The sequence below is a fragment of the Zingiber officinale genome, chromosome 10A, assembly GCF_018446385.1.
Source record: "Zingiber officinale cultivar Zhangliang chromosome 10A, Zo_v1.1, whole genome shotgun sequence".
Classification (NCBI taxonomy): Eukaryota; Viridiplantae; Streptophyta; class Magnoliopsida; order Zingiberales; family Zingiberaceae; genus Zingiber; species Zingiber officinale.
The window spans coordinates 26,417,070-26,489,158 of NC_056004.1; the positions used below are offsets into that span (position 1 = coordinate 26,417,070).

The 72,089-nt window shown below is 39.8% G+C and overlaps 2 protein-coding genes and 1 long non-coding RNA gene across 3 annotated transcripts; all 3 read left to right on the top strand.

Annotated features, from left to right (window-relative positions):
- The first annotated feature begins 26,944 nt into the window (after positions 1–26,944).
- LOC122027294 lies at positions 26,945–28,788 on the top strand. Its single transcript, XR_006124347.1, has 2 exons — positions 26,945–27,209; positions 27,676–28,788. It is a non-coding gene; the product is annotated as an uncharacterized LOC122027294 (long non-coding RNA).
- Positions 28,789–31,102: 2,314 nt separating this feature from the next.
- Positions 31,103–33,462, top strand: LOC122026547. Its single transcript, XM_042585285.1, has 6 exons — positions 31,103–31,763; positions 31,881–32,514; positions 32,611–32,664; positions 32,770–32,895; positions 32,968–33,007; positions 33,079–33,462. The coding sequence occupies exons 1-6, from the start codon at positions 31,103–31,105 to the stop codon at positions 33,460–33,462; spliced, it is 1,899 nt and encodes a 632-aa protein (XP_042441219.1).
- A 28,467-nt stretch (positions 33,463–61,929) lies between these two features.
- Positions 61,930–67,674, top strand: LOC122027316 (ABC transporter B family member 29, chloroplastic-like). Its single transcript, XM_042586261.1, has 8 exons — positions 61,930–62,695; positions 62,877–62,963; positions 63,048–63,155; positions 63,284–63,550; positions 64,363–64,446; positions 66,117–66,333; positions 66,474–66,559; positions 67,477–67,674. The coding sequence occupies exons 1-8, from the start codon at positions 62,039–62,041 to the stop codon at positions 67,672–67,674; spliced, it is 1,704 nt and encodes a 567-aa protein (XP_042442195.1). The 5' UTR covers positions 61,930–62,038.
- Positions 67,675–72,089: the final 4,415 nt, after the last annotated feature.

The following is a 72,089-nucleotide window of genomic DNA, read 5'->3' on the forward strand; positions in this document are numbered from 1 at the left end:
AGCAGTTGGAGTAAAATACGCATGCTCCTCTTCTTCTAGTTCCTTTCCTTTCCGATGCTCAGTAGTCGATATTGCCGGATTATGAGCTGTCAGCAGAGTAGCTCTAGTATGAGCTTGAAGTTGTTGTTGTTGCTGCTGCAAGGCTTTCTGGACGTGGGAGTTGATGAGAAAATCCAAATCCTCCCGACTAATAGTAAGTAGGTTTGATTTTCCGGCCTCTTCCATCATGTAGTCTCAGATTCAGGTGAATTTCCCACAGACGGCGCCAAATTTGATCCTGACACGACGGAGACCCGGAAGAGGGAAACCCACCGTGCTGATGAAGAATAAAGTCTGCCGAATACCAATCCGAGAAATCCAAAGCGGATCGGGAAAAAGTAGAGTCACCGGAGGCTTTCCTCGTATGAAGACCTAATAACGAAAAAGAAAACCAAATCTGAAGAGAGGAAACCCAGGTCCGAAGCTTCCAAGACCTCCTGCGCACAAGAAACCAACCAACACTATCGTCAGTGACCTAAAATCGAGGTGGGAATCCCTGGCTAGGCCCTCCGATGCTCAAGTCAGTGATCTCTTTCAGTATAGATGAAGGAAGAAGAAGATGAACAGTAGCTCAGAAAATTAGGGTTATGAGTGTGCACGATGATGTGAACTTGTCCACCCCCCTTGCCAACGGAGAGGATTCCCCTTTTTATACCACTTCATATAACCTCCGTAGTCATGAAGTAGACCCCGGTTTGTTATAGTTCGTTATAAGATGACGTCAGCTACGTACTTGTGGTAGATGATTCTTAAGGAATCTTTTTCGTACCCCAGATGTACCTTCTTTGTCGTTTAGTACCTGCAACATAATATGAAAACGCATTTCCCTCCAAAGCAATATATATTTTCTATCATATAGTTACACACTGTGGGTATCTTACCCCTCTTGCTGTAATTAATTCCATACACCAATATTCCTTATATTGATCGGAATCATTATATTCTATCAAATGTATTTCCCCATCATAGGCCAATCGACCGGTCTTATCTCCTCTTGGAAGGCATGTCCCAGCAGACATTAGACTAGCTTACCCGGGGGATATGTCCCGATCGATATTAAACCTAACTTTGCCAGGGAGGTATGTCCCAGTCGATATTAGACTAGCTTACCTGGGAGGTATGTCCCGGTTGATATTAGACTAACTTACCCGGGAGGTATGTCCCGATCGATATTATACCTAACTTTGCCCAGGAGGTACATTCCGGTCGATATTAGACTAGCTTACCCGGGAGGTATGTCCCGGTTGATATTAGACTAACTTACCCGGGAGGTATGTCCCAATCGATATTATACCTAACTTTGCCCAGGAGGTACGTTCCGGTCGATATTAGACTAGCTTACCCGGGAGGTATGTCCCGGTTGATATTAGACTAACTTACCCGGGAGGTATGTCCCGATCGATATTATATCTAACTTTGCCCAGGAGGTATGTCCCGATCGATATTAGACTAGCTTACCTGGGAGATATGTCCCGATCGATATTATACCTAACTTTGCCAGGGAGGTATGTCCCGGTCGATATTATACATAACTTTGCCCAGGAGGTATGTCCCGGTCGACATTAGACTAGCTTACCCGGGAGGTATGTCCCGATCGATATTATATCTAACTTTGCCCAGGAGGTATGTCCCGGTCTATATTAGACTAGCTTACCCGGGAGGTATGTCCCGCTCGATATTATACCTTACTTTACCAGGGAGGTATGTCCTGGTCGATATTAGACTAGCTTACCCGGGAGGTATGTCCCGATCAATATTATACCTAACTTTGCCGGGGAGGTATGTCCCGGTCGATATTAACCTATCTTTTTTGCTTTTCTTTCTTCCTTTTCTTTCCTCATCGGGAGACCCTCAAAACCTAACCCATATCAACTCCCATTGAGAGTATTTGTCTAATAATATTATGTCTATGATGTATATGCATAGACTTACCATTATACAAATGGCTCTGTGCCCTGTCAATTGCTAATAAACTATCGCAATGTATGTAAATTACTGATACTAGTTTCGGCCATATCGGAATATCTTCTAAGAATTTCCATAGTTATTCAGCCTCTTCACCACATTTGTCAAGAGATACAAACTCAAATTCCATCATGGATTTAGTTATTATTGTTTGCTTAGAAGATTTTCAGGAAATGATTGCACCTCCCAGAGTGAATATATATTCACTCGTAGATTTAGAGTCTTTTATGTTAGATAGTGCAGTCCATATTCATGAGTATACCTCAAGTACCACAATACTCTTATTATTCCTTTACAGTGCTCAACACCGGGATTACTCATGTATCAACTCAGTTTACTTACTGGGTAGGCCAAGTCTGGTTGTGTACAACTCATCAGGTACATCAGACTTCTAAACACTCGAGAATATTTTCTCTGAGAGATACTTTCACCTCGATTTTTCAATAAATATTGACTCGTATCTATCGGCATTCATGCCAACGCAGTATCACCCTTGGTGAATTTTTCAAAAATCTTGTTCACATAATGGGACTGACTAAGAACAAGTCCTTCTGTTATTCTAAGAATTTTGATTCTTAGAATCATATCAGCTAAATCCATATCTTTCAGTCGAATCTTGAGTTCAACATATCTTTAGTGGATTTAATTATTTTATCATTACTTCTAATGATAAGTATGTCATCTACGTATAGACACAAGATGATGTAGTTATTCTCTGTGGTTTTCATGTAGTCATATTTATCACATTCATTAATCTTTATATTTCGAGATTCCATAGAGCTGCAATAGCCAACAATACTCTAATGAAAGTTATTCTCAACATCAAAAAATATATATCAAAGTAATCAAGACCTTCTCGTAATCGGTATCCTTTGATTACCAATATAGCCTTATACTTATCAATTGTGCCATCTGACTTCATTTTCTTCTTGAAGATCCACTTGCAACCTAGTGATTTACTTCCCGGAGGAAGATCCACAAGTTCCTAAGTACAATTATACAAGATAAATTCTATCTCAGATGAAATTGTCTCTCTCCAGTGAAGCCCATCAGAAGAGCTTACTGCTTCTGAGTAACTTCGAGGCTCACTTTCCAACATGAAAGTGATAAAATCCAATCTATAGGATTTTCCTACTTGAGCTCTTTTGCTCCTTTTAAGCTCAACCTCGGCTGGTTCCTCATCATCATCTTCACCTTGTGTTTTATATGCATGTTTTGAGGAGCTATCTTCCTCTCGGGTCTTATACGGAAATATATGCTCGAAGAATGAGATATTTCTTGATTCTATTATCAAGTTCTTATATATATCTATTATTTGTGACTCATATACAAAAAATCAATCTACATTGATGTTATGTGCATATCCAATAAATATGCAATCAACTGCCTTTGGTCTTATCTTAATCCTTTTCAGATCATGCACCAAAACTTTGGCACGACACCCCCATATTCATAAATATTTGTAGGATGGTTGTCTTTCATTTCATAACTCATGAGGGCTTTTATCTATTTTCTTTCAAGACACCTTATTTAAAAGGTAATGAGTTGTTAACATAACTCCCCCCCCCCCCCCCCCCACACACACATATAAATTCTGGAAGTGCAGAGCTCAATAGAAGAACATTCATCATCTCCTTTAGAGTTTGATTCTTTCACTCAGCAACTCCATTTTACTAAGGAGTATAAAGAGCTGTTATTTCATGTCTGATCCCATGTTCAGCATAACTTAGCAAATAGTGATACATATTCATCGTCTCGGTCATTTTGAACCACCTTAATCTTTTTATTAAGTTGGTTTTCAATCTCATTCTTATATAGAGAAAATTTCTCTATAGCTTTATCCTTACTTTTGAGAAAATACACATAAAAATATTTAGTGTTATCATCTACAAAAGTGATAAAATATTTATTCCCACCACGTGTTGGTGTACCTTTGAGGTCGCACATGTTGGTGTAGATTAGCTCAAGTGGTTTGTTGCTTCTCTCAACATGTTGAAAGGATGACCTTGTCATTTTTTCTTCAATACAAATCTCGCACTTGTATTTTGGGTTAAGGTGGAATGTACGTATGCTTTACATATTTATTAATCTACGCAACATATTGTAGTTAACATATCCTAGTCTATCATGTTAAAAACATGAAGACTCAAACATATAAGTGGAAGAGCTTTCATCTTTTTTTATCTTAGGTCTAATGGTCATTACATTGAGCTTGAAAAACCCATCATATACAAAGTCTCTTCCTACAAACATTCCATTCTTTGACAGTAGAATTCTGTCTGACTCAAAAATAATACTAAAGTCATGCTTGCTTAACAGTGATCCGAATACTAGATTCTTCTGAATCTCCAAAACATACAACATATTGTTCAAAGTAAGGTCCTTACCCGAGATCATCTTCAGCACCATTTTCCCTGGCCCATGATGTTCGAGGTTGCTGAGTTCCCTATGAACAACTTATCTCCATTGACTTCTTCAAAGTTGTGGAGCAACTCCTTATTGCATCAGACATGTCTGGTGGCTCCAGTATCAATCCACTATTGTTGCGGGTTTGAACCGATCAAGTTCAGTTCTAAGACCACTACGTAGAGGTCGTCCATTTTTGGTCCCTCGTTTAGGTTGGCCTCTTGCTTTACTTCAGCTTTCTGCATTCTGAAGATTTGTGACCGACTCGACCATAATTAAAGTACTTCCTAGAGAATTTCTTGCTTTATGGCTCCTCCGAGTCCCATCTTAGAAGTCTTGGGGTTCTTCTATTTCGAGTTTTGACCATACTCGACCACGTTGACTTTCACAGTAGCCTGAGAGAATAGCTTTCCCTATGAACTCTTGTTGTCTTCTTCGATGTGAAGTCTAGCAATAAGTTCCTCCACATTCATCTCCTTCTGCTTGTGCTTTAGGTAATTCTAGAAGTCCTTCCACCCAGGAGGCAGCTTCTCAATGATAGAAACAACCTGGGAGGTTTCACTCAGAGCCATCCTTCTAAGTGGATCTCGTGCAAGATCACCTAAAGCTCCTGTACTTGACTGATAACCATTTTGGAGTCAACCATTTTGTAGTCTAAGAATCAGCCCATGATAAACTTCTTAGCCCCTACATCCTCCATCTTGTACTTCTTGTCCTGGGACTCTCACAGTTCTTTAGTCGTTCTCTTCATGCTATACACGAGCGTATAGTGAGTTGGCAAGGCAGTTGAGGATGTAGTTTTAGCAAAGAAACTCAAAGTGAGTCCATGCCTCCACTATACTGATGGTATGCACATCAACATCCTTAGCACACTTAAGAGGGTTCTCGGTCAAGAACCAAGCCAGATTGAGTGTGACTAAGTAGAAGAGCATTTTCTGCTGTGACCTTTTGAAGTTCAATCCAGTGAACTTCTCTGGCCTTTCCCCGTGATTAATAAGCACAGTTCCAATCAGGGTAGAGGGGGCCTTCATGGGTTAAGTCTGTTGTACTTCAATACTTTATTTTGTGGCTATCTCAACAGAATAAAATCTATATCAAGATTGTTGGATAATCTATTGTTGGAAATATTAGAAAAAATTACTGAATTGAAATTACACAAAATCAATTCTAACTTATCTATTGAGATGACCTGAGCAGATAATCTTAAGCTACCAGTGGGGTTGGTTCTGCCAAGCTTTTGGTGGTCTGAGTTATGGAGTTGATGCGGTGCATAGCAGAATCGGGAGTCGATCACCGAGTCGGGAAGGGAATTCACTGAGTAAGATACCAAGGCATGCGCTCAACGCAGTTCCCTTGAAATAGATTCACCCCATCTCTAGTTTTGCTTCGAGGTTCTCTCGGGTTGTCTATTTCCCATAATACAAAGGTAAAACCAAGCACACAACCAAGCACTGGTTGTTCATTGCAAACTGAAAATGCACCCGAGTGCTATCACGAGTAGTTCAACCGAATGAATGCACGACCGAGAGAGTTTTTGTGGGAGAACACAGGTGGACAAAGGTTCACTTCCTGTTCTTCCTCTTGCTCTCTCTTTCGCTTATCTTCCACTACCCCTCTATCCTTTGCTCAAAATCTAACCTCCTTATATATTAATCCTCACCTTGACTACAATGAATAAACAAATTATGGTCATTTAATGATGAGTTTAATATTGTCATTAATGGGTTTAATGTCTTAATTAATTTCGAGATGTTACGGAATCATTATTAATGGGTTTAATATCGCTATTAATGTCGAGATGTTAAGAAGTCACCATTAATGAGTTTAATGTTGTCATTAATGTCGAGATGTTACGGAATTACCATTAATTTCATATTAATGCTTTTGTTACCCTCTTGAGCAAGTAGAAAAAAGAGATTTGGTGGTAAAATATTGGTTTATTTACTGGGGCAAATCTTGCCTCGACCGGTCCAGCATTCGACGTGCACAGGTCGTGATCGCACACGAGTCAACATTGGTTCAGTACAATCCAGACCTTGGATTTACACCCACCCCTACGCACCCACGCGTGAAAGAGTATCTCCCCATCCATATGTTTACAACATCAATGCATGTGGCATAATTTAAACCAACAATAAATCTAAAAGATTTTTAATGTGGGGTTAACAATTCATGCATAATATAGTCTCTTCATCTCCACCTCTTTATTCCATTCATATTTCCAACACAAAATGCTATCTAATGATGGCTAATCGTTAGGAATATCTTATAAGTACCCCAGGATGGTTTTGATATGGGCAACCAAGTTCAGTTAAGTTTTGTTATGTTTGATCCTTGTGTCTAAATATGCAGGAGCTTAAGAACACAAGAAGTCGAGCAGAAGACGTAGCTAGCGAAAAGGATGGTACGGGAAGGGAGTCGACGAGCTCGGTGTATCCGAAGGATGAGATGTTGTGGAAGAGTACACCAGCGGGCGAGAAGGATGTGTGTGGCGGTCCGAGGGATGAGAAGCCAAGGAGGAAGGCTGCTCGAGGAGAAGGCCCTAGTTGGGTTCGAGTGAGCTCAATTTTGGATAGTCGGAGCATCAACCAAGCGAGCGGAGCAAAAAATGGTTAACAAGGGAAGTTAACCATTTTCATATGAACAATACGAAGGCGCCTTCAAAGGCTTGGAAGGCACCTTCCATGAGTAGCATGAAGGTGTCTTCAAAGGCTTAGAAGGCACCTTCTATGAATAGTATGAAGGCACCTTCAATGGCTTGAAGGTGCCTTCAGTGCACAGTACCAGCCTAAAGTAACTGTTTGTGCCATTGAGTTGTGGATAAAACTTTATCCACTTGAAGGCACCTTGAACTCTTTTGAAGTTGCCTTCCACCTATGGATAGGATTTTTCAGGAGCTATAAAAAGGCCCTGGAGCTAGGAAATATTCAACAACTTCTGTATTAACTTTCCTAGTCATTCTTGACCTATCAACGTGTAATGACCTATCAACGTGTATAAAAGACTTCTCCGCCTTCAACAAAGGAGATCTTCTAGTGCTTTTTAACTCTTTGGATTAACAACCACCTAGATTGTAACCAAGTAAAACTCTTGTATTTTACCTACTCTTTTTAAATTGTTATTTCTTTTATTATTGTTATTTTGCTACTAATCAAAGGATTGAGAAAGGGGTTTATTTTTTCTTGTAGGCAATTCACCCCCCCTCTTGTCGGCCCTGCAGTACCAACAATTGGTATCAAAGTCAGAACGCCTCAGAAGGATTAACCACTGACTAAAGCATCGAGACGATTGTTGGACCAAGCATCTATCCACCGAAATTCGAGGGGGAATTCACGTTATGGAAGAAACGCATGGAGGTATTTTTTAAAACTGATTTTGAAATTCTTTTTATAAGTAAATATAGTTTTTTAGCCCCCAAAGACCAACAAGGAGTATAAAAAAGAAGAGTATATGTGGACCAAGAAGGAGCAAGCGAACTTCGTAGCAAATGGACAAGCTAAATTCCATCTGCTAAGCGTGCTACCTTTGCAAGAAGTCAGCAGAATAGACGCCTACAAATCAACAAAGGAACTTTGAGAGAAGTTCCTAGAGCTACACGAAGGTACGTCCAAAGCCAAGCTCATGAAACAGGATATGCTTCGGAGCCAACTAATCAACCTCCAGCGTAAAGAAAGAGAATCCGTAGCGAAACTACATGCTAAATTTAAGGAGTTGATCACCAGACTCACGAATCTCAGAGAAAGTGTAATAAATTGAGATTCCCTAAAGTATGCATTAAATACTTTTCCAAGGACACCCGTGTTGGAATTTATACTAAAAGCCTAGCTTTTTGTATAAATATTTATTTAGAAATAAGAATCACATTGGTCAAATGCCTACATTTATGCTAAGTGTAGTTGTTCATTTAATTTATACTGTAGATAACATGGTGTGAGGAGACACACAGAAGATCATGTTATCAAATCCTTATAAATTATAAATAGTAGCTCACAACCAAGATGAAATGGGCAAACCATTGGAGTGGTTGTAGTGTAATTTGGTATTAGTTTATCTAGACTATAAAATTACACTAGTACACTCTGAGTGTATTGAGCAGGACCATTTGAAGTAGTTTCTTTTTATACTGACTATATAAGAGAACAAAACCTCTGTTATTATGGAAGTGTGTGCTCTTAATCATGATATAATAACAAGCACGTATATTTAATATTTATTTCTTTAATTTATCAAAGGGTGCGATTAAGCTCGTTAAATCAATAGATCCGATAAGTTGAGAAATGATATCATTTATATGGTGTGTTATTGATTATAGAATGAAACAGTGTCCTAGTAAACTAGGTTGATGATGTCCCCTTGAGGAGCTCATAAGGATTGTCATGTAAACCCTACAGGTGGACCTAGTCCGGCATGACAATGAAGTTGAGTGGTACTACTCTTGAAGCTAGATATTAATTAAGTGAGTCGTCAGTAACTCATTTAATTAGTGGGCATTCTATATCTTAAACACAAGAAGATTAATGCACTCATAATAAGAAGGAGCCCATAATGTAATTTGGGATTAGTGCGGTAGTTCAATAATAACTCTTTAGTGGTATGAGTTATTATTGATGAACTTGAGTTGGGTGTTCGGGGTGAACACAGGAAACTCAAGTGTTGGATCGAGACCGCGCTAGAGGGGGGGTGAATAGCGCTCGCGGCTATATTGTTTGAATTATCGGAATCGTTCGATTTAAAACGTACGAGTAAATGCAGCGGAAATAGAAAAGACAAACACAGACAGAAGAACACGGAGGATTTATTTCTTTCGGAGCCTAAGGCGACTCCTACTCGAAGGCCCGCGATCCTTGATCGCTTCCGGTGGGCAACAACTATAAGCTCGATAAAAGATTACAAGTTGAAGTACAATAAACGACAATAAATAATTATACCGACCACAAAAAAATGAAGATTCGAAGCTCCTGGTCATCGGGCACAAATAGCAACACTTCGAAACGTTGTTTTGAGCAGCACGTCGCACTGGAATCACTTGAAACTTGATATATTGAAATGCTGGTCGAAACCCCCTTATAAAGGGTGTTCAAGGCGCCTTGAAGGCTGTTCAAGGCGCCTCCATGCTGCCGAGTCTTCCGTGCGGATCAAACTTGATCTGGTCGAACTTCATCTGCTTAAGGCGCCTCAAACCCTGCTCAAGGCACCTTCCAAGGCGCCTTAAACCCCTTCAAGGCGCCTCCATTGAAGCTCCGCAGCCAGGTCAGCTTTTGCACCCGAGGCGCCTCCAAGCTCCATGGAGGCGCCTCGGACATTGTTCATCCGAGGTTAATCTTTGTACTTTGGTCCCTGCAAGATACATTAATCCCAAATATACCCTGCAGCACAAAGTTAGCACATAAAGCATAATAGAAGTGATAATGATAGTCTCCGGACTATCCGAGCCTTACTTCGGGTTTCCGTCCAGAAACCCTAGGTCGACCCGATGCCTACTGTTCCCTCTACGGGGAACGCGTCCTCACCTACTCCACTCAGGAGATTTACCTGTTGCCAGTGCGATCCTCCAGATCGACTGGACTTTTGCTCAGCACTCGACGCTTCCGAACTTTCTGCTGGACATCCGCTTCCCGGCTAGTCCAGTCTTTCACCTGGTTCGCGACACCAGGACTTTCCACCTAGGGTTACCACTCCCTAGGACTTTTGCCTGAAGACATCGACCTACCAAGACTTTCCGCATAGGGTTACCACCCCCTATGACCTAGAGTTACCACCCCCTAGGGTTTTTTCCCTTTGTCTAACCGCAGCTAGGACTTTCCTGAAATCCTCAAGTAGACTTGTTAGAAAACAAAACACCTTAACTTTGAATCCTTTGCATTATCAAAACACAAGTTCGATCGTCGGATGCTTCCCGCACCAACATCAAGCTCATCGAGAGACAAAAATCAATTTCTCCTCTCGGTCCCTGTTGTAACTGTTAGGACCTTCGGATGGCTAGAGAGGGGGTGTGTGAATAGCCTCCACTAAAACTCAGTCAATTTCCTCACAAAATCTTATTAGCACAGTGGAAATAAGTAAAAAGAAAACTGATGCAAGGAAAGAAAACACAACCCACAGATTACACAAGTATGTACGAGGTTCGGGGATAACTTGCCCCTACTCCTCGGCGTGTCCGTAAGGTGGACGATCCTTTGATCTTTCGGTAGATCACACCCCGGACAAATTTCGGCTAAGTATTTCTCCTTCTCGGTGGACTAACCTCTCCACAAAGTCACAGAAATTATTTGAAATGAAGCACAAGACTTACAGAGTTTTGTGGCTGACAGAATGAACAAATGAACTTACAGCCACGAAGCACAACGCAAAGACAGAAGGAATTCCTCAGCCAAGAGCTCAACAATACACAGCCTCTTACTTCGGTTCACAGAGAATTTCAAAAACCTTTCGTTACCAAAAATCTCTCTTCTTCCTTCTTCTTATCCCTCTGCTTTCTCACTGTCTTCAGCCAGAGCCGAATCGCTGTCACCTGTATCGAATCACTGCGATCAACTCAAGCTTCGCCAATCACTCTTCCTCCTCATCTAGTTCTCTGAACTCACACCAATACCATCCATGGTCTTCACTGGTGTCTCTGAGCTCGAACCAATAAGCAAGAATCAAGCTGTCGCAGCCAGTGAACGTTGACGCTCGAATTGCACCACTTACAGTGAAACACAGCAGAAAGGATACTTGGTCTTATTCTTCTGATGGAGCTTAATTTGAAATTAAGCACTGGCACGACACCTGCAACCTGTAACTAAAAAATCTCACAGTAGATGATTTGATCAGGTGAATCAGAAATCGCAGAGAAACAGCAGAAGATAAACGACATTGTTGTGGATCGGTCTACAGACCGATCCATAGCCTTCCGGACCGATCAAGACACACCCTGATCGGTCTGGGATGATTCTGATCGGTCTGTGGACCGATCCCCCCTATCTCTTTGAATCCCATCGCATCCTTCTGATCGGTCCAGGTCCCGATCTGATAGCCCACAGATTGCTTCTGATCGGTCACCAGACCGATCAGATAGTCCACAGATTGTTTCTGTGTGGTTACTGATCGGTCACGAGACCGATCAGATAATCCACAGATTGCTTCTGTGTGGTTACTGATCGGTCACGAGACCGATCAGTTCACTTAAGGTATCACTGGATCGGTCTGTCGACCGATCCAGTCAACCGAAGTATCACTGGATCGGTCAACAGACCGATCCAATGTCCTTATGTTAGTTTTAGAGCCTCCCAGCCCTAAACCCTAACGTCTTCCTGGTCCAGAGAACGAGCTACCAAGCCCTCTCTGACCTAGTCCGGAGAACGAGCTGCCGAGCCCTTTCCGACTTCGTCCGGTCCAGAGAACGAGCTACCGAACCCTCTCTGACCTAGTCCGGAGAACGAGCTACCGAGCCCTCTCTGACCTAGTCCGGAGAACGAGCTGCCGAGCTCTCTCCGACTTCGTCCGGTCTAGAGAACGAGCTACCGAGCCCTCTCTGACCTAGTCCGGAGAACGAGCTGCCGATCCCTCTCCGACTTTGCGAGCCAAGTATTCGTACTTAGACTTTTCCTCTCCACATGATCAACCTTGATCATTACTCAGTCTGAGTCTAATTAATATCTGATACAAACTTAAATCCGTGACAACATCAAAACAACAGCCAGGTCAGACTGTATCAACAATCTCCCCCTTTTTGTTGTTTGACAACATGATTTAAGTTTAGATCAGAAATGTTCATATTTCCCTAATTTTAGGGGAATCAAGTTCCTCCCCCTAAGACAGATACAACACCATGTAAGGATAGGGGAATCAAGATCCTCCCCCTAAGACAAACTTTCATTTATCTCTAAACTTAGTTACCTTCTCCCCCTTTGTCAAACACCGAAAAGGCGCGAATTAGGTAAGAAAACGTTAAAGGACTCCCCCTTAACCCATACTGTCTTTTTCTTAATTCACCTAGAATACCCTCTAAGTGTATTATAAGACAGTGATAAAGAAATAAGAGACATACAAGACATGGCATATGAACAGCATATTAAAAGCCAATAAGAAGTGAAACAAAAAGAAAGACAAGAAAATGAACAGCATAAATAGATGAAAGCAGCAAGTATCCAGGTCAGACATAAATATCCAACAAACAACATCCAAAACATAGATAATCAGAATGACAGCATAGAACAATGTGTATCAATCAGCCTCCTCATCATGAGGAGCATCAACATCATCAACGGGAGGAGTGGGTCCCTAAGGTGGCATGCCGCTGCTCGAGGATGGATAGCCCGGGAAATCCTGCAGAGGTGGGTATCTGGTCATCCATCCCATAATCGCCTGATGTGTCGCCAACTGCTGACTACGTAGATCATTGTAGCACTGGTCAATCCGAACGCGCGGCCCGTGGAGCTCAGCAACCAGCAGCTCATCGTGTCGATCAATGCGACTCTCCAGCTCGGCGATCTGCCAGCGTAGATCAGGATATGCCTCTCCATCGTCAGCAGCAGTAGCAGGAGGAGCAGCAACAGGCGCAGCAGCAACCTGTCGTGGAGGTCCCCGTGGCAACTCACCTAGAGCTCTCCCATCCTTCCACCGAACGTCCCTATCCTGTCCTATGATGCCAGACTTGGAAAATGCCCGTTTCCCAAGTATGCAGTCCTGCCTAACCATCTTGACTATTCTACCCTTGGAGACATCAACCTGAAGGGTCTCGAGCCAATCTGTAATGATATGCCCATAAGGCATATAAACAGTGAAGCTGTTTAGCTCACTATAGGAAATGATTGAAGAGTAGATGCTGGACATGATGTCAAAGTCGAGACGCCGACGCAATCCATAAAGCATCAGACAATGATATGGTCGGATTTCAGACAAGGGTTTAGATGTGATTGGCAGAAGGCAGTTTGTGACAATCTTAAAGAGGATGTAATCGTGGGCAGATAATCTCAAGGCTGCAAAAGTAGGAAAATCAACATCTAATTCATCTAGCCCACCTGGTCTAGGATGTCTGAAGAAATACTCATAAATAGAGTCAGATATGACATCAAAAGGTGAAGGTAAGGGGTCTGGTAAGTCAGGATATATCGAAAAGACATTTCCGGAACACCTCCGGCAACCTAGATAGTCAAAGAAGGCTGAGAAACTGAAATCAAGAGTCCGCTTAGCAACTTTTGTTTTATAACTTACATCATTAGTTTGATGAAGATTGTCATAAAACTCCGATACTAAGTCATAATTGATATCTCGTTCTAAATAGACAAGTGTATCAAGTTTGTAGTAGGCAATGATTTCTGACACAGTTGGACAAAATTCGTCCATGAATTTTCGATCCACAGACCTACAAGGGAGTAATTTAAAGGTTCTTTGTCTAAAGGCTTCCTCAAACTGGTGGTTTGGAAATCTCCCAGAGACAGATGGTTGAGGTCGAGAGGGAGCCTTAGACTTAGACTTCTCAGGTGACTTAGAGGTCCCCTCACCCACTTGTTTCTTCCTAAGGTGTAACAATGTGATCCAATAGGGCAAGTAAGTGAGCACCGGAGCCACCAACACCCGAAACAAAAAGCACAGATATGGTGAGAAATGAAACTGAAATGCCAAGTTCTAGAGAAGTATGGAGTTACCTTGGTGCCATTGAAGTATCTTTTGGCTAGGGCTTTGGCTAGGGTTCCGGCGTGCAAAGAGAAGAGAAGAAGTGAGGTGTAGGGAAGAGTCGGCTAGGGCTTGCGTGAAAAGGGAAAAGAAAGGATCGGGAAGTTTTAAGGGAGATGGGTGTCCAAGTGTCGAAATGATCGGACGGTTGTCCGATCAGGAGACATCAGGAGCCTCCTGATCGGTCCCTGGACCGATCCGGGAACCTCCTGATCGGTATGTAGATCGATCAGGAGACGATCAGTACTCGCTGATCGGTCCCTGGACCGATCAGGGAACTTCCTGATCGGTCTGGAGACCGATCAGAAAATGATCAGTAGCGGGCTCTGCGTGCCAGGCTGACCTGATCGGTCCCCGGACCGATCAGGTAACTCTTCCTGGCGTACAAAACGAACCTAATCGGTCCCTGGACCGATCATATTACAAACAGAAGGGTGGAGAGATTTTTGGATCGGTCGACAGACCGATCCACCTTCTCCTGATCGGCCTGTAGATCGATCAGTGTCTGATACTTAAATTACTCCAGTAATTTCAGTAATTGAAATTTGTAGAGATGTTCGATAATTCGTAGAAGTTTCTCCAGGAAAACTTCCAAGTTCAGTACCTAGAACCTGAAGAATCTACAAGCATACCTATTTCCTAAAGATTATGGTCTGAAATTGTTTATAACCCAAAAGTTTCAGATATTTAGAAAAGCAGACAACTCAAGGCTTGAAAACTGAAATTTTTGACCTTGTTATGTTCAGTTTCAAGTTTGTCAAAATATAACCAAATTACTATCATTATATCAAGGACTTGTCCTAGTTTCAATCAAAATCATCAAAGGTATCAAACAGTCCATCAACCAACGTTACATAATTTCTTGGTAAAGGTCCAACCAAGTTTCCTTGGTTGGAATATATGAGTAAGATCTAGGAACCAAATACACTTGAATTATGTAATGGTCTTCCCCATAGTCAATTTATGTCTCTTCAACCTAATTATTCAAGGGATGCATGATACATTTTGAATAATTCGGCTGATCCTAGCATCTCACCCCATTTCTAGCAAACAAAAATCATTTGTTAACCTTATAGTTTGTGTGAGATGTTCCCAAGTTGCCCAAATTAATTTCCCTTTTTTTTCTTATCGTTTTAATTGTCCTTATTGATCATGATGGGGTCCCAATGGCTTATTGAGCCAAACACATTCCCAATTCTCTCCTCAAATGACTAAATTCATTTTTCGGAAGAGGTTTGGTGAAAATATCGGCTAGGTTTGACTTTGACTCAACATAGGTGAGTGCAATGTCTCCCCTAGCTACGTGATCTCTAATGAAGTGGTGACGCACTTCAATATGTTTGGTCCTTGAATGATAGACTGGGTTTTTTGTTAGGTTTATTGTGCTGATGTTGTCACACAACACTTGCACTCCCTTATACGAAAGTCCATAATCTTCTAGAGTATGGATCATCCACAACAATTGTGATACACTCTCTCCCATGGCAATGTATTCAGCTTCGGTCGTGGAGAGAGCAACGCAATGTTGCTTCCGACTTGACCAACTAACCAATGATGAACCTAAAAATTGGCAACCTCCACTAGTGCTTTTCCGATCCAATTTGCACCCAGCATAATCAGAGTCGGTATAACCTATCAAGTCAAAAGACTCCGTACGAGGGTACCATAGACCTACTCTAATTGTGCCCTTAAGGTATATCAGAATTCTCTTAACTGCAATTAAATGAGATTCCTTGGCACATACTTGATATCTAGGGCACATGCCCACAGCAAAAAGTATGTCCGGTCGACTAGCTGTGAGATATAGAAGACTACCGATCATGCTTCTATATTGCGTTAGATCAACTGGTTTTCCATTCTCATCATTGTCAAGGCGAGTGTTCGTCGCCATTGGAGTGGATACTTCCTTAGAGTCACTCATTTTGAATTTCTTGAGCATCTCTTGAGTGTACTTCGTCTGATGGACATAAATGACATCTCGAGTTTGTTTGATTTCAAGTCCAAGGAAGAATGTCAATTCTCCCACCAGACTCATCTCAAACTCACTTTCCATGTGAGTGATAAATTCATTCAAGTAGCCCTTGTTATTTTAGCCACAAATTATGTCATCGACATATACCTGGGCTACAAATATGTTTTCACCATCTCTACGCAGGAATAGTGTTGGGTCTATTTGACCTCTTACAAAACCCTTTTCTAGTAAGTAGGTTGACAGCCTTTCGTACCAAGCTCGAGGTGCTTGTTTAAGCCCATACAGAGCTTTCTTGAGCTTGTACACGTGGTTTGGAACTTCGGTATTCACAAACCCCGGTGGTTGTTCAACATAAACCTCTTCTTTAATGAAACCGTTTAAGAAGGTCGATTTGACGTCCATTTGATAGAGCTTTAAGCCTCTATGTGCAGCAAAAGCTAGCATTAAACGAATGGACTCTAGTCGGGCCACAGGAGCATAAGTCTCATCATAATCGAGGCCTTCGACTTGACTATAGCCCTTGGCTACAAGTCTTTCCTTGTTTCTTACGATTTCTCCCTTTTGGTTTAACTTATTTTTGAAGACCCATTTGGTTCCAATAATGGTGGTCTTCTTAGGTCTAGGAACTAAGTCCCACACTTGGCTCCTTTCAAATTGACCTAACTCATCTTGCATAGCTATAATCCAATCAGGATCGTGTAATGCCTCATCAACTAGTTTTGGTTTGATTTCTGAGATCAAGGCGACCTCATTAGACTCATTTCTAAAGAATGACCTAGTCCTAACCCCTTGTTGAATGTCTCCCACAATCTGGTCTTGGGGATGACTAGAGGCTATCCTAGATTGCCTTGGTGTTGGCGGTGCCTCATGAGTGGTCTCACTAGACACAGGCAAGAGCTCAGTATCAGGCAAAGGATCAGACTGACCCCTCTCTTGCCTTTGCTCATCATCATCGGAGTCAACTTCGACTCTTTCTATGTTTTGATCATTTAAACTTAGATTTCTAAGTTCAAATTGAATTTCTCCTACATCCCTTGATTGATCATTTGATTTAGGGATTTCTTCAAATGCTACATCCGAGGACTCTTCAATCAATTTAGTCCTATTGTTGTAGACTCGATAGGCTTTGCTGGTGAGAGAGTACCCGACTAGTATCCCTTTGTCAGCCTTAGCCGTGAACTTTCCAAGATGATCCTTGGTGTTCAAGATAAACACCTTACAACCAAACACCCTAAGATGTTTGATTGTAGGGGGTTTTCCAAACCAGAGTTCATGAGGAGTCTTTCCTAAAAACCTATGTATCAAGACTCGATTTTGCACATAGCAAGCGGTATTTACCGCTTCAGCCCATAAGTAGCTCGGTAGTGAGTACTCATTGAGCATGCTTCGTGCAGCCTCTTGCAAGACTCGGTTCTTTCTCTCCACAACCTCATTTTGTTGTGGGGTCCTTGGAGTAGAGAACTCATGTCTATATCCTTTTTCTTGACAAAATTCTAAAAATCTATGATTTTGAAATTCTCCACCATGATCACTTCTAATTGTTTTAATTGTTGTTGATTTTTCATTTTCAGTTCTTCTACAAAAGGAAACAAAAATATCTATGGTTTGATCCTTATTTTTCAAAAAGAAAGTCCATGTATATCTAGTAAAATCATCAATGATCACTAAGCAGTATCTACTTCCATTCAATGAAATAACATTACTGCAATCAAACAAATCCATATGCAATAAATCTAAAGCAGTAGATGTACTTACAGCGCTTTTACCTTTATGAGCCGCTTTTGTTTGCTTACCCTTTTGACATGCATCACATAATTTTGTCTTTTGGTACTTGATGCTTGGTAAATCTCGCACTAATCCTTTGTTGGCCAGCTTTCGAATATTCTTCATGTTCACATGGGCCAACCTCCTATGCCAAAGCCATGATTCTTCTTCTTTTGACATGAAATACTTAGCAGAGGCATTAGTAGCACTTTTAAATGATACTTGATAAATGTTATCTACCCTTGTGCCTACTAGTACCGTGTCAAGTGTGTCAATGTGTTTGACCAGACATTGACTTGAATGAAACTCAATTGTGTAACCCGTATCACACAATTGGCTGACACTTAGGAGATTAAAGGTCATCCCCTTGACTAGAAGGACATTTCTGATTTTGAGACATTCGGATATATGAATATCTCCAACTCCTATAACCTTAAGGCTACCATTATTACCAAAGGACACATTACCTCTATTTTTGTTTTGAAGGGTAGTAAAGAGTGACTTGTCCCCGGTCATGTGCTTGGAGCATCCACTATCAACAAACCAAGTTGATAGATGCTCCCCCTTGACAAATGCCTACAAGACACGAAAGATAGATGTTTTAGGTACCCAAATCTTAGGACCTAATGCATCTACAATGAAGGACCTAGGAATCCATGCCTTGGTCACACCCTTCCTAGTCTCATGAACCCTAGAAGCATGTGATCTATGAAATTGGGTTCTAGACACTAAGGAAATGAAACTAGACTCCTTAGGTTGATATCCTAACCCAGCCTTGTTGTAGACCGCCCTTTGGGCATTTAGAATCATATCTAAGGTCTTAGAGCTAGTTGAGAATTTCTCAAGCATTTTCTTGAGTTTCTCAACTTCACTCTTTAAGGCCTTGTTTTCATCCTCAAGAAGCTCTTGATGTAGGTCATCAACCTCATCTTCCCTAAGAGTCTTCAAGTGTTCTACTTCATCTTTTAATGATTTAATTTCTGTTTTTGATTTCTTAAGCAAAGTAGATAAATGTGCAATAGTTTTATAGCATTTTTCTAAGTGAGGAGAAGTTACCTCTTCATCATCCGAAGATGATGAAGCCGTGGTTGATGTATCCCTTCCGGAGTCCGATTCCTCCCTTGCCATGAGTGCTAATTGACGAGTGCTTTTCTCCTTCTCTTCCTCCGATGAGCTTGAGGAGGATTCATCCCAAGAAGCTTTGAGAGCTTTCTTCTTCTTGGCCCTTTCTTCCTTCTTCTTGAGTTTTGGACACTCGCTCCGATAGTGTCCTTTCTTGCTACACTCATAACACGTAACATTAGTCTTATCAGTATTTTGATCAATCGACTTACCTTTCCCTTTGTATCTCCGGCTCCTTCTCATGATTCTTCTTACGAAGTTGGCCATCTCGCTTGATGATGATCCTCCTTCATCATCGAACTCGGAGGAGGATGAGGATGTAGGAATTTCTTTCTCCTTCTTCTTTTCTTTCTTCCTTCTTCCATCCTTGCTCTTTTCTCCTGCAACTAAGGCAATACCTTTCTCTTTTTGACCCTTGTTAGCAAGTTCATGAAGTTCCATTTCACAAAAGAATTCATCTAACTTAACAATTGAAAGGTCCTTGGAGACCTTGTAGGCATCTACCATAGATGACCACAAGGCATTCCTCGGAAAGGCTTTGAGAGCGTACCTTACGAGATCGTAATTCTCTACGCGTTCATCTACGGAATGAAGACCATTGATGATCTCTTTGAACCTTCCGTGTAGTTCACTTACCGTTTCGTTCTCCTTCATGGTGAGATTTTGTAGTTGATTTAGGAACAAGTCTCTCTTGGCGATCCGAGAGTTTCGGGTTCCTTCTTGGAGCTCAATGAGCTTGTTCCACAAATCTTTTGCACTCACAAATGGACCTACCTTGACAAGTTGATATTTGGCTATCCCACATTGTAGAGTGACCACCGCCTTGGCATCGGCTTGTCCCTTGTGAGTTTGCTCGGTGGACCACCTCGACGATTCTAGTTCCTTACCTTCTTCGTCCTTCGGAGGTGTGAATACTTCCTTGACCGAGAACCACATGGAGATATCGGTCTTGAGATAATACTCCATACGGCTCTTCCAATATTGGAAGTCCGCTCCGTCGAAGTAGGGTGGACGATTGGTGCTGAAACCTTCCTTCATAGCCATCTTCTTGCTCTTTAGGGTGTTAATCCGGATGAAGAGCGCCTTGCTCTGATACCACTTGTTAGGACCTTCGGATGGCTAGAGAGGGGGGGGGGGGTGAATAGCCTCCACTAAAACTCAGTCAATTTCCTCACAAAATCTTGTTAGCACAGCGGAAATAAATAAAAAGAAAACTGGTGCAAGGAAAGAAAACACAACCCACAGATTACACAAGTATGTACGAGGTTCGGGGATAACTTGCCCCTACTCCTCGAACAAAATCCCTTGATCTTTCGGTAGATCACACCCCGGACAAATTCTGGCTAAGTATTTCTCCTTCTCGGTGGAGTAACCTCTCCACAAAGTCACAGAAATGATTTGAAATGAAGCACAAGACTTACAGAGTTTTGTGGCTGACAGAATGAACAAATGAACTTACAGCCACGAAGCACAACGCAAAGACAGAAGGAATTCCTCGGCCAAGAGCTCAACAATACACAGCCTCTTGCTTCGATTCACAGAGAATTTCAAAAACCTTTCGTTACCAAAAACCTCTCTTCTTCCTTCTTCTTATCCCTCTGCTTTCTCACTGTCTTCAGCCAGAGCCGAATCGTTGTCACCTGTATCGAATCACTGCGATCAACTCAAGCTTCGCCAATCACTCTTCCTCCTCATCTGGTTCTCTGAACTCACACCAATACCATCCATGGTCTTCACTGGTGTCTCTGAGCTCGAACCAATAAGCAAGAATCAAGCTGTCGCAGCCAATGAACATTGACGCTCGAATTGCACCACTTGCAGTGAAACACAGCAGAAAGGATACTTAGTCTTATTCTTCTGATGGAGCTTAATTTGAAATTAAGCACTGGCACGACACCTGCAACCTGTAACTAAAAAATCTCACAACAGATGATTTGATCAGGTGAATCAGAAATCGCAGAGAAACAGCAGAAGAGAAACAACATTGTTGTGGATCGGTCTATAGACCAATCCATAGCCTTCCGGACCGATCAGGACACACCCTGATCGGTCTGGGATGATTCTGATCGGTCTGTGGACCGATCCCCCCTATCTCTTTGAATCCCATCGCATCCTTCTGATCGGTCCAGGTCCCGATCTGATAGCCCACAAATTGCTTCTGATCGGTCACCAGACCGATCAGATAGTCCACAGATTGTTTCTGTGTGGTTACTGATCAGTCACGAGACCGATCAGATAATCCACAGATTGCTTCTGTGTGGTTACTGATCGGTCACGAGATCGATCAGTTCACTTAAGGTATCACTGGATCGGTCTGTCGACCGATCCAGTCAACCGAAATATCACTGGATCGGTCAACAGACCGATCCAATGTCCCTGTGTTAGTTTTAGAGCCTCCCAGCCCTAAACCCTAACGTCTTTCTGGTCCAGAGAACGAGCTACCAAGCCCTCTCTGACCTAGTCCGGAGAACGAGCTGCCGAGCCCTTTTCGACTTCGTCCGGTCCAGAGAACGAGCTACCGAGCCCTCTCTGACCTAGTCCGGAGAACGAGCTACCGAGCCCTCTCCGACTTCGTCCGGTCCAGAGAACGAGCTACCGAGCCCTCTCTGACCTAGTCCGGAGAACGAGCTGCCGAGCTCTCTCCGACTTCGTCCGGTCCAGAGAACGAGCTACCGAGCCCTCTCTGACCTAGTCCGGAGAACGAGCTGCCGAGCCCTCTCCGACTTCGCGAGCCAAGTATCCGTACTTGGACTTTTCCTCTTCACATGATCAACCTTGATCATTAATCAGTCTGAGTCTAATTAATATCTGATACAAACTTAAATCCGTGTCAACATCAAAACAACAGCCAGGTCAGACTGTATCAACAGTAACCTCTATAAAACCTTGTATCCACTAAGTCCACTTCTTATCCAAGTAATGGGCCAGACACAACCTTGCTTGGAGAAAGGGGACCGGCCAAGCATAAGCTTGGAGCCCAAGTAGTAGCCGGCCAAACCATGCTTAGCGTCTAAGCATGGGATCGGCCACATAGGATTAAAGGGAGATTTTATTTTTGTTAAAATCTTTTCTTTTGTAGTCATTCATGAAAGAGATTTAAAAGAGAAATTTTATTTTTAAAATTTCCTTTTATAGTCATCTTCATGGTTTTAAAAAGAAAGTTTTAGATTTTAAAATCTTTCCTTTTATAGCTATCTACAAAAGATTAAAGAGAGATTTTAATTTTGTTAAAATCTTTCCTTATTTATAGTTGTCTATAATGTTTAAAAGAAAGATTTTAATTTTTGATAAAACTCTCCTTTTTTGTAACCATGATTTAAAAAAAGAAGTTTTAATTAATCTTTCCTTTTTTGTAGTTGTCTACATGTTTTAAAAGAGAGAGATTAATTTTTAAAACTTTCCTTTATTATCATGTGCAATAGGAAATTTAAAAAGAGAGATTTTAATTGTTATTAAAATTTCCTCTTTTAAAGGGAGACTACAAATAAGGAAGTTTTAATTATATTTAAAACTTTTCTTTTTGTAGACATCATGGTTTAAAAGGAAGCTTTAATTTTTTGTTGTAAATTTTTTTCCTTTTTAGACTCCATGATGTGGCCGACCATAGGAAGAAGAAAAGGAAATTTTAATTAAACTTTCCTTTTTTGCCAAGATCAAGGATTATAAAAGAGATGGAGAGGGTGCCTCATGAGATAAACACAACCTAGGCTTTCTCCTCTCTTCATTGTGTGGTCAGCACCCTTATTGTTTCTTTAAGGGTCGGTGGCACACAAGCCTTGATTCCTTGGTGGCCGAATCTCTTCCATGCTCTTCTCTTTTGTTTTTTTCCTTTAAGGCCGGCGGTTCTTCAAGCTTCATCATCTTGGTGGTCGGCTGCTTGGAGAGGAAGAAGAAGAGAAGAAAATTTCCTATTTTGGCATCCTTTGATGGCTCAAGAGTCTTGGAGAAGAAGAAGTGGTCCCGGTGGAATTCATCTTGGTAGATCGTCGCCCACACGACGTCCAAGAGGAGGTGAGGAATATAACAGAAAATCAAGAGGTCTTTAGCTACAAGGAAAGGTATAACTAGTTGTCTTATTCCGCATCATGCTAGTTTTCTTTGTCTGGATTTTAAATTACCAAACACAAGAGGCTAACGATTCTAGGCAATCAAATTTATGTTTCAATTTTGTGTTTCTTTTGTTTTTCGATCTTGTGATTCGATTGTTCTTATGGTTAAACCTAGGGTTACTATAAGGAGATTAAATATTAAATTTTGTTGAAAGGTTTTGTCTAGAAAGTGGTGGATGATCCTATACCCAAGAAGGCCTAGTACCTCGCCATGTTTAACCTAGAAGTCGAACTCTGAAATAAATATTTAATTAACTTTGTAACATGGGTGGATTTGGATTAATAATATTAAGCATCGTTTGCGATCCAAGTCTAAACCTCTAAGAACAGATAAGTTGAATTTGGAATCAATAATGTTAAGTTCTGTTTGCGATTCCAAATTTAATTTCTAAAGAACACAATAGGTTGTTAGGAAAGGTTCGGGACTTGTACAAAATTTTTGTACAGGGAACCAGTACGATATTCCGAGTAGCAACCAACAACCCGAATGGTCCTCAATTGTTGACTCCTATTATATTTCTAAAGATCTAGAAGTAAGCACATTAGAAAGTTTATTTTCCACTTTGGAACTTCGCGAATCTAGATGTGCAAAATCAAAGGAACCTAGATAGAACATCACCCTGAAGGCAAGAATCAACGATCCAGACTCCGAATTGTCAATTGATAAAGACGAAGTAGCCCTAATGGTAAGAAAATGTAGAAAATTTATTAAATCTAATAAATTTAATAAGTCGCAAGTGAGAAAGCACTTTCGGAGCAAAAGGAATGTTTGATGCTACAACTGCCAAGGAGAAGGCACATCAAGGACGATTGCTCCGAATTGAAGAAGAAGGAGAAGGACAGGAGTAAAAGACCAACAAAATCAAAGCACAAGAATCTGAAGGTCACATGGGATGAATCATAATCCTTCAAGTCCGAGATTGAAGCCTACACCAGACTAGCTCTAATGGCAGACCACCAAGGAGAAGATGAAAGCAGCTCAGAGATGAGCATCAATGAAGGGGGGGATCTTTAGAAGAAAGTTGCGATGAAGGGGGAGCATCAGAACACAAGGTAAGTGAGGTAAGTACACTTTCTCCCAAACAGTCTTTCCAATTCATTAAAATGCTTTCAAAGAACATAGTACAATTATTAGAAAAAAAATAATGCTAGGTTAAAATTAAACTTAGCAAAGTCATGCCAACAAAATCAAAGCACAAGAATCTGAAGGTCACATGGGATGAATCATCATCCTTCAAGTCTGAGATTGAAGCCTACGCCAGACTAGCTCTAATGGCAGACCACCAAGGAGAAGATGAAAGCAGCTCAGAGATGAGCATCAATGAAGGGGGGATCTTCAGAAGAAAGTTGCGATGAAGGGGGAGCATCAGAACATGAGGTAAGTGAGGTAAGTACACTTTCTCCCAAACAGTCTTTCCAATTCATTAAAATGCTTTCAAAGAACATAGTACAATTATTAGAAAAAAAATAATAATGCTAGGTTAAAATTAAACTTAGCAAAGTCAGGCCCCTTAGACATGTTTGATAATCTAAAGTTAGAAAATGACAAATTGAAAGCACAAATAGAAAAACTAGAAAATGACTATGCATATTTAAGTTTGAATATCTTTCAAAAATTAGCATTAAAAAATAATGGTAGAATTAATTTGTACATAAGAAATTACCAAGGATAAATTTGGAAAATCCGTAGTAGGTAGGAACCTCCAAAATTTTTAATATGTACCTCTAAAATTTTTAATAAATTCAGTAGGTTCCTATATTAGGTTCCAAAATCTTTGTTAGATTAAACTTCATTTTTTTTATTTATTAGTCTCAATTAGTAAAATATTTGAGTTATCAACGTGTGTAAAGGTTTCTTCGCCTTCAACAAAGAAGATCTTCTAGTATTTTTCAACCTCTTAGATTAACAACCATCTAAGTTGTAATCAAATAAAACTCTGATATTTTACCTATTCTTCTTAAGTTGTTATTTTTATTATTATTATTATTATTGGACTACTAATTAAAGGATTGAGAAAATGATTTATTTTTATGATAGATAATTCACCCTCTCCCTTATCTGCCTGCTGTACCAACAGATCTGTTAGCTATTTTCTTATAATTTTATCTGTAATTTTTGGGAGGAGCATTTTTGAGACCGTTAACAAAGGGCTGCTCTGCATGTTTTGATTGTTCTCATCAATGAGTCGTCGAGATAGTTTTTCCCACATGATTTTAGGAAATCAACTGCATGTCTGCAAATAATGTGCCATAGCTACTGATCAGAATCAAAAGGGTCCGGGTCTTCTTTGCTTAGCCACCTTCCAAACCTTGAACTTTCTCCCCTTCTCTCTGCAGTCCACCTAAGACTTTTCAATTTGTTTTTAGCATGATGACCCCTTAGCTTCCTCATTTAATTCGGTTGAATAGATCCTTTGTTTAGCCACGTTCTCTGCCTTGAACTTTCCATGTTCTTTGTATTCTCCTCACACAATTATGACTTTTCAACTTTTTATGCTCATGTTGAAGCCTTGTTCATAAGTTTGGATGAAAGGGAAAGGGGGGCTGAATTTCTAAATAGAAAATGTCAAGATTAGAGGAATGCAAGAAAGTGGCAGTTTATTGCATGTGCATTATGCAAGAACTTATTTTATTAATACATTTGACAAAAAAAATGACATGAAATAGATCAAATTCTCAAAGCTTTCTATTTTAACGATCCGATCAAAATCAGTAAATTATGCATTGTTTTTTCCATCCTTTTTCTCGATGGGCATAAGTACAAAGAGGTTGGATCAGTGAACACAATTATAGAATAGTTCAAGCAGATATTCTGTATTGAAAACAGATTGTTTCTCCGAATTAAAGATTCATAGAAGTTTGATTTTCATTTTGATAAATTTGTTCAATATATATATAATAATTAAATAAATATATTAGATAAAATAGTAACTAATAAAACTTATCAAAATTATATATAAATAAACTTTCAAAATAAACCAACAAACTTATAATTAAACTCACTAATCATCATCTCTCCCTTACTATATCATAATCTATACTTAAATAAATTTATTCTTCTGTACGTATTTATCATAGTTAAACATTGTCTAATTAGAACATTTATTGATCGTCTAAATATATATCTGTACCATCTTAAACGTATCTCTCGAAAATTTTCATCAAGAGATGCAACTCCTACTCTCGCTCATTTTTTATTCTATTTATCCTCGTATGTATATACATCCATCGTAACATCCTCATATTTATAATTTTATCTTCTGTTCATGTATTCAAGTTATAACTTAATATTCATCGTCATATACTATAACAGGTCTAACTGTCATTTTGTATAAGAACTTACTCCACTAATCAATTAAATAAATTTAAAATTTATAAAAAAATTAAACTCAAACTAAATTTTAAAAATTAAATTAAAATTGAACCACCATTTTAATATTTCTTTTAAAAAAAATTAGATTCTGTTTAACTCGATTGTCTTATTTAAAAAAAATAAATAACATAAAATCCAACTCAATTTAATTCATTTAAACACGAATTGATATATTCTAATAGCACGCATGTTGATAACATCCAAATGTCAGGCGTCAAACGGTGACGAACGAATACATCAGGGACAGTCGCAGTTGCATGCACTTGAGATTCGGACGATGGATCAATGTCTCTCAGCGACTGTAATCCTCACCACAAAGCCATAAGAAGGCGAAGGACATGCCTGATGAGGGATTCAGCTATTTTGACTGGTGGTGCGTTCTGGTTCTTGGAGACTGGAAAGGGACAGGGGGATGGCACAAGCGCATGTGGCCAGGGGAGACGAACCTCAAGCGTCACTCGTACATTGTTTCCATTAAAACTTAAGTATTAGCATGACCCACCACCGCCCAAGTTGCATGGGAATCACTCCTGAGTCTTGAAAAAAATATGGGATGCAGTGTATCTGCACCTATATATTGAGTATCTGCACTGAGACACATGGCTTCTCACCCAACGCAGCTAATAAAGGCAGCCACCAGAAGGCAAGATAATTCCTTGTATCACCTCTCAAGTCTCTCTTCTCCCAACCTTTCAGAAATCCTCGTCTTTAGTTAATTTTTCCCCCTCTTTGTGCTCTTCTTCCACTGCTAGATAGAGAACCATAAGCGGGCCTGTTCCGGGGTGTGGGAAAAGATAACAAGGTGCGTATTTAATTGCCACCATAGTTCTATAAGCGTACCTTCTTTTTCATAGTTTATTGCTCGAGGATCCAATAACTCCATCTTTATCTCATTGCTTGAATATTTTTCTCTATGAAGTTATTTGATTATATATATATATATATATATATATATATATATATATATATAGATGTAGGTCCCCAAAAGAAGCTTTATTTTTAATGAACTTGGTACAAATTAAAGACCAAGATATTACCGATTTTCAGTGATGTTTTTCATTAATTTTCTAATAGTAAGAAATTGTTCTAACCGTCTTAATTTTGGGTTTCCTGTTTTTTCTATTATGTGAGATTGGATAGAAAGTCCTTTTCAGGGATTCAGTGCCATTTTAGAAAATTTTTTGTAGTGCAGACAAATCAAGTTGTGAATCTATGATCATATTGAGAGAGAGCTAAGCTAACCTCACTCTTCTGGTCGTCGTTAACAGGCAACTTCAGTCTTCTTTCCGATCTCAGATCTCAGATTAAGAAGCATGCATACCTTCAAACTCCTGATCTTGGCTCGAGATTATTAAACAAAGCCTGCAATCAAAGTAAATGTATTGGTGTTTTGAATTGTACTCAATCAAGAGTACCGATCAATCTTTTAGCGATAGTTGAAGCTCGCGGCTGGGAAGATAAAATGGAAAGCAGAAATAGAGGAAGCAGAATGGCAACCAGTTCAGGCATGAGGCATTCAAAAGCTCAATCACAAGAGCAAGACCACAAATCTTATCCAAACACCTATTTCAGCTTGGAATCTTTTCTGCTACTCCTCTTCTTCACTGCATCACTGTTGATACTTCCTCTCATACTACCTCCCTTGCCTCCTCCGCCTTCCTTGTTGCTTCTACTTCCCATTGGCCTTCTCATTGTGCTTATGATTCTAGCTTTTATGCCTACAGACGTACGTAACATTGCACCCTCTTGCCTATAGACATGTTGTAAGAGTTTGATATACGTTCCTTCATTGGTTTGAATTATATCAAAATAGTCCTCCCAGAATACAAAGCATATGCTAGCTGTGAACATATTCTTGGTAGGTGCCATCAAATTAAGAAGAGGAGCTGTTTCTACTCTGTTAGTGATCAACATGACTAAGAGGGCTTTGGCATAGTGCCTTTGGAGGATGATATATGGATGAGTGTAGTCGTAGGGTTTGCAACAAGCAGATAAATAGCTCCAGCTAAGAATCCAGATGCTCCTGAAAGAAAAAAAGAAAAACAGAGTGCAAATATGCAGTTTTGATGTTTTGTAAATCCCCAGGAAGGATTTTGGTGTTTTGTAAACAGAAGAGAGACAGACTTTATCCTTCAGCATCATATAAGAACCCTGATATACAGAGTTACAGCAGAAAAAGTTTGGTGAGAATAATTGTTTATCATGAATGCTGGAAAAAGAAGTTTCCTTCTTGAGGTACGGGTTTTAGGGTAGTTGCAAGTAATAAATAAGTGGGCATGAGGTTAGCATCAATGTAAGAGCAGAGAGGAAAGGTATTGATGAGTTTAGTTGTAAATCTACTCAATATTCTGCATGTAAATACTTTGATCTAAATTGATCAAGTCTGGTTTATCATATACATTATAGGACTATGTTTACAACTACTTGCGCTGGATAGTTTTAACAAGGAATCTGTACCGTACTGAGTATTTATTCAGTGATCTCCATTTGCCATTTGGTTTTCTTTATCAAATTCAACTCAAGTCTAGAATACAACTTCAAATTTGGAATAAGTCATCCCAACTTATTGTTCACGTAGCTCATTCATATTTGCCCTGGTCATTCCAGAGCATGCTAGCTTATCCTGCCAATTCCGTTAAGTTAGTTTTGTCATTGAGGCTCAATTGATGCAAAAATGCGATCACGCACTTTAAATGTTCTTTATCGTCGTGAGATGTTGAGAAAAAAATTAGATACACCCCAGAATGAGAGGGTTAATATAAAACTACTTTTGTTTGAAATCAATCATGATCTGGCCATTGACGTCCAAGCATGTATAAAAGTGGCGAAGTTTATCTATAAACTAATAATATAGACAGCAACTAGTGGATAAGGACTACACGAGAGCTTCTAAGGTTTTTTTTTGTTTTTTTTTTTTTTAACACGAGAGCTTCAAAGGAAGGTTGTGATGATGTTGACATTCGTGATCCACGAAATTGCAAATGTAGTACATGTGTTAAATGATATCAAGTTCCCAATGGATGTCTCTATCTTCTACTTCAACCTTCACGTCATGATGCCTATTCAACATATAGTACCCACCTAAGAATATATAACACTATTTACTAGGCCCATATTCATGTGCGAGGAACACATCGTCATTGATAAATAAATAGTTGATAGAAATTAAGAAAAAAAAAGTTAGCTATAATATTAAATTTAAAATTAATGGTTAGAAATATAGAATATAAATTTTTATATAGTTAATTTAAGAAATCTTAAATACTAAATAGAAAAAGAAAGAAAAATAAATTATCTTAAAAATTATAAATAAATAAATATATATAATCTAATATTCCCTCAAACTCACGATACTACAACTATAAGTATTGAGAATTTGTTAAATAAGAAACGAAAGTATGAAGTGAAATATGTCTTGATAAATATATCAGCAATCTGTAAATTCGAAGGAACAAAACGTAATATGATGGTGCTAATCTGAAGATGATGATGAGTAATGTGACAATCAATTTCAATATGTTTCGTCCGTTCATGAAAAACTGAATTATATTACAAGTAATTTGAATAATACTCTGATTATCATAATATAACGGAGTAGGTTGATAAAGAAAGATACTCATATCACAAGCAACCAACACAACTAAATTACCTCACAAGTAGTTGAGGTCATGACACGATACTAAACTTCTGAGGAAGATCTAGAAATAATATCTTGTTTCTTACTCTTCTAAGAAATGAGGGAATCACCAAGAAAAACGTAGAAGCCAGTGGTAGATTTGTGATCTATAGGATCACCAGCCCAATCAGCATCAGAGTATGCATGCAGTTCCAGAGATGAAGTAGAAGAAAATAAAAGACTTTGAAATTGAGTGCCTCGAAGATACCTGAGAATATGAATAACAGTAGCCCAATGAATTATAGTTGGTGCAGCGACAAATTTACTAACCACATGAATAATATATGCAATATCTGGACAAGTCATAGTGAGAGAAACCAAGCAATAGTTCTGTTTTCATGATTAACTTGGCATCGCTATCGCCGCTCGCTCAATACCATTATCACCACTTGCTCGGTATTGCCACAACCAATGTTGTCAAAATCGCGTTTTGACTCGTAAACTCGTACAAAATCGCGAGTTTACTTGCGAAAATCGAGTTAAAATGTGACAAAATCGTGTATTAAAGTAAAATCGTATTAAAATCGTAAAATCGTATGTAAACTCGTCAAAATGCGATTTTGAGAATGCTTTTATCGAGTTTAAGTCATTACTAAAATGAGGGCATTTTAGACAAAATCTTGTCATTTTGGTGAAGCAGAAAAATGAAAAAAAAAAACAGATAAAATCAAGTCGAACTGCTTTTCGCCGAACAGAACACAAACCTTTGCCAAACATAAACCCTCGCCACAACGTCGCCGAACTGCTTTTCCACATCGTCGTCCCCACGCCGTCTTCTCCACACCGTCGTCTCCACGCTGTCTTCTCCATGCCGTCGTCTCCTCCGTGTCGTCGTCTCCACTCTCCATCGCTCAATATTGTGGGAAGAATAGGTTAAATGTCAGGTCTGCTGTGACTTGTGACTCTCGCTGATCTCAAGTAAGTGTTGATTGTAGCAAAATGTCGGGTTTGTCGCGAGCTAAATGATATTTGATATTCAATTTATTAAGTTTTGATTTTGATATTCTTTTAAGATAGAAATGTCATCTACAACTTCAAAGACTAAGGAAAAAAATGCTTCAGGAAGTAGAACTGATATAGGATGGCAGCATGGAGTTGATGTAGAGAACAACTCAAAAAAGGTCAAGTGCAAATATTGTGACAAAACATTCAACGATGGTATTTTTCGATTCAAGCATCACTTGGCCGGCACTCATAGAGATGTGGAGCCTTGTTTAACTGTTTCTGATAATGTGAAGAACAAAATGCAGTCAATTGTGGATAAACTTGCTAAAGTTGCTGACAAAAGAAAGAGAAAAAGTTATGGGATTGATGATTCGGATGATGAAGAGCCTTTACCAAAGGCAACAGACAAGGGGAAAATGAAAATGGATACATTTTCTAGAAGTAAAAAAGGCAGTAATTTTGGTAGCACTCAAGCTACCATTAACCAAATGATGAAGAAGGAATTGCGAGATGAAGCTTGTCAAGAGATTGCTCGGTTCATATATGGATGTGCTATTCCTTTTAATTGTGTCAAGCATCCGTCATTTCAAAAAATGTTTGAGCTTGTTGGGAGATATGGATGTGGATTCAAGGCTCCCACGTATCATGAAGTGAGAGAGACGTTGTTGAAGAAGGAAGTGAATCAAACTAAGGAGTTGCTTGAGGTGTACAAAGCTGAATGGAAAAAAATAGGATGTTCAGTCCTGTCGATGGACAGATAAAAAAGGCGTTCAATTTGCAATTTCTTGGTAAATAGTCCAAGGGGAACTGTGTTTTTGAAATTTATTGATACATCCAATGTCTCAAAAATAGCAAAAAAGGTTTTTGAGATGTTAGATGAGATCATAGATGAAGTTGGTGGAGAAAATGTGGTTCAAGTAATCACTGATAATGCTGCAAACTACAAAGCTGCTAGTGAGATGTTGATTGAAAAAAGGAAAAATCTCTATTGGACTCCTTGTGCAGCTCATTGCATTGACTTGATTCTTGAAGATTTTGAGAAGAAATTGGAAGTTCACAAAGAAACTATTACCAAAGCAAGGAGGGTTGCTACTTACATTTATTCAAGGACTTTACTCATTTCCATGTTGAGACATTTTACAAAGAGTAGAGATTTGATTCGACCAGCCACTACACGATTTGCAACTGCTTACTTAACTTTGAGTTGTTTCAAAGAATTGAAGGTCTTTCTAATGACAATGTTCTCATCCCAATCATGGAAGACAAGTAGATTTGCTAAAACAAATGAAGGAAAGTGTGTTGAGCAAACTATCTCGGATAGTAAGTTTTGGCATAATGTGGTTGTATGTCTAAAGGCTGCTATTCCTTTAATTAAAGTTCTTCGATTGGTTGACTCAGAAGAGAAACCAGCTATGGGTTTCATTTACAATGCAATGGATTGTGCCAAAGAACAAATACAAGCCAATTTAAATAATGTGAAGAGAAAGTAAGACACATTTTTACATTTCATTAATTTATTATCTATTATCATCAATAATTTATTTTAGTTTATTGACATATAAAATCATATTGTCCATTTTAGGTTTCAGTTAATATTGAATATCATAGATGAAAGATGGGAACTTCAGCTACACAGGTCATTACATGCTGCTGCTTATTTTCTTAATCCACAATACCAATATAGCCCAGATTTTAAAGTAAGTATGGAGTTGAAACTTAATCTCTATCAGTGCTTGGATAGGTTGGTTACTTCTCAAAGTGATAGAGATAAGATAGATATTCAAATTGAGGACTTCAAAAGTGCAAAAGGGGTATTTGGTATTAATGCTGCGATAGTAGCAAGGGACAAAAAAACACCTGCAGCATGGTGAGATTCTTATGGTGATGGGTGCCCTGAATTACAGAAGTTTGTCATTCGAGTTATTAGTTTGACTTGTAGCTCATCTGGATGTGAACGTAATTGGAGTGCATTTGAGATGGTAATAATTTATATATACTATTTAGTTTATTTTTTTGTCATATGTGAATATAATTATTTTTATAATTTTAGGTTCATACAAAGAAAAGAAACCGATTGCAGCAAAAGAAGATGAATGACTTGGTTTTTGTTATGTCCAATATGAAGATGATCAACAGGAAGTCAAAGAAAGAAGAGCTATTTACCATTGATGACCTCTCATCAGATGATGAATGTATAACTGAGGAAAATGATCACATAGATGGAGATGATGGAGAGGATTTGGATCAAATCAATGAAGTTGATGGTCATGATGTGGAGCCAATCCATCTAGTTTATGAAGAAGGGAGTGGAAATGTTACAGGTGGTGCTGACGATATTTCTAGTATTGTTCATCATGCTAATGATGGTAGTGATGGTGACAATGATAGCGACGAAAGTGATTATTTGCACTTGTCTATGGATGATTTATATTAATTTGTTATCTTATGTTGTATTTATTTTTGGACTTAAGTTTTAGACTTGAATTTATGTTTATGTTGTGTACTCATGGCAAGTATTTAGTTGTTTGAAAGTTTAAAAGTTAAAACTATGAGTAGTTTATGATTATATGAATTAAAATGTTCTATATGTAGATTTATGTTATAATTTGGATTGAAATATTAAATGATCAATTAAAAATAATATACTAGGTTTCTTTTAAAACTAATTTAAAGTATGATGTAAAATCTTACGATTCGATTTTACAACTACTCCAACGATTTTACTTAAACTCTCGATTTTGACAACCTTGGCCACAACCACTCGCTCAATGTTATACGACGAGCTAGTCGAGGCGATTCAACCTTTACAACAGGATGTCTAGTCAGTCGGACTCACGCCTCCTTCAACTAGATTTGAAGGGGAGACTTATGATGTGGTGGATAAAAAGTGGAAAGCCATGTGGAGGATGGCAAGGGCATTTTGGTGATTATTTTTTTCCTTTAGGGTTGGAGGACGCTAGGGAGAAAAGGGGTTGGCTTCGTTTTTTCCACCACACGGGTGCACCCTACCTCACTCATTTCTCCAGCAGCTGCCACCCCCTAAGCTCGCCAGCACTCCGACGGGCACCCTCCAACAGGGCCTGCTCTTCATTTTTTCCGCCGCCTCCTCTCACACTGACTTCCTTGCTGACAACCTTCTCATCGCTAGTCGTGAGTAGACGTGGCCGACCCTAGCCTCCACTCCTCTTCCCCCCCTCCTTCGGTCGTCCTCTGAGGCAACAACAGGAGCCATACATGCTAAGGAGCATCACACCATTATCTCCCTCAAGTTAGCTTTGTTTGACTCCGTCGTCGCCACCCCTCTCTCACGCTCAGGCGCCACTGCTTTTGCTGGTCGTGCCTTCACTGCGCCATCTCCCCCTCACTCGCTTCTCCGATTGCCAGACCACGCCTCCCGTCGCCAGTCTCCTCCTCACCTTTGCCACCGTATCTACGCCTCATAGCGCCTCCGCTAATAGTCTTCGATCTCCCGTCGTCGCCGCCGCCTTCATCACTGGCTAGATCGCCAACCTCTCGCCTTCTAGATGTTGGTTGCTACTCGGAAAACCTAGAGGTTCCACTGTACAAAAATTTTGTACAAAGGTCTGAACCTTTTCCTAGCTACCATGTGTTCTTTTAAATTAAATTCTGGATCGCCTGCGAAACTTAACACGTTTGATCCAAAACTTAATCTATTTGTTCTTTTAGGTTTAGACTTGGATCTCCTGCGGAACTTAACACGTTCGATCCAAATCACCTTAAGTTATTAATTCCATTAAATATTAATTTCCATAATTGGTTCCCAGTACTGACGTGGCGATGCACATGACCTTCTTGGATATGGGAGCAACCACCACCGACTAGACAAAACCTTTTATGGAAAGCTAATATTTAATTTCCTAAAATAACTTTAAGTTAACCAAAAAGAACAATCAAATCACAAGGAAAAATAAAACAAAAGAACACAACTTCGAAAAACATATTCGAAATACTAGAATCGTAAGCCTCTTGTATTTGGTATTATTTCCAAAAATAACTAGTATGATGCGGAAAGGAAAAATACTAGTTATACCTTTTAGAAAGACCTCTTGATCTTCTATCGTATTCCTCTTCTAACCTCGGACGTTGTGTGGGCAACGATCTTCCGAGATGAGAACCACCAAGCACCTTCTTCTTCCTTGCAAGTTTCGGCTATCAAAACATCTTCTAGGATGAAGAGGTTCGGCCACCACCACCATGCTCCAAGGGATGCTAGAAACAAAGCTTTCTTTCTCTCCTTCTTCTTCTTCTTCTCTAAACTTGATCCGGCCACCATATGAGTCTCCACAAGAAAGATGAGGTTCGGCCATCAAAGAGAAGAAAGGAGGAGAGGATGGCCGGCCACCAAGGAATAAAAAGAGAGGAAAAATAATAGAGTTATTCACCATGAAGGCACCTCTACCCTCTCTTTTATAATCCTTGGCCTTGGCAAATAAGGAAATTTAAATAAAAATTTCCTTAATTCTTTTGCCATTGATAAGGAAAATTTATTTAATTAAAAACAATTTTTTTCTCATCAACAATGTGGTCGGCCACTTTAAACCAAGCAAAGGAAATTTAATTCAATCAAGAATTAAAACTTTCCTAATTTGTTTCCAGAAATTTTATAAAAAATTTCTCTAATAATTTTTCCCTTCATGATGGTTAATAAAAAGGAAATTTTATAAATTAAAATATTTCTTTTAAACATGTGGATAAAAAGAAAGTTATCTTTAAAAAATTAAAATCTCTTCCAATCTACAAATAAGGAAAGATATCTAATCTTTTCTTAATCTTTGTAGAAGCTTTATAAAAGAGATATTTAATTTTTAAACTCTCTTTTAAATTATGAACGTGATTAAAAGGAAAGTTTTTACCAAAATTAAAATCAACCTTTTAATCTACAAATAAGGAAAGAGATTTAACTCTTCTCTTAATCTTTTGTAGAATCTTATAAAGGGAAAGATTTAAATTTTTAAACTCTCTTTTAAATCATGTTATCTACATAAGAAAATTTTAAAAAATAAAAATCCTTTTTATTTTAATAGGGCCGGCCACCTAAGCTTGAGTTCAAGCTAGGGCCGGGCACATGAATTCACCCATGAACCAAAACATGGCCGGCCCTAGCTTGGTCTCCAAGCTAGCTTGGCCGACCCCCTATAGGATGGGTAAGAAGGTGGGTATAGGTGGGTATAATACTCTATAATCAAGAGGCTACGATAGGGACCGAGAGGAGGAATTAGTTTTGGTCTCCCGATAAAATTAAGCATCCCGTGTTCGCCCCGAACACACAACTTAATTTTATCAATAATAATTCATTCCACTAGAGAATTATTATTGAACTACCGCACCAATCCCAAATTACATTTTTGGGCTTCTTCTTATTATGAGCGTGTTAGTCTCCTTGTGTTTAAGATAACAAATGTCCACTAATTAAGTAAGTTACTAACAACTCGCTTAATTAATATCTAGCTCCAAGAGTAGTATCACTCATCTTCATCGTCATGTCGGACTAAGTCCACCTGCAGGGTTTAACATGACAATCCTTATGAGCTCCTCTTGGGGACATTCTCAACCTAGATCACTAGGACACAGTTTCCTTCTATAATCAACAACACACACTATAAGTGATATCATTTCCCAACTTATCGGGCTTATTGATTTATCGAACTAAATCTCACCCATTGATAAATTAAAGAAATAAATATCAAATATATGTGCTTGTTATTATATTAGGATTAAGAGCACACACTTCCATAATAACTGAGGTCTTTGTTCCTTTATAAAGTCAGTATAAAAGGAACGATCTCAAATGGTCCTACTCAATATACTCTAAGTGTACTAGTGTAATTATATAGTTAAGATAAACTAATACCTAATTACACTACGACCTTCCAATGGTTTGTTCCTTTCCATCTTGGTCGTGAGCTACTGTTTATAATTTATAAGAAACAGATAACATGATCTTCTGTATGTGACACCACACATCATGTTATCTACAATATAAATTAATTGAGCAACTACATTTATCATAAATGTAGATATTTGACCAATGTGATTCTTATTTCTAGATAAATGTTTATACCAAAAGCTAGGCTTTTAGTTTACACTCTAACAATCTCCCACTTATACTAAAAGACTAAGCTGTCATATCTGCTGCCATACATCTGATTCCCAACCCTTCAACATGCCCATCAAAAGCTCTTGCCTTAAGGACCTTAGTGAAAGGATCTATAGGTCATCACCTGATGCAATCTAGGCAGCAACAACTTCTCCTCGTTTATACGATTTCTCGTATTGGGTGGTACTTGCGCTCTATTGTGTTTACTTGCCTTATAGACTTATGGTTTCTTCGAGTTTGCTACTGCACCAACATTATTACAATAAATTGTTATAATCTTTGGACAAACCAGAAATCATATCTAAGTCTATTTTGAGGTTATTGAGTCATTCAGCTTTTATGGCTACCTCAGAGGCTTGCCATATACTCAGCTTCTATGGTGGAGTCCAGAAAAACACCTATGCTTATCACTCTTCCATAGTTATGACTTTTCCTCCTAAAGTAAACACAAAACCCCGAGGTCGACTTATTATTGTCCCTATCCGATTGGAAGTCAAAATCTGTGTAACCCACAGGGACCAAATTAACTGCCTTGTAAGCTAGCATATAATCTCTAGCGCCTCTTGTTGGTGCAACCTTAGGTCAAGGTTGACCTGGTTGACCCGACTCGAGTTGACCTGACTCGAGTTGTATTTTGATGTTTGATAAGAACAAAAGAGTTGTATTTTGATGGGAGATTGTGGGTGCAACCTTTGGTCAAAGTTGACCTGGTTGACCCAAGGTGAGTTGACCTGACTCGGAAAAGTCCAAGCAGGGGGTTTGGCACGGGAAAAGTCCAAGCGGGGAGCTTGGCACGGGAGAAAGTCCAAGTATGGAGACTTGGCACGGAGAAGTCCAAGTATGGGAACTTGGCAAGTGGAAGTCGGAGAGGGCACGGTAGCTCGTTCTCCGAACTGTGGTCAGAGAGGGCTCGGTAGCTCGTTCTCTGGACCGGAAGTGGGAAAGTCCTGGTAAGTGAAGCTAGGCAGTTGTGAAAACCCTAGTGAGTGAAACTAGGTAAAAGTCCTGGTGAGTGAAGCCAGGCAGTGGGAAAGTCCTGGTGAGTGAAGCCAGACAATTGTGAAAACCCTAGTGAGTGAAGCTAGGTGAAAGTCCTGGTGAGTGAAGCCAGGCAGTGGGAAAGTCCTGGTGAGTGAAGCCAGGCAGATTGGAAATCCTGGTGAGTGAAGCCAGGTGAAAACCCTAGTGAGTGAAGCTAGGTGAAAGTCCTGGTGAGTGAAGCCGGGCAAGGGAAAATCCAGATGGATCAAGGGTGATCGGACATCTGGTGTTGAGAAGGTCAAGTAGGTCAAGGGAGTGATCGGATACTTGACACAAAGAGAAAAGTCCAAGTGGGTCAAAGGGATTGACCGGACACTTGGTGGGGAGTCTTAGCAGGTCAAGGGAGTGACCGGATGCTAAGCATGATGTACCAACAGGTCAAGGTTGACCGGATGTTGGTTTGGAAGGCTTGGGACTTGGTTTGGGCGAAAACCAAGCTCTGGATCGATCAGTGGATCGATCCAGTGATACACTGGGTATCTGGATCGGTCTGGTGACCGATCAGTAACCAGTGTTATCTGACGGATGAAGACCGATCAGTGATCGATCAGTAGCATACAGTGAAGTTCCTGATCGGTCTACAGACCGATCAGGAGACGATTAGAAGGAGGGAAAGGCCCTGATCGGTCATGGGACCGATCAGGGAAGGACCTGATCGGTCACCATGACCGATCAGGGAAGGGCCTGATTGGTCTTATGACCGATCAGGACCCTTGTGGACCGATCAGGATGAAGCCTGATCGGTCCACATCCTAGCCGTTGCGTAGCAACGGCTAGTTTCTGTTGTGTCTTCTTCGCAGGTTATAAAAGGGGTTGAGGAGCTACTGTTCTTGCTTCTCCCTTCTTCTTCCTTCTCGAGCTGCTGTTCTTCTTCACTGCTGTGATCTGAGCTTTGCTGAGCTCGCTTCTACTTGAAGCTTCGTGTGAGCTTCATCGGCTGGGTTCCTGCTGTTGTAGGCGTCGTTTGAAGCTGCTGTTTCATCCAGTCGACAAGAAGGCAAGCTAGGGTTATTACATTTTTGTATTGTACTTAGTTTCTTGCTGTATTCTTGTACTCCTGTTTATCTTGCTGTTGCAAGACATTGTGGCGAGGTTTCTCCACCCAGAAGGAGTGATTATTAGTCGGGTTTCCGGGGACTCATCCACCGACGGATTGATAGGCTTCGTCCACCTTACGGACACGCCGAGGAGTAGGAGTTTCATCTCCGAACCTCGTTACATCCATCGAGTTTGAGGTTTGTCTTTTTCCTTTACGTTTCTATTTAGTTATTTCCGCTGCGCTAACCCTAATCGTAGGAAGAAACGAAGAATTTGGGACGTCTATTCACACCCCCCCTCTCTAGCCGCGATCATCGATCCTAACACCTCTAAGGTACTTTAATATAGGCTTTACTGCAGTCCAATGTCCTTGTCTAGGGTTACTTTGATATCTGCTAACTATGCCCTTGGCAAAACAGATTTCTGATCTCGTGCATAGCATACATTAGGTTGTCTAACTGCCGAAGCATAAAGAACTGCCTACATGTCCTCAATCTCCTTTGATGTCATCGGAGACATCTCTTTAGATAAAGACCTTCCATGCTTAAAAGGTAAGAAACCTTTCGAGGAGTTTTGCATGCTTAAAATGAGCAAGGATTTTCCGATGTATCAAGCTTGGGATAAGTAAAATATATTTTTTCTTTCGATCCCTTATTACTTTGATCTCAAAAATATATACATTCTCCCAAGTCCTTTATATCGAATTATTTGGACAACCATACCCTTACTTCTGACAACATTTTGATATTGTTTCCAACTACCAAAAATGTTATCTACGTATAGTACAAGAAATACCACCATGTTTCCATCACACCTTTTGTATACACAAGACTTATCCGTTTACTCAATAAATCCATAGGTCTGGATTACTTTGATAAACCGGATGTTCCAAGACCTTGAAGCTTTGCCTCAGTCCATAGACTGATTGAGCTTGCACACAAGATGCTCTTAGCCCTTTGCAATGAACCCTTCTGGTTGCTTTATATGGATGCTTTCATCAAGACTTCCATTAAGGAATGCTGTCTTGGCATCCACTTGCCAAATAGATAAAAGAATCCGGATAGACTTAAGCATGACTACCAGTGAAAAAGTTTCCTTTTTCATCAAGCCTTGCTTTGAAAGTTACTACCTTCCTTTCTATCCCTCTTTTCCTATTATAGACTTTTTTACACCCAAAGGCTTTTACACAATTTGGTGGTTCTACAAGCTTCCAGATTTTATTAGAATACATATATTCTAATTCTGTTATTCATTAATCTTTGCCAAGATGTTGCATCTTTATCTTGGAGTGTTTCGTCATATGTCCGGAGATCAGGTTCATGTCCTCCAGGGATCGAGTCCAAAAACTCTCCCAAAACATGAATCTTTTTAGGTTGTCTAACAACCCTCCCACTACGACAAGGCACTTTCTGCAATTGTATATCATTTGTGATACGTGTTGCAGTTTCCTTGTGGTATCTCATCTTGTACAGTTGGTACTAGATTAGAAATGCCTTTTATTATTTCCTTAAGAATAAATTTTCTTATGGGCACATGGTTTATTACATAGTCCTTTTCTAAAAATCGGTCATTGATGCTAACAATGACCTTCTGATTTAAGACTATAAACCTACTTTCATTTCACTAGGATAACCCACAAACAAGTGAATTCCTGTCCAACTTATCATTGTCTCTCTTCTGCATATGTGTTGGAGTACCCGAATCCGAATATGCTTCGAAATAGGCTTACACCTATTCATCAATTCTATATGAGTAGAGAGTTCTGACTTTAGAAGGTACTATATTCACTCCTGTTTCCAGAGTATATCCTTAAAATGATTTTGATAATATTCATAATAACTCATCAATCTACTTATTTCCATAAGAGTCCTATACCTTCCTTTTCCTACACCATTCTGTTGGGGTGTACCAGGTGCAGTTAGTTGGGATTGAATCCCTACTTCTGATAAATGACTCCTAAATTCTCCCAAGAGGTACTTGCCACTACGATCTTACTGTAGTGTCTTGATACTTTTACTTTATCGTTTCTCCACATCAGCCTCGTATTCTTTGAACTAATCAAAGCACTTAGACTTGCGGCACATCAAGTAAATATATCCGTATCTCAAATAGTTGTCTATAAAATAGATGAAATATTTGAAACAACCTCTTGCCTGGATGCTCATAGGATCACACAAATCAGAATGAACCAATTCCAATATATCTTTGACTCCTTACCACTTAGACTTAAAAGCTTCTTGATTATTTTTCCTTCCAAGTAAGACTCGTAGGTTGGAAAGATTTCCACTACTAATGAACCCAAAAGTTCATCAGCTACCAATGAATCCTACTCAAGTTAATATAACCTAGCCTTAGAAGCCAAAGATATAATTGGTTCATTTTCGAAGGTTACTTTCTCTTAAAGTTAGAAGATGTGTTACTAATTTCCATTTGTTGCATCGTGAAAGTTATTGGATTTATAAATTGTCAACCAACATACCAGAACAGATAACTTCCCTCCTTTTCTTAATAATAACTTTGTTATTAAAAGAGGCAGAATATCAAGTTCTTTGAATACTTTAGAAACTGAAAACTAGTTCTTTCTAAACTTGGTGCGTAAAGACAATTACTCAAAAATCCATGTTTTATTCTTATCAAAAGATAAACATCTCCCACTGCAACAGCTACCATTTTTACAGTAGTGCCCATGTAGACGGTGTTTTAATTTTCATTTAGTTGCCGAGTTTCCTGAAACCCTGCAATGAATTGTGGACATGATTAATGACATCTGTATCTACACTTCAGGTTCTGGTAGATAACACCACTAAACATGTTTCAACTAATGAATTAAATACACCTATATTATTCTTAGTTCTAAAAAGACAGTCTACCTTAATGTCCAAGTCCTATTTTCAATCATTACAATTGGGATTACTAAGTCTTTCTTATAGTATGACTACTAGGGGATTGACAAACATTTTAAATCCTAAGAATCACAAAAAATACTTGGTCAAGATCAACTCCTTAAAAATCCCCATGAATTTTGTATGCCACGATAGTGTGGACGTATACAAAATCGAAGAGGAGATTTTATTCATTAATTTTATTATCTCGTCAACTTTACTTTATGACGAATAAAATTAATAGTTGATCTATCTTTGATCAAATATTTGGTCAAAAACTTTTGAATTTTAAAAATATTGATTCCTCAAACAATATTATTTAAATTCACCAACACCTCAAACACCGTGAATTTTGCATGCCACGTTAGTGTGGACGTATACAAATTCAACATTTGTAAAAGGAGGGTTTTAACCCATTAATTTTATTATCTTGTCAACCTAACTTTTGACAAATAAAATTAATAGTTGGTATCATTTGGTCACACAAATAATAGCAGTGACTCCGATGGGGAGGATACTATTAGATGTGTCTAAGTGTATAACATTACTTGACACTAAGTCCATTAATAAGATTATGCCCCTTCCGTTGGGGAAGATCACACGCTCTTAATTAACTTCCTATAGTCATCCAAAAATGGAAGTCTGTTCTAGTGATCCACAAACAAGCTCATCCGTTATGGAGGAAGGCACTCAGAGCCAACGCGCAAGCTTGTTTGCATCACTTACAAACCAGTAATGGAGACCATGAGATTTACTTAAAAATCCCTCTCCCACTTAGTTATTTATAAATGAGGAATTTTAACTATGCTAGCCTACTAAATATGTAAACTAACATGCACACACAGCACAATATAAAAGTAATAAATAGTAAATCTAATTTTCAACTATTATGGCTTTTATCTCTTGTTGTCCTCCGTGTGTTGTCATCCCAAGCTGCTGCCATATTTGGCCACTGCCACCGGGTCTAGATGTCGCATCCATCTTGCTCCTAGTTCCGCTGCGCCTCTGGTCCTTAGAAGGTTCCACGCTTTGCAAGATTCGATCCGCGACATAAATAAAATTTTACATTTTGATCCTATATTCCTCGAAGGAATGTACATGTAACTAGATCAAAAATAAAATCCTAATTAAAACTAAATACAGCTCCTGCTGTATTTTATAATACAATCATGCACACACAATAAAATGCCCTTGACATGTCCAAGGGTCCAATCACACACATAATAACTATAAGCCATAATAGTTGGATCCTGCATCCACAAAGTTAGCACATCCTACTATTAACCTGCCTAAATTATGTATGACATGTGCATAATTAAACTAATACCAAATACACAGAGGCAAAACCCTAGCTCTGATACCAGTTGTTGGTTGCTACTCGGAAAACCTAGAGGTTCCACTGTACAAAAATTTTGTACAAAGGTCTGAACCTTTTCCTAGCTACCATGTGTTATTTTAAATTAAATTCTGGATCGCCTGCGAAACTTAACACGTTTGATCCAAAACTTAATCTATTTGTTCTTTTAGGTTTAGACTTGGATCTCCTACGGAACTTAACACGTTCGATCCAAATCACCTTAAGTTATTAATTCCATTAAATATTAATTTCCATAATTGGTTTCCAGTACTGACGTGGCGAGGCACATGGCCTTCTTGGATATGGGAGCAACCACCACCGACTAGACAAAACCTTTTATGGAAAGCTAATATTTAATTTCCTAAAATAACTTTAGGTTAACCAAAAAGAACAATCAAATCACAAGGAAAAATAAAACAAAAGAACACAACTTCTAAAAACATATTCGAAATACTAGAATCGTAAGCCTCTTGTATTTGGTATTATTTCCAAAAATAACTAGTATGATGCGGAAAGGAAAAATACTAGTTATACCTTTTAGAAAGACCTCTTGATCTTCTATCGTATTCCTCTTCTAACCTCGGACGTTGTGTGGGCAACGATCTTCTGAGATGAGAACCACCAAGCACCTTCTTCTTCCTTGCAAGTTTCGGCCATCAAAACATCTTCTAGGATGAAGAGGTTCGGCCATCACCACCATGCTCCAAGGGATGCTAGAAACAAAGCTTTCTTTCTCTCCTTCTTCTTCTTCTTCTCTAAACTTGATCCGGCCACCATATGAGTCTCCACAAGAAAGATGAGGTTCGGCCATCAAAGAGAAGAAAGGAGGAGAGGATGGCCGGCCACCAAGGAAGAAAAAGAGAGAGGAAAAATAATAGAGTTATTCACCATGAAGGCACCTCTACCCTCTCTTTTATAATCCTTGGCCTTGGCAAATAAGGAAATTTAAATAAAAATTTCCTTAATTCTTTTGCCATTGATAAGGAAAATTTATGTAATTAAAAACAATTTTTTTTCTCATCAATAATGTGGCCGGCCACTTTAAACCAAGCAAAGGAAATTTAATTCAATCAAGAATTAAAACTTTCCTAATTTGTTTCCAGAAATTTTATAAAAAATTTCTCTAATAATTTTTCCCTTCATGATGGTTAATAAAAAAGAAATTTTATAAATTAAAATATTTCTTTTAAACATGTGGATAAAAAGAAAGTTATCTTTAAAAAATTAAAATCTCTTCCAATCTACAAATAAGGAAAGATATCTAATCTTTTCTTAATCTTTGTAGAAGCTTTATAAAAGAGATATTTAATTTTTAAACTCTCTTTTAAATAATGAACATGATTAAAAGGAAAGTTTTTACCAAAATTAAAATCAACCTTTTAATCTACAAATAAGGAAAGAGATTTAACTCTTCTCTTAATCTTTTGTAGAATCTTATAAAGGGAAAGATTTAAATTTTTAAACTCTCTTTTAAATCATGCTATCCACATAAGAAAAATTTTAAAAATAAAATTCATTTTTATTTTAATAGGGCCGGCCACCTAAGCTTGAGTTCAAGCTAGGGCCGGCCACATGAATTCACCCATGAACCAAACCATGGCCGGCCCTAGCTTGGTCTCCAAGCTAGCTTGGTCGGCCCCCTATAGGATGGGTAAGAAGGTGGGTATAGGTGGGTATAGTACTCTATAATCAAGAGGCTACGATAGGGACCGAGAGGAGGAATTGGTTTTGGTCTCCCGATAAAATTAAGCATCTCGTGTTCGCCCCGAACACACAAATTAATTTTATCAATAATAATTCATTCCACTAGAGAATTATTATTGAACTACCGCACCAATCCCAAATTACATTTTTGGGCTCCTTCTTATTATGAGCGTGTTAGTCTCCCTGTGTTTAAGATAACAAATGTCCACTAATTAAGTAAGTTACTAACAACTCGCTTAATTAATATCTAGCTCCAAGAGTAGTGCCACTCATCTTCATCGTCATGTCGGACTAAGTCTACCTGCAAGGTTTAACATGACAATCCTTATGAGCTCCTCTTGGAGACATTCTCAACCTAGATCACTAGGACACAGTTTCCTTCTATAATCAACAACACACACTATAAGTGATATCATTTCCCAACTTATCGGGCTTATTGATTTATCGAACTAAATCTCACCCATTGATAAATTAAAGAAATAAATATCAAATATATGTGCTTGTTATTATATTAGGATTAAGAGCACACACTTCCATAATAATTGAGGTCTTTGTTCCTTTATAAAGTCAGTATAAAAGGAACGACCTCAAATGGTCCTACTCAATACACTCTAAGTGTACTAGTATAATTATATAGTTAAGATAAACTAATACCTAATTACACTACGACCTTCCAATGGTTTGTTCCTTTCCATCTTGGTCGTGAGCTACTGTTTATAATTTATAAGAAACAGATAACATGATCTTCTGTATGTGACACCACACACCATGTTATCTACAATATAAATTAATTGAGCAACTACATTTATCATAAATGTAGACATTTGACCAATGTGATTCTTATTTCTAGATAAATGTTTATACCAAAAGTTAGGCTTTTAGTATACACTCTAACACTAGAAACCGCTTATAGAGTCGATCTCGCCATTGCTTACGGAGTTGATCTCGCCACTACCGTTGCTCCCAACACATATCGGGCCACTGTGGTTGCATACACCGTTGTTGCTGATCTGATTGTGTTCCACCTTCGCTGTGTTTCGGCCTTCATGCCAGTGCTATATTCCAGCCTACAAGACGTGGTTGTGTTCCGACCTACGTACTGTGTTCTAACCTTCGCGCCACTGCTATATTTTGACCTGCAAGCCGCGGTTGTGTTCCTGCCTACGTGTCATGTTCCGGCCGTCGCATAGTTGCTATACACCTGCGAGCCCTAGTTTTGTTTCAGCCTGTGTGTCACGTTCCAACCTACTTGTCATGTTCTTGCCTTCGCGCCGCTGCTATATTCCGGCCTATGAGCCGCGGCTGTGTTCTAGCCTTCGCATCGTTGTTATGTTCCGGTTGCTAGATCCTTTTGGTTTCCTAGTTCCGCGCCGCTTCTAGCTCCATGCCGCCTCTGGCTCCATGCCACTACCTCTAGCTCCGCGTCACCTCCGACTCTGGGTCGCCTTCTCCAGCTCTGTGCTACCTCTGGCTTCGTGCTAGTGCCTCTGGCCCACTCTCACGGGCCTAGTATATTAGGACCGAAAAGTAGCTAGAAGGGGGGGGGGGGGTGAATAGCTTCGCGTGTGCTCGTCGTGCTTCGTTGCTTGTTTCTTCAAAGTGATGCGTAGCGGAATACAAAGAAACAAACTACAACAATGCTAACAATAGGATTTTACTTGGTATCCACCTCACAAGAGGTGACTAGTCCAAGGATCCACGCACACACACACACCTCCACTAATAAACACTCCTTTTCGGTAACTACCGAAGGCGGAGAAGCCCTACAAGACTCTCAATACAAGTAGAAGAAAGGGTAGTAAAGAATAAGCAAAAGCTTACAAGAGATGCAGTAAAAACCCTAGCTTCTTCTTCTTCTCGTTGCAACTCGCCTCTTGACTTGGATGAACCTCCAAGAATCTTCAAGAACTGGCGGTGAGGAGCTTAGAGAGTGTTGGGGAGGAGCTGTGATGAATATGGAATGAATCGGTGAAGTTCTGCTGAAGGAATCGCACGCTAACAGCTATAAACGACGCCAACGGTCGAATCCCAATCGATTGGATTGCTCCCAATCGATTGGGGAGGCTTTAGATCGATCCATGGATCGATCCAGAGCGCCTCTGTGCTCTGAAAAAATGTCTGGATCGATCCACGGATCGATCCAGCGCTTATCGCGCGAAGCAGCAACGTCCCAATCGATCCATTGATCGATTGAGACCTCTGGATCAATCCACTGATCGATCCGGAGGCTTTCTGTTCGCTGGGAAAAGCTTGGATCGATCCACTGATCGATCCGGAGGCCTGGATCGATCCACTGATCGATCCAGAGGCTTTCTGTTCACTGGGAAAAGCCTAGATCGATCCACTGATCAATCCACTGATTAATCCACTGATTGATTCAGCTCTTGGTTTTTACCCAAAACCAAGTCCCAAGCCTCCCAAACCAACATCCGGTCAACCATGACTTGTTGGTACATAAAACCTAGCATCCGGTCACCCTTGACCAGCTAGGACTCTCTCACCAAGTGTCCGGTCAATCTCTTTAACCCACTTGGACTTTTTTCTTCTTGCCAAGTATCCGGTCATTCCCTTTGACCTACTTGGTCTTTTCTTCCTTGTACCAAGTATCCGATCAATCCCTTTGACCTACTTGGACTTTTCACCAAATGTCTGGTCAACCTTGACCCATCTGGATTTCCCTTGCCTGGCTTCACTCACCAGGACTTTCATACTGCCTAGCTTCACTCACTAGGACTTTCATACTGCCTAGCTTCACTCACTAGGACTTTCATATTGCCTAGCTTCACTCACCAGGACTTTGACCTAGTTTCACTCACTAGGACTTTCATCGTCAAGTATCCAGTCAACTTTGACCTACTTGACTCTTCTTCATCCACACTGATCAGTCCCTGATCAGACTCTTCCCACATAGACAACTGCACCTACATTGTCCATGTGTCTACCTGTATTGTCAAACATCGAAACCATGACCAAGACTCAAGCTTGGTCAACTAGGTCAACCTTGACCTGACGGATATTGCACCAACAATCTCCCCCTTTTTGATGTTTGACAATACCACATGTTGAGTTAGGAAATTAGACTAATCCCATAGCCTCAACTACCTTCATGTCAATATATGAATGATGGTTTCCTTCATTCTCCTCCTTTTCTAGAGGGCAAACTCCCCCTTTAGGTAATGAAGACCTAACTTAACCATACATTCTTCCCCTATTGGCACACATCACAAACATGCCCCCCATCTATGGGCACACATCAACAACTTAACTTGTTGCATAACTCTCCCCTTTGAGACTCTCCCCCTGAAGAGTTGCTCATCGTTAAGGGTGTCAATTCGGGTGGGTCGGGTCGGGTTGGGTCGGGTTAAATTTTTTTTTTTTTTTTATAACCCAACCCGAACCCGACCCGAACCCGAATTCAACCCGAAACTCCTAAACCCGAACCCGAACCCGCCCAACCCGCCCAACCCGAACCCAACCCGTGTAACCCGAAAATTCGATTCAAAATGACTTTTTGGAGTTATTTTCCCTATAATTCTTTACTTTTATCTGAATATTTCATCATTATCATACTAACTTGATATTAATATACATAAAACATCTTAATTTTCAAAATAAAATTTGATTTAACCCTAAAAAAACCCCACTAAACCCTATATTTGGGTCAACCCGGGTCAACCCGGGTCAACCCGAACCCGACCCGATCCAACCCGAAAATCTTCAACCCGAATACCCTCTAACCCGAACCCGACCCGAACCCGAAAATGTCCAACCCGAACCTGATTTTTTTCGGGTCGATTCGGGTTGGGTCGTCGGGTCGGGTTCATTTTTGACACCCCTACTCATCGTTGTTCACAACTTCACTTGTTGTGATCAACACGATAAAGAAGGTCTCATACCCTTCATTTATCCTAAAATCTACATTCTCCCCAATGTAGTCAAATGCCCATCCTTGAGCATTTTGAACGTGTCACAACTTGTAACCACTTGAACAATGAGGATATGCACTCCCCATTAAAGTTCCAACGCTCAACCTTGAGCATATTTTTAAAAGAAGGTTAACCACCTTCCAAGGTTCATGAAAAATAGGTTTCATGCCCTTAGTGAGTAACTCCCCCTAAAGACATGGTGGTAACTTCTGTCATTGCACCAACAATGACTTGGAATCCCTAAACCTTTAGGAAACCCAAAATTAGAAGTTTCGAGATTCAAATATTCAAAATTTGAAACACCCTCAGCCTAAACTTCTTCTTAGTCTCACTTAGCCAATCCAACCTTGTTTTCAACATGAAAATACCCTTTTTATGTATACAAATGTATTTAGAGGGTTTGAAAAGGTTCCCTAGACTAAACATGGTTCAAAAGTGCTGAAATTAGGCTTTCCCAGCCAAAATCAGCAACTTGGATCGATTGGAGTTGGGTTCCAATCGATTGGACCATGCTGAATCGATTCACTGATCGATTCAGGCTTCTTGGATCGATCGACTGATCGATCCAGTGAGCTTCTGCTCGCGGAAACTGCCTTCTCAATCGATTCACTGATCGATTGAGGCACTCCAGTCGATCGGGTGATCGATTGAAGCCCTGATATTTCTGAAATTCACTTTCAGTGAATTTTAGAAACCCCTAGAAAAATCTACAAAATTCCAAAAATCGTAAAAATTTGTGTAGACATTATTTAGGGTATACTTTATCATGGAAAAATAGTTTTCTAAGAAAATACTTCATATTTTCAAAGATTGACACAAACTTGAAAACTTACAAAAACTTTAGTGTTTTCTTCAAGTTTGTGTCTAACTATTCAATGATGATTACTATCAAAAGATAGCCTTCACCAAGGTTTTCCAAAAGCATTTTAAAAATATTTTCAAAACCAATATCCCACCATGTTCCTTGGGCTTAATGCACATGACTTGTACATTAGCTTTTCCAGTGATGGGAAAACACATAACTATGTGTTTTGATGAACTTAAAACTCAAGGAAATGCACTAACTCAGCATGTTGAGTTTTGTTCGTCTTCCTAACATCTCACTTGTATCTATTGTGTATAAAACACATACAAGTCATCTTATAGGTCTTTGTGAGATGTTAATTTTGGTTTTGCCCTAACCTAGGGTTCATGCATATTTATCTAGGCATCTTGTGGATATTGACCATCCACCTAGGATGTCATTTGGTATACCACTTGATGATAACTTCCATTTGTCCTTAATTTTAAGGAAATAACATAATGCATGATAATGTTATTGTTAGGATCGATGATCGCGGCTAGAGAGGGGGGTGTGAATAGCCGCCCCAAATTCGCGTTTCTTCCTACGATTAGGGTTAGCGCAGTGGAAATAACTAGATAGAAACGCAAAAAGGAAAGATCAAACCTCAAACTCGAACTCGAAGATGTAACGAGGTTCAGAGATGAAACTCCTACTCCTCGGCGTGTCCGTAAGGTGGACGAAGCCTATCAATCCATCGGTGGATGAGTCCCCGGAAAACTGGCTAATAAGAACTCCTTCTGGGTGGAGAAACCTCACCACAAACTTTTGCAACAACAAGATCAGAGTACAAGTACAAGAAGCACAGCAAGATACAAATATAAAGATGAATGTAACAACTCTTGCTTGCCTTCTCGTCGTCGACTGAAATCTGTAAATGAAGCACCAACTTCACAGAATCACAGCAGCAGCTGAAACCAGTCGAAGAAGTCGAGGAAGCTCACGCGAAGCTTCGGAGCTCAGTAAAGCTCAAGAGCACAGCTTTCAGAAGAACAGCAGCTCAGTTCAGAGGAGGAAGAAGAAGGAAGGAAAGTGTAGAAGCCCTTGAACTCCTTTTATAACCTGCACTCAACCTGCACTGCACCTGCGAAGAACAGAAGATAGAAAACTAGCCATTGTGAGCCAACGGCTAGGGCTGGACCGATCAGAACATCTCCTGATCGGTCCAGGAAGACCCTGATCGGTCCTGGGACCGATCAGCATGCATGTCCCTTCCTTTCCTCCCGAACTTCTTGCCTTCTGATCGTTGTTTCCTGATCGGTCTACAGACCGATCAGATAACACTCAGTAGGCTACTATTTGGTTACTGATCGGTCACCAGACCGATCCAGATACCCAGTGTATCACTGGATCGATCCACTGATCGATCCAGAGCTTGGTTTTTGCCCAAACCAAGTCCCAAACCTTCCAAACCAATATCCGGTCAACCTTGACCTATTGGTACATCATGCTTAGCATCCGGTCACTCCCTTGACCTGCTAAGACTCCCCAACAAGTGTCCGGTCAATCCCTTTGACCCACTTGGTCTTTCCAACACCAGATGTCCGATCACCCTTGATCCATCTGGATTTTTCCCTTGCCCGGCTTCACTCACCAGGACTTTCACCTAGCTTCACTCACTAGGGTTTTCACCTAGCTTCACTCACCAGGATTTCTAATCTGCCCGGCTTCACTCACCAGGACTTTCCAACTGCCTGGCTTCACTCACCAGGACTTTCCCACTGCCTGGCTTCACTCACCAGGACTTTCCCACTGCCGGTCCAGAGAACGAGCTACCGAGCCCTCTCTGACCACAGTTCGGAGAACGAGCTACCGAGCCCTCTCCGACTTTCATCCGGTCCAGAGAACGAGCTCCCGAGCCCTCTCTGACCACAGTCCGGAGAACGAGCTACCGAGCCCTCTCCGACTTCCCATTTCCGGTCCAGAGAACGAGCTACCGAGCCCTCTCTGACCTAGTCCGGAGAACGAGCTACCGAGCCCTCTCCAACTTCCACTTGCCAAGTTCCCATACTTGGACTTCTCCGTGCCAAGTCTCCATACTTGGACTTTCTCCCGTGCTAAGCTCCCTGCTTGGACTTTTCCCAGTCAGGTCAACTCACCTCGGGTCAACCAGGTCAACCTTGACCACGGGTTGCACCCACAATCTCCCAAGCTTGTATCCTTGTAAAATATCAAGATACAACTTTTCTGTTCACGTCAAACATTGTCAAACATAACTCGTCAAACATCAAAACACAACTCGAGTCAAGTCAACTCGAGTCAGGTCAACCAGGTCAACCTTGACCTAAGGTTGCACCAACAATCTCCCCCTTTTTGATATTTGACAAAACCCATAATCAAGTTAGGTTAGCCCGATAACCTAACTTAGGTTTTCCAATGTTCTTCCCTGAACATTCTCTATTCTCCTCAAACCTACACTCTCCCCCTTTTTGACACACATCAAAAAGAGTGAATCAAGGTCAAGAGTTTCTTCCTAATGAAAGTCACATACCTTTCATTGAAACTCTTAATTTCCCCCTTGATACTAAGGTCCAACAATTAACTTAGTGATAATCCCATATCACTCAAGTCTTTAGGAGTAAAAACTCCCCCTAAAAGTCAACTCCCCTTGACTAATAGATAAAATTCCCCCTATAGGTCAACTCCCCCTTGACCATTGCACCAACAATGTCTTGGAGAGTTTCAAACCTTCAAAATACCAACTCCCGAGCTGAAATTTCAGACAACCAGTCGAATTTCAGCAATTTGGCACGCTTGGTCACGGCGACCGGTTGACCAGACTCGGTCCAGTGACCGATCCACACAGACCTGGACCGATCAGGGAACCTCCTGATCGGTCCACGACCTCTGATTTCTGATTTCTGAATTTTTCTTCTCCCGAAATTCAGAAACCTCTAGAAAATCACAGAAAATTCGAAAAATTGTAAAATTTTGAGGATACATTCCTCATAACATATACTATCATGGAAAAATAGTTTTCTATGAAAATAAGTTCCATTTTCAAATCTTGATACAAAGTTCAAAAGACTTTGAAATAGCTCAAAGTTAACTCATCTTTGTATCACTTTGCTCAATGATGAATGCTATCACTAGAAAAGCTTCATCAAGGTTTTTCAAATCAATTTTGAAATGATTTTAAACCATTTAATTTAGGACCACAATCTTTGGGTGAAATGTACATGACTTGTACATAAGCTTTCCCTATGATCCCCAATTTCGAATTAGGCTCATCTAGGTACAAGAACTATGCACCTTGATTATAACTCATGATCCTAATATCTCACACACATCTAAGGTGTATCAAACACACCCAAGTCAATTTTGATGTGAGATATGGGTTTAGGTTATCTTAGGCTAAGGTCTCATGCATTTTCTAAACATCAATTTGATCTCCATATCAAATTGTGTTTTTAACCTTAAATCAATTTCATTGATTATAAATGCAAGAAATGATGACATGGCATAAAATGATATCATACATAATAACATGTGCCAATGTCATGATGTCATGGCATAAAGTATAAAACTTAAATAAAGCATGACATTTAACTAACCTAAGCATTATCATGACATTTTAAATGATCATAAAATAAATATGATGTCATGACATGGCATATGGCAAACAATACATGGCAAATAGCATATAAAGGTATAGAAAATACCTAATTCTAGCCTTAGTTGCCATTTTTGATAATTTTGATCATTTTACCATAAATTCTATATTCCTAAGTGTAATAGACCTAAAATCAAATACAAAAGATTTTTAGATCACTATGTGCCAATTAGATTGACTCTAGAAAACTCCTCAAATGAGATTGGCACATCCTAATCACCTTAGGAATAATTTTCCATTTCATTTTCAAGGCTTGATTACACCTTGAAAATTCCTAAAGTGCCACCTTTTGCCATGATTAGGTTAACTACCTAGTCAAGTAAGGTTGGCACACCCTAACTCATCTAGCGTGATGGAATCACGCTCCTAGGAACCGAATACTTATTGGAGCTCATTGGGTTCACTAAGTATTCACTAGGGATGACTTCCCTAGCAACCCTTCTAATGACCCTCCTAGGCTTTGAAGCCTTGGTCATTTGGGACTCATCAAGATCAACTCTAGGGGTGACTCCCCTTGTGACCTTGGTGATGGTCTTCCTTGCCCTAGATTTTGTTCCATAATCTAATGGAACATTGTGATAAGTGGGCTTGACCACTTGGGACTTAGGTTTGTGATCCAAACCTTTCATGTCCTTGGACTTGGGTTTTTGACCCTTAGACCCTAGAGTTGACTTCTCTAAATTTTTAAGGTCTTTTCTAAAGTGTCAAGTCTTGACCTCAAGACTTGATTCTCCTTTTCTAATACCTCAAGTTTTAATTTGTCATTGTTCTTTGAGGTACTCCTAGGCATATGTCTAGTTGTTTTGGGATTTCTACCTAGGTTCTCCCTAACCTTAGATGAGTTAATCCTAGGATTGACATTTCTAGTGTTGTCCTTACCTAGGCTAACATGTTTAGCACCTAAGCACATATATTGGTTCCTAAAGTTAACATGCTTATCATTATTAACAATTGCAACAAAACTACTAGCATGTGTCTTATTGCAAGAGTGAGACTTAAATGTTACCTTAGGGTTTGCCTTCGCTCCCCCTATTGACGTGCTTGGTCTCTTGTCCTTGTGAGGTTGCCTCCCCCTCGGACATTGACTCCTATAGTGTCCCCTTTGCTTGCATTGGAAGCACACCACGTGCTCCTTGCCCTTGCGTGTTGGGACTCCGGCTTCCTTGACTTTTGGTGCCGGTGGAGTCTTCCTAATCCTCCTTGGACACTTACTCTTGTAATGTCCATACTCCCTACACTCAAAGCACATTATGTGTAATTTATTTGAAATTGAAATGCTTGAGTTACCTAGGGTTGAGGATGGATGAACGCTCTCTCCTTCATCCCTTCCGGAGGTAGAAGCTTCTTCTTCTTGCTCCGAACTTGAAGAAGAACTCTCCTCCTCTTCTTCTTTAGATGTTGAGTGGCCCTCAACTTCTAAATCTATTCCTCCATGAAGTGAGCTACTTGGCTCACTTGACTCCTCTTCATGACTTGAAGTGGAGTTCTCCTCATGGAACTTTGCCAAGTTGTTCCACAACTCCTTGGCATCGTTATATCCACCTATCCTACACAAAACATCATTAGGTAAAGAAAATTCAAAAATTTTCAATACCTCATCGTTGACTAGGGATTGGTGGACTTGTTCCTTGGTCCACTCCTTCTTCTCTAGGGTTTCTTCTTTCTTGTCCATTGGAGGCTTGAAACCTAATTGAACACAACTCCAATTTTCAAGGTTAGTCATAAGAAAATACCTCATTCTTACCTTCCAATACGCGAAGTCGTCGCGGTCATAGAAAGGTGGAATGGTGATGTCTTCTCCGAGTTGATCCATCTCTAGCTTGTGCTCCCTCGGGTGTTAATCCGGCGAAGAGCGACCTCGCTCTGATACCACTTGTTAGGATCGATGATCGCAGCTAGAGAGGGGGGGGGTGTGAATAGCCGCCCCAAATTCGCGTTTCTTCCTACGATTAGGGTTAGCGCAGCGGAAATAACTAAATAGAAATGCAAAAAGGAAAGATCAAACCTCAAACTCGAACTCGACGATATAACGAGGTTCGGAGATGAAACTCCTACTCCTCGGCGTGTCCGTAAGGTGGACGAAGCCTATCAATCCGTCGGTGGATGAGTCCCCGGAAAATCGGCTAATAAGAACTCCTTCTGGGTGGAGAAACCTCACCACAAACTTTTGCAACAGCAAGATCAGAGTACAAGTACAAGAAGCACAGCAAGATACAAATATAAAGATGAATGTAACAACTCTTGCTTGCCTTCTCGCCGTCGACTGAAATCTGTAGATGAAGCACCAACTTCACAGAATCACAGCAGCAGCTAAAACCAGTCGAAGAAGTCGAGGAAGCTCACGCGAAGCTTCGGAGCTCAGCAAAGCTCAAGAGCACAGCTTTCAGAAGAACAGCAGCTCAGTTCAGAGGAGGAAGAAGAAGGAAGGAAAGTGTAGAAGCCCTTAAACTCCTTTTATAACCTGCACTCAACCTGCACTGTACCTGCGAAGAACAGAAGACAGAAGACTAGCCGTTGTGAGCCAACGGCTAGGGCTGGACCGATCAGAACATCTCCTGATCGGTCCAAGAAGACCCTGATCGGTCCAGGAAGACCCTGATCGGTCCTGGGGACCGATCAGAGCTTCCTCTGATCGGTCTAGGGGCCGATCAGCATGCATGTCCCTTCCTTTTCTCTCGAACTTCTTGCCTTCTGATCGTTGTTTCCTGATCGGTCTGCAGACCGATCAGATAACACTCAGTAGGCTACTGTTTGGCTACTGATCGGTCACCAGACTGATCCAGATACCCAGTGTATCATTGGATCAATCCACTGATCAATCCAGAGCTTGGTTTTTGCCCAAACCAAGTCCCAAACCTTCCAAACCAACATCCGGTCAACCTTGACCTGTTGGTACATCATGCTTAGCATCCGGTCACTCCCTTGACCTGCTAAGACTCCCCAACAAGTGTCCGGTCAATCCCTTTGACCCACTTGGTCTTTCCAACACCAGATGTCCGATCACCCTTGATCCATCTGGATTTTTCCCTTGCCCGGCTTCACTCACCAGGACTTTCCAACTGCCTGGCTTCACTCACCAGGACTTTCCCACTGCCTGGCTTCACTCACCAGGACTTTCCCACTGCCGGTCCAGAGAACGAGCTACCGAGCCCTCTCTGACCACAGTTCGGAGAACGAGCTACCGAGCCCTCTCCGACTTTCATCCGGTCCAGAGAACGAGCTACCGAGCCCTCTCTGACCACAGTCCGGAGAACGAGCTACCGAGCCCTCTCCGAATTCCCATTTCCGGTCCAGAGAATGAGCTACTGAGCCCTCTCTGACCTAGTCCGGAGAACGAGCTACCGAGCCCTCTCCAACTTCCACTTGCCAAGTTCCCATACTTGGACTTCTCCGTGCCAAGTCTCCATACTTGGACTTTCTCCCGTGCCAAGCTCCCTGCTTGGACTTTTCCCAGTCAGGTCAACTCACCTCGGGTCAACTAGGTCAACCTTGACCATGGGTTGCACCCACAATCTCCCAAGCTTGTATCCTTGTAAAATATCAAGATACAACTTTTCTGTTCACGTCAAACATTGTCAAACATAACTCGTCAAACATCAAAACACAACTCGAGTCAAGTCAACTCGAGTCAGGTCAACCAGGTCAACCTTGACCTAAGGTTGCACCAACAGTTATGGCATACATCAAAAAGAAATAATTTTCAGAAGAAAATTTCCTATAACTACATGATGTATGTATGTCATGACATGGTATTTTTGAGTTTTTCATAATAAGTCATGAATGCACAAATAAAACATGATGTCATGATATATAATGGGCAACCAAACATGGCAAGATTTAGCATAATTAAAATATACCTAGATTATCTATCTAAGTATCCTTAACCCTTAGCTAATCCTAAAGCATAAACCCTAGATTGCCCAATTTCCTTAAGAAAATGCCAAAACCCAACTTGACATTTCTTTAATCTCTTGAATTAATTATGCCAATTAAAAATTTAAAACATTCCTCAAATGTTGACATATTTCATTTTCCCATAAGAGTAATCACTTTAAATTAAGGCTTGGATTTGCCTTAAATTCCTAAGACAATACCAAAGTCCCAATTTGGTATTTCTTAACACTTGATTTCTTGTGTCATTTAATGTCATCTCAAATTTCTTCCTTTATAGCACATTTTACTCTTTCCAAGAGTAACAATAAATCCATTTCATTTTCCAAGGTTAACAAAAACCTTGAAAATGCACCTTGAGTGTCAATTTCTTCAAAGTTGGGTTAACTACCCTTCTTCTCAGAGTTGACACTCTCTAACCCATCTATGGGATAGAGAAAATGCTCCTAGGAACCCAAAACCTATTGGTGCTCCTTGGATGCTCTAGCTATTCACTAGGGATAACTTCCCTAGATACCTTTCTAGCGACCTTGTTTGGCTTCTTAGAAGTCTTGGTCACTTTTTCTAGGTCAACTCTAGGGATTGCTTCCCTTGTAACCTTCTTTGTGACTTTATTAGACTTCTTAGAAGTCTTAGTCACATTTGTTGCAAAAATACTCTTAGGGATAACTTCCCTTGTATTTTTGGCTTGACCACTAGACCTAGGGTTGGTTCCATAACTATATGGAACCCTATGGTAAGAGATTACATCCTTCTTAGCCTTTGGTTTGTATCCCAAACCTCTATGGCCATTAGATGACCTTTGTGCTCCTAGACCTAGGCTATGCTCATTTTGCCCTTTTAGGATATTTTCCATCCTTTTTAGGGTCTTTTCCATTTTATCAAGCCTTGACCTCAAGACTTGATTTTCTATCACTAAGTCCTTAGTTTTTGGTTTTCCATTAAATTTATGAGCATTTTTATTTCTAGGCTTGTAGCTAAGGTCCTTAGTGTGATTGCTTAGATTTTTATCTACCTTCCTAATACTAGGTGTGGTAGTTTTAGCATGGTAAGCTACATTATTTTCCTTAATTTTACCATGCTCTCTATTCTTATGGTAAATAGCATTAAAATGATATAAGTTAGAACTAGCATACTTTTCACCATAATGTAAAGGGGTAGGCTCAATAAAAGTTACCTTCCTTTTTACCTTAGAGGCTCCCCCTTGACTTGAGCTTCCTCCTTGAGCCTTGACCATCTTCTTCTCCTTAGGGCATTGACTCCGGCAATGCCCCTTTTGATTGCAAGAGAAGCACACAATGTGTTCCTTGCTCTTCTTTGTTCCGGGGATGGTCTCCTTTGGCTTCTCCTTGCCCTTAGGTGCCACTTGGCCCTTCTTCTTGGCCAATTTAGGGCACTTGCTTTTGTAGTGCCCATGTTCCCTACATTCAAAACATATAATATGATTCTTATTATTAATTGAACTATTTATACCTTCTTGTGTAGGGGTGGCACTTGCTCCTCCATTTGATATGAATGTAGAGGCTTCCTCTTGATCCGAAATCGATTTCCCTCCAATTGATTTATCTTGACTTGTGGAGGTGGAAGCTTCTTCATCCTCTTCTTCTCTTGACCCGGATGTGGAGGATTCTCCTTCTTCTTGATCCGGTGTCACCAAGAGTTGCTCCCCCTCAATCCTAGAGGTGGAGGCTTCACCTTCTTCTTCATCCTCTTGTACATGAAACAAGGAATATGCTCCTTCCTTGCTCTTTTGATTACACTCCCTTGAGAATGAAGCTTCTTGGATTTCCTCTTCTTCGGAAGTTGAGCATCTCTCAACTTCGGAGTCCTCCTCTTGATCTTGCTCCAATGAGTCACCCTCTTTGGATTCTTCTTGGTTAGGTACAGTGGAGGGGATCTCATGAGCCTTTTCCAATTTGCTCCATAGCTCTTTGGCATCTTCAACTTCTCCAATTTTCTCCAAGATGTTGCTCGGCAATAGATTGACCAAAAGCTTGGTCACTTTGTCATTGGCCTCACATCTTTGGATTTGTTCTTGGCTCCAATTGCTCCTTTTGAGAACTTTGCCCTTTGAATTCCTTGGAGTCTTAAAACCTTCCATTAGAGCAAACCATTGCTCTATCTCCATCATCAAGAAATTTTCAATTCTTGATCTCCAAGAATCGAAGCTTGTGGATGTGTATGGTGGAGCCACCCTTGTATCAAATCCAAGTCCATCTTGGAATTGCATCTTGAAGTTGAGCTTCTTGAATTCTTTGACTTTGATGAATTTGCTCCAACTTCTTCACCCTCTAGCTTTGCTTGTTATGTTTGCCCCTTCCGGCGGTGATTCCGGTGAAGAGCAACCTTGCTCTGATACCACTTGTTAGGATCGAAAAGTAGCTAGAGGGGGGTGAATAGCTTCGCGTGTGCTCGTCGTGCTTCGTTGCTTGTTTCTTCAAAGTGATGCGCAGCGGAATACAAAGAAACAAACTACAACAATGCTAACAATAGGATTTTACTTGGTATCCACCTCACAAGAGGTGACTAGTCCAAGGATCCACGCACACACACACACCTCCACTAATAAACACTCCTTTTCGGTAACTACCGAAGGCGGAGAAGCCCTACAAGACTCTCAATACAAGTAGAAGAAAGGGTAGTAAAGAATAAGCAAAAGCTTACAAGAGATGTAGTAAAAACCCTAGCTTCTTCTTCTTCTCGTTGCAACTCGCCTCTTGACTTGGATGAACCTCCAAGAACCTTCAAGAACTGGCGGTGAGGAGCTTAGAGAGTGCTGGGGAGGAGCTGTGATGAATCTGGAATGAATCGGTGAAGTTCTGCTGAAGGAATCGCACGCCAACAGCTATAAACGACGCCAACGGTCGAATCCCAATCGATTGGATTGCTCCCAATCGATTGGGGAGGCTTTGAATCGATCCACGGATCGATCCAGAGCGCCTCTGTGCTCTGAAAAAATGTCTGGATCGATCCACGGATCGATCCAGCACTTATCGCGTGAAGCAGCAGCGTCCCAATCGATCCACTGATCGATTGAGACCTCTGGATCGATCCACTGATCGATCCGGAGGCTTTCTGTTCGCTGGGAAATGCCTGGATCGATCCACTGATCGATCCAGAGGCTTTTTGTTCACTGGGAAAAGCCTAGATCGATCCACTGATCGATCCACTGATCAATCCACCGATCAATCAACTGATTGATTCAGCTCTTGATTTTTACCCAAAACCAAGTCCCAAGCCTCCCAAACCAACATCCGGTCAACCATGACTTGTTGGTACATAAAACCTAGCATCCGGTCACCCTTGACCAGCTAGGACTCTCTCACCAAGTGTCCGGTCAATCTCTTTAACCCACTTGGACTTTTTTCTTCTTGCCAAGTATCCGGTCATTCCCTTTGACCTACTTGGTCTTTTCTTCCTTGTACCAAGTATCCGATCAATCCCTTTGACCTACTTGAACTTTTCACCAAATGTCTGGTCAACCTTGACCCATCTGGATTTCCCTTGCCTGGCTTCACTCACCAGGACTTTCATACTGCCTAGCTTCACTCACTAGGACTTTTATACTGCCTAGCTTCACTCACTAGGACTTTCATACTGCCTAGCTTCACTCACCAGGACTTTGACCTAGCTTCACTCACTAGGACTTTCCTCGTCAAGTATCCAGTCAACTTTGACGTACTTGACTTTTCTTCATCCATACTGATCAGTCCCTGATCAGACTCTTCCCACATAGACAACTGAACCTACATTGTCCATGTGTCTACCTGTATTGTCAAACATCGAAACCATGACCAAGACTCAAGGTTGGTCAACTAGGTCAACCTTGACCTGACGGATATTGCACCAACATAGTATACTTTTTCATTCAGTCATTTCATTATATTACTATTTATCTGCTTCATAAATTTCATCATAGATTTGACTTGAGCATTCGAATGGAAGATCGGGACAACCCGAACTCCGTCTAATGGTCTATCTATCTTTTCCTATCTTCTAGCAACTTTGCATGTGCCATTAATGAGAGAATTTCTAATACTTTTAGTTTCATTTTCTATCTTTTTTGAAGATCCAACGACTCAATCAACCTAGAAAACAACTCTTCCTCTTTTCCTTTCAGGTCACGATGACTTAATCTATATTCCAACTGCTAGTATCATTCATATTTTCGCTAGTATCATTGATATTTTCAACTACTCTGTTTTCAGACAAAATCAGCTTACTCGTAGGTTAGGAATAAGTTTTTTTTTTTTTTCGTTTTTCTGTATATCTCTATTAAATTACAAAAAATGCCCGCATAGAAACATAACAGATAATAATAAAATAAAAATATAATTTTTGTTATATAATTCTCGACAAAACAAAGATATATTTAGAATGGGAAAAATAAGATATAATGCTATTTTAATACGTTTTAAAATTAATATACACTTTCTTTTTATGATAAAAAAAATAAAGAGCACTCTTTTATTTAGTAATGCCTTGGATCGTGGATCTTAGTCAAACAAGGAATCAATCCGTTTTTTGGTCCAAACATTAGAACGGCACCGCCATGGTCATGGAGCGGCCCCGATCATCGCCGCTTCGCCGCCGCCCGACATGCTTCTACTTGCCGCACTCGCGCCGCCCTCTTCCGTCCTTTCCCTCTCCTCCTCGTCCTTGCAAAACATAAGCTTTCTTAGAAACCGTCTCTCCGTCGCCCATCTTCGCTTCTCGTCGCTCATCATCCTTTCCAACCCTTCGCTTTCTTCCTCCTCCTCGCCCTTCTTCGCCGCCGCTCGCGAATCCCCGCCCTCGATTGTCGCAGCCTGCGAATCCAGGCCACGTGACGCCGCCTTCCGCTTCTCGTCGCCTCTCTTTCAGATCGCACCTTTCCTCCGCGACGAATGGACGACCATACTCAAGGGATGGCTCTGCAGCTTCGTTGCTATCTATTGCCTCTCGCGCGCCGTGCCCCAGCTCGGACGCCTTTCCTCCATTCTATCCCAAGTCCACTCGCCGAGGGTACCCCAGGAGGGCGCCGTGCTGGTCGCGCTGGGCTGTTTATCCTCCGCCGCCGCTTACCTGCAGCAAGCGTTCCTGTGGGAGGCTGCTTCCCGGTCCGTGTACAGGCTCAGAATTCACGTCTTCGATCGGATCCTCCAGAGGGACCTAGAGTTCTTCGAAGGCAATAATGGACTTCTGGCGGGAGATGTAGCATATCGGATGACTGCGGAGGCAGCGGATGTTTCTGAGGCTCTGTATGCTATCTTGAATGTAAGTTTTCAATAAGAAAGTTCAATCTACATTACATAGTAAATCTAATTGTCCTCAACGCTAGAAATTGTTTTATGACCTAAAGTAGAACTCCCTTTTTTGTGGAAGTCGCAACATTTGGTTTTCCCTTCATTTGGTATCCTATACATGACGATGTTTTTTTGTTCTTAATTGGATGTAGATGACTGTGCCAAATACTCTACAGTTTGTGGCTATGGCTACTCAGATGATATCTGTTAGCCCGATGCTTTCGCTTTTAGCAGCATTTGTGAGTTAACTTTGTTAAAACTATGTATTGCTATCTGATGTTTGTAGTTGATCATAGTTACCATTCGTATGGATACTACTGTAGGCCGTTCCATGCATCTTGTTTTTCATTGCCTATCTTGGTGAGACACTTCGAAAAATCTCAAGGAAAGCAAGCATGAGTTCTGCTAGACTCTCAGCCTACCTAAACGAGGTACATCCAATTTCATCACTGGACAAGATCAAGTGCATCGGCTATATCTTTGTTCTTAACAAAAGGGATATGTTCATGCAATTGTTGTATTTTGACAAGTGATTGGAGTGTTGCCTGGAGTTTTCTAGGTACTTCCTTCAATGCTTGTTGTAAAGGCTAATATTGGAGAATCGAAAGAAAGCTTCCGATTTCAGACACTTGCTCTTGATAATCTGCTGCAACAACTGAAAAAAAAGAAAATGAAAGCTCTCATTCCTCAACTTGTGCAAGCCTTGTGCCTAGGAGGGCTACTGGTTCTCTGTGTTTGTTCAGTGGTTGTCTCCAGAAATTCCTTTGACTGTTCAAACCTTTTCTCATTCATAACTGCATTGATGCTTCTCATTGAGCCAATTAAGGTAACTTTATTATCTGGTAGTGTATTACTAATTTTTCCAAGGGATAATTATGTGCTCAACATTCTTTACCAGGTCATACAATCGCACCGTGAATTTTGAGGTGATATTTTTGGTCATTTGTCTTGGTCAATGCTCTTTAGGTGCAAGTTCTCATAAGGAGGATTTTTGATTCATGTGCAGTGACTTTCCATTCAATCGATCAATTACCTTTTATGAATAGATCATTGTTAATTCTCTAGTCTAAGCTCAAGTATGCATGATGAGAATATTTCACAATAGTGCACTAATTTTATATCAAAAAACCTAAAGATGTAAATAATGCCAGTGCCTCTGTCCAATGTGTGACTGTGAAAGTACAATAGGCAGCAAAGGCTAAGGTGCCTACTCTATCTTCTTATTAAAATGCTGATATATTTGATTAAGTGATACAATATACATATACTTTGCAATCTACTGGAATACTTGAAATTTTTTAGATATACTTAACAAAATTGTTCACACAAGCAGAATATTTTCCTTTGTTGCTTGCTACAGATACTGTCTCTTGTTTGCTTTCATGGCATCAATTTGTAGAACATTTTTTCTTGCTTGCAAATGTGTTATTATATGCCTTGATGTGAATATAGAAATTTAGGCATATGGTTGTTTTCATGATTGCCGACCCCTCCTAGTGGGATAAGGCTTGGTTGTTGTTGTTGTTGGTTGTTTTCATGATTCTTAAGCAAGTACTAAAAGCAATATTCTGCACTTTAGGTGATGTTAGTATCCAATGTTTTGGTAGTTTTCCACCTATATGTAATATCGATTTATAGGGTGCAGGAAAAGCATACAATGAGCTGAAGCAAGGGGAGCCAGCAATAGAACGCTTGTTGGATCCAACAAGGTTCATCCCTAAGGTACTTGTCATTTCATTGCTTATTATCAGTAGTTATATAGTAATAAGCAACCTTGCATGTCGATTGTTTAGAAGCTTTAGGCACATGTTCTGCTTGTGTTTGGTTGCAACATCTACTTCATTGGAATCAAGGATTGAAAATTTTGTATTATGAAATTCCTAGGATCATGGTCAGATCCGGATACATGTTAGAAAGAGAGAATAAGATAAGAGTCAGACTATATGCTGTACAATATGCCAATGCCAAGCAATATCATGTATAATATATTATTGGAAATGGATGTAATTCTGTTAACATTCATCCTCTCTTATCCAATTCAATATCAAATTATCAATACATGATATGAAGTTAATGTAATTCTATTAACCTCACACTCTTCTATCGCGTCTTTATTAGTTTTGCTACATTAGTGTTAACATTATTTAGGGAAAATAATATTCATTCAAGAAAAGGCCATGGTCATTGAGTTGTGTTGTCCAATTGTTATGCGTCAACAACATTTAAGAAAAGAAAATTTATTTAATTTTTATATCTAAAGGTTGTTGCCCTCGTTGGAATTGCCTGCATGAATCTCGTCTCACCATGGAGCTCAATGCAAGGCAAGAGTAAAATTCAAACTAATTAAATATTTTTTCATTATATTATGTTTTATCTATTTTCTCTATCCTATTCGCCTTCCATTCTAATAAATTCAACTTTTTTTAATTATAAAACTTTGAACATATCATTTCAATATATTTTCTCTCATTTTAGTATCAATTGGTGCTACTACACCTAATTGCTCCAAAACAATAGTATTTTTCTTCTTTATAAAACTTTATACGCTAATTTAACATTTATATTATTTCTACAATATTGACCTTGCACATGCTATTTCCTATGAGCCCAACACTTCCATTCATAAAATGGTGGGATGTATCATAGTTTTATAAAAATTTTCCTTGGGGACATGGCAATCACGTACGCTTCTCTTCATCTTGACCACTCATTTTGTATCCTAGTAGCAATATACTCTTCTTATTGAATGATAGATCCGATATATCTAAAACTCTTATAAAGATTTCACGTCCATCCATTAACTAATTCATCAATTCTTTTTTATGTTACCAAAATTACATTTCATACATTAGATATTATCCAATTTTATTTACCTTTTCTTAGAACATAGTTTATAATTGAAGCAAAAAAGGTGACATCGCTCACCACAAGCAGCCCAATATTGTTGACCCCACAATAAGATACACACAGGTAAATCACGGGGGCATTTTGCCCTAACACAACTACCCTTTTGCATGAGGGAGGTCAAGCACCCGTTGGGAATTGAACCCAAGACCTATTGGAACAAACACCCATGCAAAAACTAACTGTATCAACCCGTGGGGGCAGAACATAGTTTAAAGGACTTATTGCATCAAGAGAGAAGATAAAGATTAAATATGAACAAATCAACCATATCAAGGTAATTATTGTTTGATTTCAATTATCAATTTTTACACAAGAATCACATGCATTTTGAACAATAATGGCATTTGATTATTAATTTTTGGAATTACATACAATTTTTGTGTGTGACTTGTACAAATTGTTAATGTGCAATATTCATACTATGTGTGACTTGTACAAATTGTTAAGATTAATCTCTGTAATATGTTTCACTTTCGCAAATTTAGGTGACAGAGAAATCAGATGCTATTGATTTGGACTATGTTACTGGGGACATAAGGTTCTGTGGTGTTAAATTTAGATATGGAGATGACATGCCATATGTTCTTGATCAAGCGGATCTCCACATAAGACCAGGGGAGAGGGTTGCTCTTGTTGGGCCTTCTGGAGGAGGAAAGACAACTCTCAGCAAACTGCTTCTTCGGCTATATGACCCTCAATGCGGTCAGTAATTTGTGATGCTTGTTCCTGAATCTTAAACCTTCTCAACTCCAAGCTCATTTTCTCTAGAATCTCTAGGACTATATATATCTTTGCCTGAATTGTAAACCTGCATGTTTAGGAAGGATTTTGTTGTTTGTCAGGGTCTATTCTTGTGGACAATCATGACATTCAAGACGTCAAACTAAAAAGTTTACGAAAGCACATAGTTCTGGTGTCACAGGAATCGGTAAGTTCATCACTTTTTTATCTTTATTTCTAAGACATAGTTAATAACAGCTTTAGGTGTTGTGTGGTCTCATACTGCACATTTGAACATATTGTTCATTGAGATAAACCATGCCTACAAATCACTTTAATTTTGTTGAGTTTAAAAATGACAATCAGTTTTTAAAAGAGAAAACTAACTAATTCTCTAAAAAATCATATGAGGGTATATTTGGTCACTTCCAACATTGTTGAGGGTACAGTGGAAGATGAATGGGGACGTGGTGGAGATCCTGCATTGGAGGGGGGGAGGTGGTGATGACACCAGGAGGTATGTGCAGGATGGAAAAAGACCAGGGTATACTATGTTTGAGTTGGGAAGAACTGATTGATTGGAGAAAATAGTAAGCTGGATGAGTGGGGAAGGATTCTGAAAGAAATGGGACAGGCAAACCAACCATCGATATTAGGAATGCAAGGATGGAACACATGGCAATTGTGCAAATTAGGATTAGTGTTGTTTGCTGGGGAGAGGGGATGGGGGATCAAAAAGGCTACTATGGTTGTGTGAGGAGGCTGGGAATAAACACTTTGTGGGGTGTGAAGAAGTGACCAGGTGGTTCTACATGTGTGTCGACAGAGGAAGAAAACGCCATTGAGGTGTGGTAAGAGGGAATACAGCAGAAGGACAAGGCTTTGGCACTAAAGACAGATGTCCTCTTCTTGATATAGTGCTTCTTGCTTCTTTTCAAAGGGACGATATTATTTGTTGGAACTTTTTCAGTTGCAGCAATCTTTTGTAAGGATTTTGGGGCTCTGAAGGGAGTTGCGAACATTTCTTGTTTCTCAGTGTAGTTAACTTTCTACTTTCTTTTATGTAAACCAAGTGTGCATCTCTCAACTAAAACCGCTATGATTGATCTCCATGTATTTTCTTAGATGCTCTTTTCAGGAACTGTTACTGAAAATATTGGCTATAGAGATTTGACTGGACAAATCAACCAGGCAGATGTTGAATACGCTGCTAGGATTGCCAATGCTGATGAATTCATTACAAAATTTGTAGAAGGCTATGAAACTAATATTGGACAAAGGGGTTCTCTCCTTAGTGGAGGGCAAAAACAAAGTGAAATATAGAGGAGTTTGAATATATCTATGTTTTTAAAAAATAAAAATTTTTATATTTATATGGAATTTGGGATATTTAATAGATGGTTATGCCAATATTTAATTTATGAGATATTAAATTATATAATATTTAATATATTTAAAAAGTGAAATACAAATCAACACCAAGTTCATTGAGCACAAAGACCATGTAGGCCACATCACATTTAGCATATAGGCCAAAGCTTAATTAGCACATTTAACTCATGTAGGCCATTTAGCCCATTTATCCTATTTAGCCCATTAAGCCCATTTAACCCATTTATAGCATTTAGCCCATGTAGGTCATTACCCATTTGAACCCATGACCATTTAGCCGAAAGCCCATTTGGACAAAACTCATCTAGGCAAAAGCTCATTTAGCATAATAGCTATGTAGACCAAAGCACACTTAGGTCACAACACAATTAGTTAAGGTGACAACTCTATAATGGTCTTGTCATGTCAAGAATCCACCCAAAAGCCTAAGCCTTAACTCTTAACCCTTAACCCTTACCCCCTAAACCCTTAACCCTTAATCCTTAACCCGTAACCCTTAACCCCTAAACCCTTAACCCCTAACCCTTAACCCTTAATCCTTAACCCTTAACCCCGAAACCCTTAATCCTTAAATTCTTGACCCATAACCCTTAATCCTTAACCCTTAACCCTTAACCCCTAAACCGTTAACCCTTGACCCTTAATTCTTAACCCTTAACCCTTAACCTTAAACCCTTAATCCCTAAACCCTTAACCCTTCGCCCTTAACCCTTAATCTTTAACTCTTAACTCATAACCCTTAACCTCTAACCCCTAACAGTTAACCCTTAACCCTTAACCCTTAACCGTTAAACGTTAACCCTTAGCAGATAATCGATAACTATTAATCGTTAACCGTTAACCGATAACCGTTATAGTAAACCCTTAATCCTTAACCGTTAATCATTAACCGTTAACCGTTAACTCTTAACTCTTAACCTTTAACCGTTAACCGTTAACCGATAACCGATAACCGTTAACCGATAGTCGTTAACCGTTAAACGTTAAACGTTACCCGTTAACTGTTAAACAAAAAACGTTAACCGTCAACCGTTAACGCTTAACCCTTAATCGTTAACCGTGAACCCTTAACTGTTAACCCTTAACCATTAACCGTTAACCCTTAACTGTTAACCGTTAACCCATAACCCTTAACCCATAACCGTTAATCGTTAACCGTTAACTGATAACCGATAACCATAACCATTAATTATTAACCGTTAACAGTTAACTGTTAACCCATAAATCTTCAACCATAACCGTTAACCGTTAACCGTTAATCTTAACCCTTAACCGTTAAACATTAAACGTTAACCCTTAACCATTAACCCTAAACCCTTAACCCTTAACTGTTAACCCTTAACCGTTAACCCTTAACTGTTAACCGTTACTCGTTAACCCTTAACTGTTAACCCTTAACCGTTAACCCTTAACCCTTAACCGTTAACCGTTAACCGTTAATTGATAACCGATAACCTTAACCATTAACCGTTAACTGTTAACCCTTAACCCTTAAACCTTAACCGTTAATCGTTAACCGTTAAACGTTAATCATTAACCGTTAACCTTAAACCTTAACCCTTAACCATTAACCATTAAACGTTAAACGTTAAATGTTAACCCGTAACCGTTAACCCTAAACCCTAAACCTTGTTGTTATTGTTGCTCGATCATTTTCACTGCTTGGTCTTGCACAAGCATCTCCAACTCCTCCTAAGTGAGTGTCATGGTGGTTAGTTGTCTAGCGTTCTCCAGCTTCTTGGCTCGGATGCAAGCTAGATTACCACAGACGGCGCTAAACATGATTTTGTCCAAAAATCGATGAGATGGATGCTAGAGATGTGGTGCTCCGTTGATCTCCTATGGACTTTGCTCTGCTCCTACAACAAAAGCAGCATTAGTGCCTATCCCTCCAACACTTAAGTCAGTTTCTAGCGAGGAAGAAGAAGAAGCAAAGAGCGTAGCAAAGAGAACTGTAGCGCAATAGTAAAATATCATTGCCGGAGGGTTCCTCTTGTAGAGACGTATGTGCTTCTCATCCAAGGGTTCCTCCACTTCCAACTTCACTGTCGGAGGAGGGGAGCCGAGTGCGGTGTGGAATCAGATCGGCACTTGCAGGAATTCGACGACCAAAACATTTCGCTGGAAGATATCCAAAGTAGGAACCCTAGAACGCCCAGTTTCGCTGCTTCTTCGCAGCATTTAAGCTTCGATCGTGTAGAGGTATTTCACAAAAACAGAGGTGGAGGGATCTATTCGCAAGGAAGGTGGACCAATTTCGCAGAGGACGACGAAGGGATTCTTTAATAGGGAATAATATTGACTTAATTTAGTAAGTTTTGTCCACGTGGCATATACATTGCTTAGAGTATCCTCAGTGAAGAAATTTAGGAGAGATATATTTCTAAATATTTTCTAATTTTAAATATCTCATCTCAAAAGGGATAAGGTTGCGTACAATAGATCCTTACTCGGGATCCTGCATGGCGGGAGATTCGTGTTGGAATGTATACTGAAAGCCTAAGCTTTTGTAAACATTTATTTTGAATAAAGAATCACATTTGGTCAAATTGTCTACATTTAGTTGTAGTTGTTCAATTAATTTATATTGTAGATAACATAGTATGTGGTTCTACATACAGAAGATGATGTTATCAGTACCTTATAAATTATAAACAGTAGCTCACGACCAAAATTGAAAGGAACAAACCATTGGAAGGTCATAGTGTAATTAGGAATTAGTTTATCTTGATTATATAATTACACTAGTACACTTAGAGTGTATTGAGTAGAACCATTTGAGGTTGTTTCTTTTATACTGACTTTATAAAGGAACAAATACCTCAGTTATTATGGAAGTGTGTGCTCTTAATCCTAATATAATAACAAACACATATATTTAATATTTATTTCTTTAATTTATCAATGGATGAGATTTAGTTCGATAAATCAATAAGCTCGATAAGTTGGGAAATGATATTACTTATAGTGTGTATTGTTGATTATAGAAGGAAACTGTGTCCTAGAGATACTAGGTTGATAATGTCCCCAAGAGGAGCTCATAAGGATATTCATGTTAAACCCTGCAGGTGGACTTAGTCCGACATGACGATAAGGTTGAGTGGTACTACTCTTGGACTAAGATATTAATTAAATGAGTTGTCAGTAACTCACTTAATTAGTGGACATTCAATATCTTAAACACAGGGAGACTAACACACTCATAATAAGAAGGAGCCCAAAAATGTAATTTGGGATTGGTTCGGTAGTTCAATGATAGTTCTCTAGTGGAATGAATTATTATCGAAAAATTGTGTGTTCGGGCTAACACGGATGCTTAATTTTATCGGAGAACAAAACCAATTCCTCCTCTCGGTCCCTATCGTAGCCTCTTATTTATAGAAGACTATACCCACCTATACCCACCTTCTATACCCACCTAAAGGGGGCTGCTAAGCTGGGAATCAAGCCTAAGCTTGGTTATGGTGGTAGCCTTAGCTTGAACCCAAGCTAGAGAGGGCCGACCATAATAAAATTAAAAAGAATTTTAATTTTAATTTTTATTATGTGGAAGATATAATTTATTAAAGAGAATTAAAATAAAAATATCTCTCTTAAAAGGATCTACAAAAGATTAAAGAAAGAGATTAGATCTCTTTCCTTATTTGTAGATTGGAAGATATTTTATTTTCTCTTTGAAAATTATTCACATGTTAAAAATTAAAATTATAGAAATTTCTTTTTATCAACCATGAAGGGATTTTTGAAGAGAAATTTTATTTTTAAAATTTTCGGAAACAAATTAGGAAGTTTTAATTTGTTGATTGAAACTTGTCTAATTTTTTCTCTCTATGATGTGGCCGGCCATTATAAGTTTAATTGGGAAATTTTATTTTATTTTTCTCAATTAAATCATGTCTAGGAAATTAAGGAAATTTTATTGTAATTAAATTTTTTAATTTACCAAGGCTAAGGAATATAAAAGAGGGGGTTGGGGTGCCTTCATGAGTAACAACATCTATTATTTTTCTCCCTCTCTTATTCCTTGGTGTGGCCGACCAACCTCTCTTCCCCTCTTCTTCTTTGTGGTGGCCGAACCTATCTCTTGGCTTGGAGCTCTTGTGGTGGCCGGATATTACTTGGAGAAGAAGAAGAAGAAGAAGAAGAGAAAGCTTGCATCCCTTGGAGCTTGGTTGGTGTTTTTTTTCTTCTTCCTTGGTGAAGCTTTCTTGTTTTGGCCGAACCTAGCTAGGAGGAGAAGAAGGTGTTTGATGGTTTCTCATCTCAGAAGATCGTTTCCCACACAACGTCCGAGGTTAGAAGAGGAATACGGTAGAAGATCAAGAGGTCTTTCTAAAAGGTATAAC

Bases quoted from the DNA above. Each gene is read 5' to 3' on its own strand.
- LOC122026547 (XM_042585285.1), top strand. From the start codon at position 31,103: ATGTCATCTACAACTTCAAAGACTAAGGAAAAAAATGCTTCAGGAAGT. The intron at 31,764-31,880 runs GTTCAGTCCTGT...TCTCAAAAATAG, and splicing joins TGAATGGAAAAAAATAGGAT to CAAAAAAGGTTTTTGAGATG. The intron at 32,515-32,610 runs GTAAGACACATT...TGTCCATTTTAG, and splicing joins TTAAATAATGTGAAGAGAAA to GTTTCAGTTAATATTGAATA.
- LOC122027316 (XM_042586261.1), top strand. From the start codon at position 62,039: ATGCTTCTACTTGCCGCACTCGCGCCGCCCTCTTCCGTCCTTTCCCTC. The intron at 63,551-64,362 runs GTAACTTTATTA...ATCGATTTATAG, and splicing joins TTCTCATTGAGCCAATTAAG to GGTGCAGGAAAAGCATACAA. The intron at 66,560-67,476 runs GTAAGTTCATCA...GTATTTTCTTAG, and splicing joins TTCTGGTGTCACAGGAATCG to ATGCTCTTTTCAGGAACTGT.